Below are 70,468 nucleotides of genomic sequence, written 5' to 3'. Positions count from 1 at the left end.
CTGGGCGAGTCGGCAGGCGTGTGCGGCATCGCAGCCCTGGTGGGGCAGCTGGAGTGCGTCCTGATGACAAACGGCCCCCGGGGCGTGTTGCATTTCTACGGCTACTCGCTCGTCAGCGCCCTGGCTTTCCTGGTGAGCATTGCCTTTCCCGTGCCCGTCTGCAGGCGGCGGGAGCCCAGCCACAAAACCGTCAAAGCGCTGTCCCTGGTGCGCGGCGACCCCCGGCTCATTCTCCTAGCCCTCACCGTGCTTCTGATAGGCGCCGCCTCCAGCACGGTGCAGAACTTTCTGTTCTGGAACATGAAAGACCATGGGAGCAGCGAGCTGGTCATGGGTCTCTCGGTGGCCCTGGGCTTGCTGGGAGAGACTCTACTCCATCCATTCAAAGCCACGCTGCTGCGGAAACTGTCGAGGGAGGGCACGGTGGGGCTGGGGCTGGGCTGCCTGGCCACCCAGCTTCTCTACTACTCCTTCCTCTGGAGCTGGTGGTCCGTCCTCCCCGCTCAGATCTTGAGCGCCGTTGGCAGCGGGGCCCTGTGGTGGGCCGTGAAGGCCTCCGTGGAGGACCTGGCCACTCCCGGGACGGAGAGACCTCTGGGTGTCATGTTCCGAGGCCACCTTTACGGGGGAGGGTCCAGCCTGGGCAGCGTGGTGGGCGGCTTTGTGGTGGCGTCCTTCAGCCTGGCTGTGCTGTATCAGGCCTGCTGCGTGGTCCTGCTGCTCTGGCTGGCTCTGTTCCTGTCCGTCCAGCCCAGACTGCCCCAAGAGCAGAAAATCAACTACTCGAAACTGCTGGTCATGGAGGCCAGCGACACGAGCGACTCCGAGCAGGGCATGGAGCGAGACTGGCTGGTGAGGGCCATGAGGGAGGAGGACTCAGAATAGAAGGGCGGAGAGAAGGTCCAGATGCGCCGATCCCCAGGAAGGCGCCCAAAGGGGCTGGACAAGAACTCACCTGCCGAGGACACACCCTGCATCCCGCCCCCCGGGGCTGCGAGGGAGTCTGGAGAGAGAGAGCGAGCAAGTCTGTGCAGAACCCCCCCACCCCCACCCCGGGGATCATCTCATTGTATGATTCTCTTTATTTTTACGGTAAAAGGAGAGTTAACTTTTTGCTGTTCAATCTTTTTTAAATAATGGAGGAAGAATACATTTGCCAAAAAAAAAAAAAGTGCCCTTTGTATTCACCATGTTTGGGCATATAAGGTTTGCAAGAGCTTAAAACGGCACTGATGCTGGTGCTGCTGATTTCAGCCACGGCTGGAGTGCTCACGCAGTGGGGACCCGCAGATCCAGTTGGCAGAGGGGACAGCTGGCTTTGTTTTGTGAGTCACGTGCGTTGCCATGGGTCCTAGAGAGGCCATGCTGTGCGCAGGTAAGAATGGGAATGAATGCCAAGCAGGTGCCCGCACTCACACCCAGGTACCTGGGTTTCCCGATCAGAGCAAATGCTGGGCAGTGTAGTCGGTGTTGGGGGAGCAGGGATTCAGGATAATACATTTTCATTCTCGCTCTCAGATGTTTGTGTCACTGGGGGTGGGATCCCTAGAATTGTCTTCCGTACTTATATCTGAACAAGGACAGTTTCACGTCTTTGGGCACAATTTCTGCACGCTCCGCCTCGCACAAGTTCATGGAGATTGTTTGCAACTGCTTGATTGGGGCGTGGCAGCCTCCGTAGGGTTGGGGTGCCACAGGTGGTCCACATTCGTGCCTGTGCTCAGCCACTCGGTGGGGTGACTGCTCCAGCCCTCCCACTCCCCAGGAAGGGGCCCTTTATTCCAGAAGTCAGATGCCAGAGACCACGTCTTCTATCTCATATAATGACGTAAGTACAGGATGTTGGATTAGAAGGGCCTCATTTTACAAATTGAAAATGTGTCATAGCCGGAGAAGGGGAACAAGCACATGAATGTCCACTGGGTCAGACACGGTTCTAGGAAATTTATTCTTTTTCAATTTTCCCTGAGAAGCTTTAGGGTATAAATAACCAACAAAAAAAATTAACCTCTGCCTTAAATAATTGGGGATTCGTTGGTCTCACATAAGAAGTCTAGGGGTAGGCAGTCCGGAGCTGGTACAGCTGCTCAGCAATGCCACAAGGGACCTAAATCTTTTCACCCCTCTGCTCCCATCACCTTCAGCTCGTAGATCCCATATTTGTCCACTCATGATAACAAGATGGCTGCCACACTCCAGGCCTCTCATCCGTGTTCCAGGCAAGAAGAAGAGGGCAAAGGGAGAAATAGGAATGAGCGCCTATATCAGGGAAACAAAAACCTTCCCAGAAATCCTAAGCAGATTTCTGCCACCCCAAACTGCAAAGGAGTCTAGGAGGTGGAATATTTTCCGCCAAGCATGTTGTTTGAGGAAGAAGAGGGGGCTGAATGTCCGATCGTCAGCTAAAAACGTCTAGCACGGTATCAGAAGTCGAACTCACATCCAGGCCTGTCTCACTGCAAAGTCTGTGTTCCTCCCTACACGGTAAGCCAGTTTCCCCGCATAAATGGCTTTAGCAATTCCACTCCCCTGCCAACAACCCTGTGAATCCATCAAATTTGTTATCCGCATGTCACAAAGGAGAAGACAGAGTCTCGGAAAAGTCACACATTGGGTCGCTGGCAGAAACACCACCAGAGCCCCAATCTCTTTACCCCCAATTTTGATCATTTTCTGCGAGGCCACAGTTCCCAAGCCCCGCTGTCCATCCAAGTCATCTGGGAAGCAGATCCAAAAAGTCAGGTTCCTAGTTTCCATCAGAACCTCCTGGCTGGCACCCAGAAATCTGTATTTTTGATGCAATCTCCCAGTGACTGGGATGTGGCTGGCTGAGTGCTGGTCCACTCGGTTGCCCCTTCCAGCCCTGTCTGTCTCCCACTCCTTCCGGGAATGCTTCTAGCACGCAAGGAAATGCACTGTAGCTCCTGAGTGGTCACCGTGTGCTCACCACTGTTCTGAATACTTGACACACGCCAGCTCACGTAACCCTCCAAGTGACATTGGGACGCAGCCACTGTCACCATCTCCAATTTACAGATGGCAAACTGACACTCGGTAACTTGCTGAAGGTCAACAGCTAGGAAGTGGCAGAGCTGGGACTCAGATCCAGCCGGCACCAGAGTCCAAGACTTTAATCACCATGCTCTACGGCCAAGGAACCGGAGGAAAGAAGGGAAATCCAGCATTAAGATTTCAGGCAGCTATCACTTGAAACCTCCTGGACAGGGGACAGAACTCCGTTCGTAGACAGAACATACAATAATATCAAAATACAAACACAGGTGTGTCCCCCTCCTGTAAACAAAAGGATGAGGAAAAGGACTTGGTTTAAGAAAGGATTGAAGTTAGGAAGGAGGAGAAGGAGGTAAGTGACATGACAATTTAAGGATCTAAAAGATTTTACAGGGAGGGTACTGAGATATTTGTGTTTGGGCTCTTTAGTTAATATGTGACAATCCTCTGTTTGTAAAGAATTACGGCTCCCTGTTACGGGGAACTCAAGAATGAATAAACTGCATAGACCCTCCCCTCAAGAAGCTAATGGTCTAATGGGGAGATTTACTTACCTACAGACACACGTACATAAGCCAGCACAGGACATCGTGACAAAAGCCACACACAGAGCACCATGGGAGTGAGGAAAGGGACAGGTCATTCCTGACCCAGGAATTCAAGGAAGGTTTCGTGGGGATGACATTTAAGCCACGCTAACAGGCAGAGAGAGGGTGGTACCTTGGGGAAGGGCACTGCAGGCAGAGGGAACAGGTGAACAGAGTTTCCGCGGTGGGAAAAGCATGCGGTCTACTTGGGGAATGGCAAGAAATACAGTTTGGCCGGAGCAAAGGGTTTGTGCGGCAGACAGGGCTGGGAGGAGAGCTTCCGTGTGCATGGCTTTTACTGGTGCTTCTTTGCCGAGGCATGATGGAAGGAAGGACCAAGTCCAAGTCCTCGACCAAGACTCGAGGCATGACTTTTTCTCTATTAACTCTCTGGGAGGTCAGTGAAGCTTCATAAAATCAAAAGTGAATGAAATTCTTAGCTCCCAGCCTTAGGGCTATCAGAGATACCATGTTCTAACATATCCCGGTTCCAAGTAAGAGGAAAGCAAACATTGAATGAGCCATTAACCTTTACGCTCAGGCTTACTTAGACCATTATTTTCCCAGTGAGTTTTCCAGAACACTCAGTGTGGTGGGAGTAGAAGGCAATAAAAAGTGTTCTTGGCTAACTAGTTGGGGAAATGGTATAAACGGCTGTCACCTCTTAGAAGCTTACAACACATATTGGCAATGAAGGCTCCGTAAAGCCCTGTAGTCAGGAAACTCGGTTAGCTCCGTAATTCCCCTTACCCGTGTGCTACCATAGCCTCCTTCCCAGCAACCCCAATCCCTGTCTGGCAGAACTAGTATTTCCTGGATGATACTTTGGAACATGCCAATGTGGGTAGTTCTCTGTGTGACCTTTTCAACTGAGCAGAGTCAGTGCTCGGGGGCAAGTCTGGGCTCCCACCCCCAGACTGGCAAGGATCCTGAGAATCCTTGCTAAGAACTTGGCGAAGCTTGTCCCATTAAATCAGAGTGTGAACTCATTTTACAGGTGAACTAACTAAGTTCAAAGCGAGGTCTGTTTGAGCCACACTGTCAGTTTCTATGTTACAACTGGTTCAGGTAAGTGGAGAGTGTATTCCTTGCCGGGGAGCAAGGATCAGAGGCAGGGACATGGCGGGGAGGAGACACTGAGTCTGCAGGTGGATTTTGTATGAGGAATCATGGGCAACAAGGTTGGAGACTTGGGTTGGATCCATATTGTGGATACCCTAACTGTTAACCCTAGAAAGGGGAACGCTCATAGGCTGAACTGTGCCTTCCCTCTCTCTGGGCTTAATACCAGCATATGGTAATTCTTGTAATTTTCACAACGCTAATGCTCATTTTACAGCAGGGGAAACTGAGTCTTGGAGAGCTTAACTGACTTAGTTGCTCAACCTCATGACTATTAGCTGGTGGAGCATGGCTTGAGCACAGATCCGACCACGGCAAATGCCATGGTCCTTTCTCTGAACATCATTCTGCTACTGGCGAAGTTTTACCAGCCACCGGAGATGCACCGAAAGTTTTCGACCCTCTCTTGCCACTTGCCTTCTGAACAACAGGTCTGAGTTGGGGGGAGCTTTCGGAGTCTGGGCTGCCTATTTTGGGCAGACCATTGCAACTGTCCAGGCAGGGAGTGTGTTAGCAAGGGTTTCTAATACCACAGTGAATAGCAATGGTAAAGCAACCATTTTCGTTTTGCTTCAGACCTTGAAAAGACCTTCCCTTTTCTTCCGCGTTTTCATGACATTTTCATCACAAACGTTATCAAAAATTTCCTGCATCTATTGAGAAGGACATGTGATTTTTCTTCTCTAGGCCATTTGTGTGGTGAATTTCACACTAACCATGTATTCTTAGATGACCCCTGATAAGTTGTGTTTAAAAAAAAAACACGTCGTTGTACTTGGCTGGCCAATTATTTTATTGAAGATTTGTGCACAAATGTTCACTTTGCTTTTTCTTTCCTTAGCTAGTTTTGTTGTTATGGTTATACCAGTCTCGCCTTTATATTTTCTATTTTATGGAACGACTCATATAAGATAAGACTCACCTGGCCAACGAATGGTAGAACTGTTTGTCGTGGGCTGTCAGTAGAACAAGTTGTCCTGTATACAGGCACTTAGACAATTCTCTGTTTATTCATATGACCTTTCACGTTTTTCTGTATCCTTTTTAGTCAAGTTTTCAAATGCCTTGGTGTATTGTTGTTGAGACAGAAACCGCTGCGTGCCTACTCAACACTCATTCTTCTCTCTGCTCTACCCAAGCTGTGTTCCGGGCAGCAGCTGCGTCCAAGCGAAATGCTTACCTTCGCAGGATGTCTGGGGAAGTCTTTGCTTTCCGGGGCATAGGCTCCGCCTCCTCTAGGGGCTCCGCCTCCTCCTCTTCTTTCCTTAGGGGAGAAACAGCTGTCTCACAATTGTCAAGTCGACAAGCATGAACCAAATGTGCCACACACGCTTAGCTGAACACAGCCCTTTTTGCTTAGCTGCTTTTATCAGAGATTTGTGTTTAGACTTTTCAAAAGACCCATTTTGGGTTTTGCTAATTTTGTCCATTCTTTTGTTTTCTCTTTCCATTTCTGCATTAGCTTTGTTGCTTTCTTTCTTCTTATTTCTGTGAATTTACTCCGTTGCTTTTTCCCCCTTGAGTTACCTACTCATCTCTTTTGCTCTGAGTATGTCTTGTTTTCCAATAAATATCAAAAATGTTAATTTCCCTTATATATTGCTTTAGTACAAACTTTGACATTGCAGTTCAGTTCCTAGTATGTCGTGACTTTCCTTGCCATTTCTTCTTTAGACCAAAGATAGTTTTCATTTTTCCTAGGAATATGGGATTTTTAAATGTTCTGTTTTTACTAGATTGTATCTTTATTTCATTGGAAAATGTAACCAATATCATCCTTTGTAATATGTGGCGATTTCCTTTGTTTGTTAAGTATAAAGAGGTGTGTGTGCACAAGCGTGCATACATTTTAGCTCAAGATTATTAATTGTATTAGTCAAATATTCTATCCCTCTTATTTTGGGTCTGCTTGCTGTATCATATTCTGAAAGAGTTATGCTAAAACCTCTAAATATAATTGTTGATATATCCATTTCCCCATGTTAGCTCTTTGTTGCTTTATGTATTTTGAGGCTACATTGCTGGGTGCCTATATGCTTATGATTGGTATTTCTTTTTGATTTATTATTCCTTATTAGTATATAACCTCTCCATTGGTCCCTTATTTTTACCCTAAATTCATTTTTTTCTTCTGATGTTAAAATTGCTATCCTGGAGGTATTTATTTTGTTAATGTGCCAGGCTCTTTTAACCTTTGGTTTTCCAATTTTGCTTATATGATCCTTGCTAACAATATATTATTGTATCTTGGTCTTATATCTAATCAGAAAATCTCTGTGTTTTGATCTGTGAGTTTGACTCATCCTCACTTAAATTTATTGACTTTATTTTAGGACATAGTTCTGCTACAACATTTTGTGTTTTCTATTTATTGTGCTTTCTTTCTACTCCTTTCCGTCTTTGAAATAGCTCAAAATTTTCCTTCCTTGGATTTTTCTGCTTTCTGGTGCCAAGATCAAATTATTCTGTAGAAAATAATACATTCTATTTATACCCTTCTCATAATTAACCTTAATATATCATGACCCTTACTTATATTTATTCTTTCCCCTGTCAATTTCCTAACCTTGACAGCTGTAGATGTTTCCTTAAACAAGACATGTTCCATCACCCTACAGTCTTTCCTCCTCCCACCAGTTCCCCATTCCCCTTCCCCAGCCATGCTTCCAACCTAGGGTGTTACTTCTAAGTTATCTGTAATATACTTTTTTTCAGGAGGGATGCATTGCTAATTTAAGTAATATTACACTTTTCTAAGCTATGTTCTCTCCTTTACTTTGCATAACTCATTGCTCCATCCTGGATTCATTTCCCATCTTGCTGAAGTACTTCTCCTTTAAAAATGCTTTCAAGGGAGATTGACTTCTGGAATGGTAAAGTGAGGACCTTGGTGAACCACTCTCCCATAAAAACAACAGAAATACTGGCCAAACAACCAAAATCAACCATCTCAGAATTCTGGAAGTGTGCCAAAGCCACCAAACGAACTGGGAATCATCTATCCAAGAGAAATTACTGAACTTCAATAAGACAGTGGTGCCTGTCACATTTTAACTTGGGGTTATTTTTATCCTCTCTCCCTCCCCAGCTTGGTGGCCCAGTAGCCATGAAAAGTCAACAGTCTCAATGCTAACGCAGAAGACTGACTTCTTTAGCGGTTCTGTTAAGAGCCCCATTCCTAGAGCACAGTCAATATTTTGTCCACTTTCGCAGCTACCTGGGAAACCTTCATTGCCAAGGTGTTGTGGCTCTCTACTTGATTTGACTCACAGCTCAGCTCAGGGGGGAGATAAAAACTATACTTAGGGCACTTCCAAAAACAATAGCAATCTGCTGGCCACCCATCAGCTGCCAAAGCCTGTGATTTTGATTAGAGGAAGCAAGAGTCTGGCCAACACCAACAAAAGTTTAAAAGTAAACTCTGGATAACTAGAGAACCACAGAGGACTTTGAAAAGCTCCAACGTGTTCCTGAGGATCTAGAAGGCTGCCCAGTGTGCATGCTTGTGAGAGACCTCAGAAGAAGAAGGCCCCAGTCACTCACCTCTGGCTGACCTTCAGGCCCTGTGCACTCAGGAAGTGAGAGCTAAAGCTGTTTTGTAAACTGAAGTGTGATGTGTGCTTGCAGACACAGCTCCCCTTGTAAAAGGGTGGGAGACATATAGACAAGGCATTTAGGGAAACCTTTGGACTGACCATTGGTTCACCACTAAATTATACTGAACCAAGAGTAAACCCTAGAAACCCAGACTTCAAAATAAGAACTTTAAGGAAAAAAAAAAAAACCAACATAAAGGCCGGCAGAGAAGTTGAGAGCTGCACATTGCAAGGGATACAGAATTGACAGAATTCATTTAGGAAATTCACTAACCAACAGCCACAGGAAAAATGATAATAAAAAAACCCAGCAACAACAACAAACCTGGGGAGAGGGAATCTGATTGTAGGTTGTTATAATATATTGTTTTAAATGTCTGACTTTAGACAAAAATTTGCAACCTCTGCAAAGAAACAGAAAAGTATGCTACATACACAGTAAAATAGCCAACTGAAAATATCACTGAGGAGGCACAGATGTTTAATTTAGTAGACAAAGACTTTAAATCAGCTATTATAAATATGTTTAAAGAACTAAAGGATACATGTCTTAAGAATTAAAAGAGGGGGGGCGCCTGGGTGGCACAGCGGTTAAGCGTCTGCCTTCGGCTCAGGGCGTGATCCCGGCGTTATGGGTTCGAAGCCCCACATCAGGCTCCTCTGCTATGAGCCTGCTTCTTCCTCTCCCACTCCCCCTGCTTGTGTTCCCTCTCTCGCTGGCTGTCTCTATCTCTGTCGAATAAATAAATAAANAATCTTAAAAAAAAAAGAATTAAAGGAAAGTATGACATAGTCACTTACCAAATAGAGAAAATCAACAACAACAAAATTACAAAAACAAAACAAAAACAAAAACCACCCCAAAACCAAAAAACCATTAAAGAGGAATTCCGGAGTTGAAAAGCACAATTACTGAAATGAAAAATTCACTAAAGGGACTTGATAGTAAATTTGGGCTGTCCAAAGAAAGAATCAACAAACTTGAAGATAGGTTAATAGAGATTACCCCTCTAAGGAAAAGACTGGGGAAAAAAAAGAAAGAAAGAAAAATGAACAGGGCCTCAGAGATATGTAATATACCATCAAGGATAGAAACATGCACCTATTATGAGTCCCAGAAAGAGAGGAGAAAAATAAAGGGAATAAAGAATATTTGAAAAAAAATGACTAAAAACTTCCGAAATTTGATGAAAACAATTAATGTACACATCCAAGAAACTTGACAAACTCCAAGTAAAATAATTCAAATAGATCCACATTTAAACACACCATAGTCCAACTGGTGAACATCAAAGACCAAAAAAGCTTGAAAACAGCAAAAGGAAAACCATTTCTCATGTACAATTGAGCCTCAATAAGATTAACGGCTGACTTTTTGTCAGAAATCATGGAGGCAGAAGACGGTGGAGCCATATCTTCAAAGGGTTGAATGAAAAAGACCATCAGTCAAGAATTCTATACCCAACCAAACTCTCCTTCAAAAGTGAAGGAGAAATTAAGATATTCCCAGATAAACAAATACTGAGAACTTGTCACTAGAAGATCTGTTCAGAAGTACTAAGGGGAATCCTTAAGGCTGAGAAGAAGGGACACTAGAGAGTAACTTGAATGCACATGAAGAAATAAAGAGCACCAGAAGAAGTAATTATATACATAAATATAGAAGACAATATAAATGTATTTTTTGTTATAATTCTTTTCTTCTCCTATGTCATTTAAAAACTACATAAAACAATAATTATAAAACGTTACTGTCTTATAATGTCTAAAGATGTAATTCCTATGACAATAATAGCGTAAAGGAGGGGTTAGGGAAGGAAGGTATACTGGAGCAGGAGTTTTGCAGACTATTGAAATTAAGTTATTATCCATCCAAACTGATTGTTTTAAATTAAAATGCTAATTGTAATCCCCAGGATAGCCACTAAGAAAATAATGTGTTAAATGGTTTCAAAGGAGGTCTTGATGTGGTAAACTTTTTGAGGATATATGTACCTGACAATATTTTTTTTTAAAGATTTTATTTATTTATTCAACAGAGATAGAGACAGCCAGCGAGAGAGGGAACACAAGCAGGGGGAGTGGGAGAGGAAGAAGCAGGCTCACAGCAGAGGAGCCTGATGTGGGGCTCGATCCCATAATGCCGGGATCACGCCCTGAGCCAAAGGCAGACGCTTAACCGCTGTGCCACCCAGGCGCCCCATCCTGACAATATTTTTAATTCATGGTCACAATTTTTAAAAGATTATTTATTTATTTAATTGGGGGGGGAGCACAGAAGAAGAGGGGGAGGGAGAAGCAGACTCCATGCTGAGCAGAGAGCCCAATGCAGAGCTTGATCCCAGGACCCCGAGATCATGACCTGAGCCAAAGGCAGACGCTTAACTCACTGAGCCACCCAGGCACCCCTCATGGTCTCACTTAATAACAGTTAAAATGCATAAAATAATTCTAGGATTTGAAAAGTTCTTAAGTCCTCTGAAATGCTCCATTGTTGTCTTACATCCAGTTTGATGTTGAGAACTCTGATGTCAACATATTTATTGTTTCTTGAAGGTGATCTGCTTTCTCTTAGGAAGCTTTTAGAATTTTCTCTTTCAACAACAACAACAAAATAATAGAATATACGGGAATAAATTGAACAAAAAATGTACAAGACCTATAAAAAGAAAACCTTAAAACCCTGCTGAAGGACCAAAAAAAAAAAAAAAAAGACTGGAACAAATGAAAAGCATCTCATGTGTTTTGATAGGTAGACTCAACATCACAAAGACGTCATTTCCTCTCTACCCACTGGCAACAGGTCGTGCAGCCATCTTCCCACAGCAATTGTGAAGGAGAGAAATGAAATGATAGGACCCCTGTTCTAGGTATCTGGCCCTCTTCTGTCTAGACTGCTGAGAGAGAGAGAGAGAGAAAGAGAGAGAGAGAGAAGCATTCAACCACCAACCCCTTTCTGCCTCGCTAGGATTTTCCTCTCAGATTTTTGGTTTGTTGTTGTTTGGCTTAAACAACAGAAATTTAATTTCTCAGAATTCTGTAGGCTAGACGTCTGAAGGCAAGGTGTTGGCAGGGTTGGTTTCTTCTGAGACCTCTTTCCTTGATTTGCAGATGGCCTTCCTCTCCCAGAGTCTTCACGTAGGCTTCCCTCAATGCACATCAGTGTCCTGATCTCTCTTATAAGGACATCAGTCTTCCTAAATTAGGACCCACCTTAATGACCTTATTTTACCTTAATCACCTCTTTATTTTTTTATTAAAAATTTTTTTTGTTTGATTAGAGTGAACACACACTGTTACTTGAATTCAGGCATACCACATAGTGATTTGACAAGGTTATACGTAATGTTGTGTTCACCACAAACGTAGCTACCATCTGGCACCATACGGTGCTGTTACAATACCACTGAGTGTATTGCCTCTGCTATACCTTTTGTTCCAATGACTTATTCGTTCTATAACTGGAAGCCTATGTCTCCCACTCACCCATTTTGTCCATCTTCTCATCCCTCTCCCCTCTGGCAACTGTCAGTTCGTTCTCTGTATTCATAGGTCTGATTCTGTTTGTTACTGGTTTGTTGATTCATTTGGTTTTTTTTTTTTTTAGATTCCACATACAAGTGAAATCTTAAGGTATTTGCCTTTTACAGTCTGACTTATTTCACTTAGCATAATATCCTCTAGGTCATCTACATTGTCACAAATGGCATGAGCTCATCCTTTTTCATAGCTGCATAATATTCCATTATATATATATATATATATAGATAGATAGATAGATAGATAGATAGATATAGATATCTCCTTTATCCATTCATCCATCAGTGGACACAGGTTGCTCCCATATCTTGGCTCTTGTAAATAATGCTGCAATAACCATAGGGGCACGTATATCTTTTCAAATTGGTGCTTTTGTATTAGTGTTTTCATTTTCTTTGGGTAAATACCCAGGAGTGGAATTATTGGATCATATGGTGTTTCTATTTTAATTTTTTGTTGAAACTCCGTACTGTTTCCCACAGTGGCTGCACCAACTTACATTCCCACCTATAGTGTATGAGGCTTGCTCTTTGCCTACATCCGTGCCAACGCCTGTTATTTCTTGTCTTCTTTATTTTAGCCATTCTGATAGGTGTGAGGTGCTATCTCATTGTGGTTTTGATTTAATTTCCCTGATGATTGGTGATGCTGAGCACCTTTTCATGCATCTGCTGGCCATGTAGATGTCTTCTTTGGGGGAAAAAAAATGTCTATTCAGGTCATCTACCCATTTTTTTTTAAAGATTTTATTTATTTATTTGACAGAGATAGAGACAGCCAGCAAGAGAGGGAACACAAGCAGGGGGAGCCTGATGTGGGGCTCGATCCCATAACGCCGGGATCACGCCCTGAGCCGAAGGCAGACACCTAACTGCTGTGCCACCCAGGCGCCCCCATCTACCCATTTTTTAATCAGATTGGGGGTTTTTTGGTGTCGAGTTGTATAAGTTCTTTATGTATTTTGGATACTAACCCCATATTGGATTTACAAATACCTTCTCCCATTCATTAGTTTGCCTTTTTGTTTTGTTGATGATTTCATGTGCTGTGCAAAAGCAATCCCAATAGTTAATTTTTTATTTTGTTTCCCTTGCCTTGGGAGATATATCTGGAAAATTGTTCTGGAAAAATGGCCGATGTCAGAGAAGTGACTGCCTGTGTTCTTTTCTAGGATTTTTATGTGTTCAGGCCTCACATTAAAGTCTTTAATCCATCTTGAGTTTATTTTTGTGTATGATGTTAGAAAGTGATCGGTTTCATGCTTTTACATGTAGCTGTCCAGTTTTCTAAGCACTATTTATTGAAGAGAGTGTCTTTTGCCCATTGTATATTCTTGCCTCCTTTGTCATAGATTAATTGACCATATAAGCGTGGGTTTAGTTCGGGACTTTCTATTCTGTTCTGTTGATCTATGCAACTATTTTTGTGGCAATATCAAACTGTTTTGGTCACTACAGCTTTGTAGTATATCCTGAAATCTAAGATTATGATACCCGCAGCTTTGTTTCTCTTTCTCAAGATTGCTTTGGCTATACCGGGTCTTTTGGATAGGGATTGCATCGAATCCATAGATTTCTTTGGGTAGTATGGACATTTTAACAATATTAATTCTTCTAATCCATGAGCATGGGATATCTTTCCATTTGTTTGTGTCATCAACTTCTTTTTCCAGTGTTTTATAGTTTTTAGAGTACAAGTCTTTCACTTCTGTGGTTATGTTTATTCCTAGGTATTTTCTTCTTTTTAGTGCAATTGTAAATATTTCCTTCTTAGTTTTTACGTTCAGGTCAGAGATCCGTCAACCTCCCTCCCACCTCCACAGCATTTCCAGGACAGGAGCAAAGACCTTCTCCTGGTTTTCAATCTTATGGGAAACTTGAAGTTGGCCTCATTTGGGATCCTGGCTTTGCTATTGCTGAAGACGAACTTAAGTCTCCAAGTGTCCATTATTTTTCTTCTACATGATGAGAAGTTTGGAATACATTATCTCAAGTGGTTCTAGCTCTAAAATTCTGTGATTCTGTGCAGCAAATGAAGAGGTGGCAGATAAGAGACACTGGTATTTTAAGACTGCACAGTTTCCAAGGAGATAAAGAAGCATAATTGGGGAGCACCCAATGAGAGAATTATTAGCAAGAATAGATGTCGAGTTGGAGGAGGGATGTCAATCAAGTTTCAAGGAACAAGGGGAAGAGGGAGGATGCTGGCGGAGGTTCACAAGGAAAGGGAAAACCAGTGATTGAATAGAGCTTAAGAGGAGAACCAGCAAGTGTTGAGAATAGCAAACACATTGAACCACCATGGGAGCAGATACAAAAGTATTTCCTTTCAAATTTATTATCAAATATTTCTGAAATAGCAAAAGTATGCAGAATAATATAATGAACACTTGTGTCTCCAGTGCCCAGTCCAAAATATTATTCGTTACCAGTTTATAGTAACCCTCCCCCCATCAACACCAAGAGGTAGCCACTATTATCCCGGATTTGTCGGCTATCATTCCCCATAGTTCTTTACATTTTTATTACATATGTGTGTATTCAAAGGCAACATTTTATCTTTTAAAAATCAGGTTTGATGTTTGAACATGGAGAAGTATGACTATTGAAATACATGTTTGAGGTAAAGCAAAGTGTCCTTGCTGAAGGGGCCTGGGCAAGGAGAATAATGAGATGGACGGACTAACTTGGATCTGAGCATAAGAAATTGCTTCCTACTGATGTAGGTCTCTCCTGGGTGACAAGGTCACTGGCGAAGCTCCCATGGTTGGACCGAGAGCATCGGCCAGCTTCCTGATGCAGGGAGAGGGCCACACTCCTCGAACATCAAGGTCAGAAGGAAAGAGATGATTTCAACCACTGCTGAGCACAGCTTTTAGTTTGCGCCAGTGGGAGTTCTGTTCTCAGAAACATAAGCAGTGGGAAATCGGGCATCAGAACACAGCGGGGAGTCATTTACTATTTCGAGGACAAACCATGGAGCAGGCTGAGGTTTGGGGCCAGGCTCCAAGATCAGAGTTGGCCCATGGCTAGCCAGTGAGAGGCAGAAGCCGCTTCCTTTTGCTGCAGACACCCTTGGAACCCCCTCTATTGGAGCCTGTCATCCTCGGGCTCAGCGAACTGCCAGAATAGAGTAACGGAATCTTTCCTGGGTTCAATGAGACTGCTGTCTTGCACAATTCTGTTAGTGAAAACCCACATGGGCCATCTTAGAAACCTGACCTTACAAGGAACATAGCTAAGGCCTAAACCCCACCATAGCAAGCAAATTAAAATGCACGCCCGTCAACACTAAACATGACTTGGGGGGAGGGGTAAGTGAGAGGATTTTCACAATCTCACTTTTGAAATTGTCAATGAATAACTCATTTAGTTTTCAATTGGCTTTGATTTTTTTCCAAAAATCTGTGCAGAATTGGAAATTCTTGAGAAGTGAGAAAATCAGATCCACAGATTACTTTCAAATGTGTGAAATGCTAAACTTGAAAACCCATAAAGTTGGAATATTACATTTGTATGCTTTTAATTAAACATTTATCCTTTATTTTGCGGCTTCCTTTTTGTATTTGAGAGCCAATAATCATTTCCAGGCTTCGAACGTTGTTGTAGGCTCTTGAAAAGCTCATAGACCCTGAGCTCTGTGTCTACAGGGCCTAGAGGATAAACAACCCAGTTGGGGAGTTTTTTATGGGAGATGCCTGGGTCTGTGGGCCCTGACTGGTTCCTTTGTCTCACCTCCTTCGCCCTCCCCTATAGCCACTAGTGGTGGTAGCGAGGGGAGGGTCCTGAAGACAACATCCCCAGATGTAGTCACCAGAGTCTGTTTATTCCCTGCTTCCTCCCTCCACCGCTGTAACAGTGGGGACTTTGTTTTGTTCGATGCTGGATCCCCCCAACTTAGTGCGTCTCAGGTACATCACAGGCACTCACCGTGAGTCTTCGTTGAGTGCACCAACTCTGAGACTCAGGATCGGACGGTGGATAAACTGGGCTCCAGATGGATGGGTATCATTTGAATGATGTAGAATGAGAATGTATTCTCTTATTACTCTTGTAATTAAACGGTAATATAATTTTACGATGAGATACCACCCCACACCCAATCAGATGGCTACTGTTGGAAAAAACAGAAATAAGAGGTGTTGGCAAGGGAGTGCAGCAATTGGAACTCTCATGCACCGCTGGTGGGAATGTAAAATGGCGCAGCCACCATGGAAAACAGCATGGTGGGTCCTCAAAATATTGGAAATAGAATGACCATATGACTCAGCAATCCCGTTTCTGGGTATATACCCAAAAAGAACCGAAAGGAGGTTCTCAAAGAGGTATTCGCACAACCACGGTCATAGCAGCATTATTCACAATTGGCAAAAGGTGGATGCAACTCTGTCAACAGACAAATGGATGAACAAAGGGTGGTATATACATACAACGGAATATTATTCATCCCTGAAAAGGAAAGAAGTCCTGTCACAGGCTCCAATATAGATGAACCTTGAGGATATCATGCCGACTGAAAGAAGCCAGTCGCAAAAGGACGATACTGTATGATTCCACTGATATGAGGTACCTAGTGTCATCAAATTCATAGAAACAGAAAATAGGCTTGTGGTTACCAGTGACTGGGGAGGAGGGGGAGTGGGGAGATGTTGACTAATAGGTATAGGGCTTCAGGTTTTTTTTTAAGATTTTATTTATTTATTTGAGAAAGACAGCCAGCGGGAGACGGAGCACAAGCAGCGGGAGTGAGGAGCAGGGAGCCCGATGTGGGGCTCGATCCCAGGAGTCCGGGATCACGCCCTGAACCGAAGGCAGACGCTTAACGACTGTGCCACCCAGGCGCCCCTGTAGGGTTTCCGTTTTACGGGATAAAAATGTTCTGGAGATTGTTTGCACAACAATATGAATATAGAGTACGCTTAAAAATGGTTAAGACGGTCAATTTTCACGTGATGTGTGTTTTACCACAATTTTAAAAACACATTTTATTTTTATTTTATAAAAGATTTTGTTTATTTATTTGAGATAGAGGGAGAGAGACAGAGAGAAAGAGCATGAGTGGGTGAGGGGCAGAGGGAGAGGGAGAAGCAGGCTTCCCCGCTGAGCAGGGAGCCTGACACAGGGCTCGATCCCAGGACCCTGGGATCATGACCTGAAATGAAGGCAGACGCCCAACCGACCAAGCCACCCAGACGCCCCCAAAACACAACATTTTTAAATAACATAATTCTAAAAGTAAATGGGTTGACATACACTTATAATTTTGAGTGTGGAAGACTTTTTTAAACAAAACACCAAAGCCCCAACCCCAAAAATAAAAATTAAAAAAAAAATCAACATATTTGGCTGGATAAATATTTTAAATTCCTATGCTAAAAGAAACCAGCGAAGTAAGAGACAAGCAATAAGCTTGGAGAAAGTATTTGCACACATGTGTTGGGCAGTATTGGTCCTAAGAGAAAGCTATTGTATGGCAGAAGGGAACCATATTGCGTGTAGTCAGTAGAAATTGAGTGACCAATGTCAATGAATTCAGAGGACAGACTGGGAGAAACAGGCAAGATGAGGGGGGGGAAGACGTGGAGGAGGCTGCAGTAGGCTGAGGTTTCCATAACCAGCACAGTGGCTGTGCCGAGAACCCAGTTATTCAAGCAAATGGAATGGCCAGGTACCACTCCAGACTGGTTCTGTCACTGGTTCTGTCTCCCGGTGTCACTGATACCATAAAGCATGTGCAAAGGAGGTAGGTACGGTCTGAGAGGAGTTTGGGAAGAGTCTGTGCGATGTCAAAGGAGGCGCTCACAAGAGGATGGACTTAGGCTTATTAATAAAAGGGTCTGCACGCACCAAGCCGAAGAGCTCAAAATGTTCTTGGGGACTGCAGGTCTGCTCCATCGCCTGTGATGGGGGCACAGAGTTGCCTCCCCGCTCCTTCATCCTGGTGCCGTCTCTGCTTTTACGAAGGTAAAGCTCCTTCTAGTGATTTGTAAGTCAGCTTGGGTTACTAGATGTTGGTCAACTTGCCCTTCATTGCCTTCCTTGCCTCTTGTTGCATCAAATGCTCGTCCAACTGACTCAAAAATACTAGGATTGGCGGGGCCCCCGGATGGTGCACTCGGTTGAGAGTCTGACTCTTGGTTTCAACTCAGGTCATGATCTCAGGGTGGTGGGATCGGGCCCCACATCGGGCTCTTCCACTGGGAGCCTGCTTCTTCCTCTCCCACTCCCCCTGCTGTGTTCCCTCTCTCTCTGGCTGTCTCTCTCTCTGTCAAATAAATAAATAAAATCTTAAAAAAAAAATAGGGGGCGCCTGGGTGGCACAGCGGTTAAGCGTCTGCCTTTGGCTCAGGGCGTGATCCCGGCGTTATGGGATCGAGCCCCACATCAGGCTCCTCCATTGTGAGCCTGCTTCTTCCTCTCCCACTCCCCCTGCTTGTGTTCCCTCTCTCGCTGGCTGTCTCTGTCTCTGTCAAATAAATAAATAAAATCTTTAAAAAAAAATAAAAAAAATAAAAAATAGGACTACTATCCAGAATCAATATATCCTATATATTGACATACATTGATATAATGGATATATCTTACATATCAGTTATATCCTATAAATCGAGAAAATTACAAAACCTCACTTCTTTTTTTTTTTTTAAAGATTTTATTTATTTATTTGACAGAGAGAGAGACAGCCAGCGAGAGAGGGAACACAAGCAGGGGGAGTGGGAGAGGAAGAAGCAGGCTCATAGCAGAGGAGCCTGATGTGGGGCTCGATCCCATAACGCCGGGATCACGCCCTGAGCCGAAGGCAGACGCTCAACCACTGTGCCACCCAGGCGCCCCACAAAACCTCACTTCTTAATGTGCATCAAATATGAACAAGAAACACACAGAAGAAGAAATGGCTACATGTATGAAAGATGCATAGCCTCACCGATAATTAGGGAAATTAAAACAAAACTACAATGAACTATCATTTCCTCCCAACTGGCCAAAAAAAATGTAAAGACTGGTAATATGCAGTGCTGGTGACGATCAGGAAAAGGAAGAGTCTATATGCTCTGGGTCGGAGTTTAAACTGTCTCCAGAGGCTCGCCCGTGGCTTACGCACCTCATCGCATCCAGGCTATATTCTGAGCCCTCTCACCAGGGGCAGAAAACAGAGCAGTGTCATTTCCACTGGATAACCTGCTACATAATTTACTTTTATACTTAAGACCAATAACCATCTGCAATGTAAATTTGCAGACTCTTGAACAACCACCAGGTCAAAGAAGAAATCAAAAGCAAACTTATAAATGATCTCAAGACAAACAGAAATGGGGACAGACTTATGAGATGCGCTAAAGGAGTACTAAGAGGGAAATTATAGCAATGAATGCCTACATTAAAAAGAAATATCTTTAAAAAAAACCCCACAAACCAACCTAACTTTACACATCAAGAAACCAAAAAAAGGGGGTGCCTGGGGAGCGCAGTCGTTAAGCGTCTGCCTTCGGCTCAGGGTGTGATCCCGGCGTTCCGGGATCAAGCCCCACATCGGGCTCCTCTGCTGGGAGCCTGCTTCTTCCTCTCCCACTCCCCCTGCTTGTGTTCCCTCTCTCGCTGGCTGTCTCTCTGTCACATAAATAAATAAAATCTTAAAAAAAAAAAAAGAAACCAAAAAAAGAAGAACATCACACTAACCTCGAAGTTAGAAGAGGGAAGAAAATAATAAAGATCAGAGCAGAAATAAATCAGAGAATAGGAAAAAATTGATAAAACTAAGAATCGTTTTTTTGAAAAAGTGAATCAACAAATCCTTAGCTAGACTGAGACAAAAAAGAGAGAAAACTCAAATAAATAAAATCAGAAATGAAAGAGGAGACATCACAACAGATGCATCAGAAATAAAAAGGATTATGGACTTATGAACAATTAGAAGCACAGAAATTAGATAACCCAAAATTGATAAATTCCCAGAAACATAGAACCTAACAAGAGTGAATCAACAAGAGATAGACTTAACAGGTAAGTAACAAATAAGGGATTGAATTAGTAATCTAAAACCTCCAAAGTAAAGCCCAGGACCCTGATGGCTTCACGATCGAATTTTACCAAACATTCCAAGAATGAACACCAAAACTTCTCAAACTCTTCCAAAAAACAGAAGAAGAGGGAACACTTCCACACTCATTCTATGAGGCCAGCATCACACGGATACCAAAGACAGGGGAAAGACTCCACAAGAAAACTACAGGCCGGTATCTCTGATGAACAGAGACGCAGAAAGCCTCAAGAAAATACTAGCAAACTAAATTCAACAACTCAGTATACGCCAAGACCAAATGGGGGTGATCCCTGGGACGCAAGTTTGGTTTAATATGTGAAAATCAATCCGTGTGAGACGCCATATTAACAGAATGAAAAGTAAAGGACACATCATCTAGATACATGTAGAGAAAGCATCTGAGGGGCGCCTGGGTGGCTCAGTTGGTTAGGCATCCTACTCTTGATTTTGGCTCAGGTCATGGTCTGGGGGTCATGGGCTCAAGACCCCGCATTGGGCTCCACGTTCAGCAGGGAGTCTGCTTGAAGATTCTCTTTCTCTCTCTCCCTCTGACCTTCCCTCCCAAAGTGTTCGACAAAGTCCGACCTTGTAAAGCCATTGACACATACTCGACCCATGCAAGTTTTCAGATAACAATCGTTTTGAAACAGTTAATTTCATTCATCTGTGTGAACCCACTTACAGGGACTGTAAGACGTACACGGAATGGAATGTAACAGGGACAAAAAGTGGTCTCCTCACACCCAATACCTGAGTGTGTACCCAGCACTATGCTGTTCGGTATGGATATGCAGGATACCATTTTTAAAGATACGCACCTAGATAGAGCTTTTCTTCTCCTGTTATTTTCCTCCTGTCCTTTTAAGCAGATCATTGTCTCAGAGGGAAGATGGGACGGGACAGAAAACAGAACTGCCTATTTTTGTCCAACAGCCTAAACCCAACAGGAGATTTTGCTAGATGCCTCAGAGGCAAATATCAAGATGGACAAGGGCTGGAGTGTGGGAGGAGGGGAGGGGAAGCTGGGCTCCCCCAGGGAAGGAAAAGGAGGGGAGTTCTGTAAATCCCAGACAGCCTGCATCTTCCCCATGACCCCGGGGGAGGGCTGTGTGACCCCAGAGAGGTATGGTGGTGGGCAAGGGAGAGGAAGGTTCTCCTGCGAGCTGCAGAGGAAGCAACAGAAAGGCCCCAGACAAGAGGGGCACGCGCAGGAGGTGAGGATGCCCTTAGCTGTCACCCGGATGCACCAACGTGGCCCTGGGCCACCTGATGCCACAGATGCAACCAAGGATGCGTCCCTATATAAGGGCAAACAGGTGATTCGAGAAGCAGACAGCCCCCTCCTCAAGGGGAAAAAGACGGTAAAGCCCAAATGGCGCAAGGCTCTAGGAATACGCAAGGAGAGAAACATCCCCTTTTGCGGACCTTAAGGTCCTTGCTGGTGCTCTTGTCATCCTGCGGGGTCTGTTTCTTTGGGGCGCTCCCGGTGAGAACCATTGATGGCTGGGGGGCTGAGGGTGGGGTGGGGGCTGTCCCGCCTGCCCCCCCCTTTCTCCGTCCCCAGGTGGCGGAGGCTGGCTCCGGAGTGGGGCTGGGAGAAGGGACTGGCGGGGGGGGGGGGGGGGGGGGGGGCGGGTGCTGGGCAGCGCCCCCACGGCTCTTGCCACTCGGGGCCCGCATCAGGGCGCAGTCGGGCGGCCAGCAGGGGGCGCCAGAGGACAGGCAATGCCGCGGGGTGGGCTGGCCGGCTCCCGGCACCGCCCGGACCGGCAGGGACCCCCGCCCCAGACCCAGAGGGACCGAGCCCGGCAGCCGGCGCGAACGGGGGACAGAGGGGACGGCGCGCAGCCGGGACCCTGTGTCCCGCAGCAGCACTCCCGCCCGGGCCCCTTGGGCGCCTGCCTCCCACGGGGTCTCCAGTCTGGTCGCTGGCCCCCGGCCCCAGTGAGCTTATCCAGGGCCCTGACGGGATCAAGGAGGGCAGCCCTCATCAGGGACACGTGTCACATCTGACGGTCATGGTACCAGGGCGTGGCTTTTCTTCACATTTTGATGGCACTGGCCCTGAATCGGTTACACTCTGGGAGCCCCTTCCACATCCCCGGGATGGCCTCTTTGGTCCCCAGGCTCCCCACCTACTCTCGCCCACCACTTGGTTCTCAAGCTTGGGTCTCCTCCCACTCTCCCTGGATTCCCCACCCCTGCCTCCTTTTCTTCTGGCCCATCTGTCCCAGGCCCAGACCCTCTCTCACCCTCACACACACCCCCGAACCCCCAAGGACACCCCTCCACCAAAACCCCCCCGTTGGGCCATGGACCCCCAGACCCTGCCTCCCAGGCCTGGACACCAGCATCTAGTCAGGCCTTACTTCTCCCCAGAGTTCCTGGGGTGGTGGGGAGGGTAAATGCAGGAGCAGAACGTGGGACTCCAGCAGGACTGGGGTCAGCGGGGACAAGGGTCAGAGAGCAAAGCCTGGGTTCCGTGGGTGGTCCACAGAACCAGGGGGCCTGTTGCCAGGTAACCAGATCTCCCTTCACTCGCCAACACATCGTCCGAGCTGCTGACCCACCAGCCTCCCAGCCGTCCTGCCCCAGTCTCTCAGACCCCCACCCTCTGCGCGACCCTGAAAAGCAGGAGGAAGGGAGAAGCAAGAGCCGAGCCCGCACCCCTGAGCCACCTGTGGCTCCGCCAGCCATCGTTTCCCTGTAAGGCTCTGGCCACGGGGTCAGCAGCAGCATGAGTCTGGGCATCATGGAGGAGGAAGACCTGGCCGAGTACTTCCGGCTGCAGTATGGGGAGCGCCTGTTACAACTGCTGCAGTGAGTGTCTGGGGCTCTGGGGCCTCCCCCAGCCCCCAGCCCCCCCTTCCTGCCTGTCCCCTCCCCCACCGTAACCCTGAGCCCCAAGTCACCTGCCCTCTCACCCTGGCACCAACCCACCCAGCCTCTGGCTTTCCAGATGCCAACACAGCCCTCCCCACACACCACTCCCTTCCCTCACGTGGGGGCCAGGAACCCCCCCCCGCCCCCCCACGGGTTGGCCCAGCCCCAGCCGGCCCCTGGGCGCTCTGAACCCACCGGCCTCTCCCGCCCATGTCTGGGGCAGGAAGTTCCCCAACACTGAGGATCAGTCGGAGTCCCCATCCCTCCGGCTGCTGGAGAAGAAGAAGGAGGCCATGCTCATGCACCACGCTATGGAGCAGAAGAAGGAGGTGGGGACGCAGGCGCGGAGTGTGGGGAGGCCGCGGGGTTCAGAGCCTGAGGACGGGAACCCCCCATTTTGTGGGTGGCAGTGGCTGGAGCCAGAAGTCCTGCGCGAAGCTTCTGGGTTCCCTCCGAGGAGAGAGAAAGGATCTGAGTCTTGGGGGTAGCAGGGTCCTGGGACGCCCTGCTCCGACCGACCCTGGTGTGGGGTGGAAGGTGGGAGGCCTGGGGGCAGAGGCCCTGGGGCAGGAGGTGCAGGGACCCTCCTGACCTCTCTGTGCCCCCACCCCAAGACATTTCAGCGCAGAATGGAAACCCTGAACCTGCGCTGGGAGGAGCTGAGTATCAAGGAGGCCCAGCTGAAGGCCCACATCCGGAAGTTTGAGCAGTTCATCCAGGTATGAGGGGCCCATGCAGCAAGTCGCTGCTCCTCCCCCTCCTCCCTGTCTCCCTCTCCCCCTCCCTCCTCCTCCCCGTCATCCCCCCACTTCTTTCCTCCTCCCCCCCTTCTCCCTCCTTCTCCCTCTCCACCTCTCCTCCTCCCCTCTGCCTCTTTCCCCCCCACCCACCTCCCTCCCCTCCTTCTTGCTTTTGCTGACTCGTTACCCTGGGTTAGCATCTCTTCCCTGCTCAACAAGGCCTGGGGCTGCTCCCTCTATGTCCCCACTCATTACGGTTTGTAATTTCCTGTTTCCCTGTCAGTTTGGGCCCTTCTAGACTGCGGTTCACCATTTCCTCGCCTGTGCCTGGTACATACAATGTCTCTGGGAGAATGAATGAATGAATGAATGGGTGGAGGATGACAGGCAGGGATGGGCACGTGGGGATACAGAGACGAATCAGACAGGGCTTCAGTCCCCGCCGCCTACCCACCCCTCCGTCCTTGTGCTGAGAGTCCAGGGGTCCATTGAAAGACCAGGCCCCAGAGTCCATCAGAGACGACACCTCTCAATCAGTCCTTAGAGGAGCGATCTGACCACCCCGATTTCTCCAGACCAGCTCCAGCCAGCCCTGATGGAGCCCTGAGGGGGCCCGGCCCAGCTCCAGGGGGAAGCCCTGGCCTCCGCTCTGGGGTGGGGGTCGGGGGCTGCTCTTGGGCAGCTCCTGTCTTCTCTGCGCCTCCTCCGGGTGGGAGAGGAGGCTGATGGGCCTGGCACATTCTCCAGGGGTTGAGTCCTCCTTACTGGCCAGAGAAAAGCTAGTGGCGTGGGTGGGGCGGCTGGAGATGAGGAAGCTTCTCCAAGGGCTGCTGGAGGCCCAGCAGCCTGGCAATCCCAGAAAACTTTCACAAACGCAGACGCCTGGGATTCTGTGCTTGCAACAGGCCTGGTGGGGGGAGGCCCAGCAACTGCATTTTTAAAAAGCTTCCCAGGGGATTATGATGCACAGTTGGACTGGTTTAGGGGACCCTGGGTCCTGTCCTGGGCTCACGGGGCAGAGTGCAAACCCTCCCTGGGCCTTCTCCACCTGCCTCCCAACGTCCTCCTCCATGTGGCCTCAAGGGAGCCCCTGAAGAGGGACAGAAGCCACACAGGTGCCCTGTGAGGGTGCGAGTGCCCCCTGATCTTGCGGGGAGGGCTTTGCAGAATGAAGGAGATGGGGGTGTCAGCCCGACCACCCTTTCTTCGGGGACATCTGTCATCTGCACCGTCGGCTCTGGCCTCAGCCTGATGCCAGTCTGGGCTACGGGGACGGGCTGTCGGGAACGGCCTGCCCTGCCAGGACCATCTCCTGTGCCCGCTCCCTAGGGCTGGACCACGGTTGCCCAGGGCCTCTCCTTTCTCCAGTTGGAGAAATGGAGGCACCAAGTACCAAGCACCAAATGGGGAGAAAATCCGGGCCTCCTTGCTCACGGGTGGCCCAGCGATCCCTGCCCATCCCCGGCAGACAGAGGGAAGGACAGGCCCAGGGTCCCACGGGTGCCCCCTCCCCCCCCCCCGCCCCCGGCCCAGGAGAACGACCAGAAGCGGATCCGCGCCCTGAAGAAAGCCAGCAAGGAGCGGGAGCTGAAGAGGCAGCGCGTGCACGAGCTGGCCAAGGCCAAGCAGGAGATGGCCGCACTGCAGCTGGAGCACCAGCGGCTGAACTCTAAGCTGCAGGACTACTCCATCTTCAACAAGTACCTGGAGAAGGTGGTGGAGAACTCAGAGGTGAGGGGGGGGGGAGCAGTGGCCTCCCCAGGGCCTGGGGCCAGCGGGGGCGCTGTGCAGGGTGGTTGCCCAGCTCTGACCAGGCAGCTGGGAGAGGCTGGTGGGGAGGGGTCCTGGGCTGGTCTCTCTGGGGTCCGAGCTCTGCCCGTGCATCTGGGTGACCTTCTGTGTGGGTGGCGTGTTGGGGGAGCGAAGTTTTGCTTGGCACCCCCAGTGTCCAGCTTTGCCTGCAGCGGGATGCGGGATGCAGCCGGCACCCACCCCTGCTCCCCCTCCTGCCTGCTGAGTTTCGTTTACCTGGGAGCCCACAGAGAGAGGAAGGGAAAGAAACTGGCAGACACCCAGCCCAGTCCAGAGCTAGAGAGCGCAGTGCACAGGCCGGGCCCAGGGCTGTTGGGAGCCTCCTTGAAACAGAGCTTTGCCCTTTCCTGCGGTCTCCTTCCCTGTCCCCTGTCTACCCTTCTCCCACCTCTGGCCCTTTCCCCTCAGCCTCCTCCAGGGAGCTCCTCTTCCCAGCTCCTTCCTTAAATGGTCCTCGGGTCTTTGTCCCTGACCTTCCACTTTTCTCCTTGAGCAACTTGTGGGGCCTCCCACGGATGCGTCCCACGCCCCCATGTGACAGCAGCAGGCAGGGACCCTCACCGGGGGAGCCAGGTACGGGGTATGCCTTCTGGGGGTGTGGGTCAGTGTCCTGAGGGCAGCAACCTGGGGAGACAAAGGATGGACAGCTTTCTAAAGTCCCAGATAATTTCTAGGGTCCCGTGCTAGAACTAATTTACGTATGCGAAGCCCAGATCTGTGTTGTGTCCCATTCTAATGATTCCTATTGTACAATAAGTGGTTCATTCATAATGGGGGGGGGACTATACACCACAGCAGCAGAGCAATTATAAGAGGGGACTCCGATTCAGAGCTGGGGAAAGTGTGTCTTACCCCCGAGGAGCTTGGCCTGCGTCTGGCTCTGAGCCTCATGCCCTATACTCACGGCCGGGAGTCCCTGGCTCAGCTCTTCCGTTTCCTGCCCCCACGGCTGCCAGTCCTCCCACTGTGCGTGTCCAGCGCTGTGAATGGTGTGGCCTCGCACCCTCAGCCCCGCCGTTACGGGGGCCGCCTCCTCCCCCTGCTCCCTCCCTGCAGCCCATCGATCAGCAGATCTGGTCTATTCTGCCTCCTAAGTATTTCTGGAATCCGGCCCCTGCCCTTTCCTCATCCAGACCCCCAGGGCCCCTCATGCGGGAGTTCAGCACTGCCTTTATTCCTGGCCACCAGGCTGTCCCACACTCTCCCAGCGTGATCTCCCGCCCCTCTTTCTTCCCCTCTCTTTCCTTCTTCAGCTAGGTCTTTCAGAATATTTTAAACACACCGAAAGGTATAGAGAGATAGATAACAGCACCCGGGTATGCACTGCACCTTGTCAAATCTTCTTATATCCCCCAAATGGCTTCCAGTTCTTTTTTCTTAAATAAGACACTACCACTCATTGAAACCCCTTGTGGGCCCCCCTTCCAAGCCCCCTTCTTCTTCCCCTCTCTGAGGAGGCCACCACATCCTGATTTTTAAGCTGCTCGCACTCAGGTTTGCTATTATTTTGGCAACAGGGTACATATCCGTAAACTATGAAGGGTACTGTTACGTGTCCCCTTGTGACTTGCTTTTTCTGATCAAAGATGCTTTCTCTTAAAAATTTAAAAAAAAACAATCACGTTTTCCTTATGGAAAATTTCAAACATATACAAAAATAGAATCATCCATGGAATCCCCGTTACTCATCACCTAATTCCAACAATTACCGACTCATCAAATCATCCCCCAACCTTCCCACCTCCCATTTTGAAGCAAATGATATATTTTTTCATCTGTATTTCAGTACGTGACTGTCAAAGATGAGGTCAATACCATTGTCGCACCCCGTAAAAATGTGATCGTAATTCCTTAATACCAAGTCTGCGGTCAATGTTAAAATTTCCCCAACTATTGCACACATGCTTTGTTTGTTCCAACTGGTTTGTTCCAACTGGGGTCCAACCAAGGTCCCCACGAGGTATTTGGTTGTTAGTTTGAGTCTCGAGTGTCACAGACATTCTGATGTTGATCCAAAGAAGCCAAACAGAAAAGAGGACCCACGTATGATCCCACTGATCCCACGTATGATCCCACTGATAGATTTAAAAACAAGTAAGAGTGACTCTTTGGTGATAAAAGCCACAATTTTGGTTTCTTTGGTGGTGGAGGCAGATCCTGAGCAGAAGGGGGTGAAAGCCCCTTTTAGGGGGCCGGAAATGTTCTGTCATCTCTCCTGCACGTATTAGCTAGGAAATTACCACTGAGAAAGACTTCATCAAGAGAATCTTGCCTTCATCAGCTGTTTGATTACTCTGTGAGTCTTAACGGAAAGTCTCGTTAAGTGCTTGATTCTTAATTACGGTTTTCGGATTCATGAGCTGGTTCTCTGGCACCCTCCAAAGCTGACCCGTCGTGCTGTTAGTATGTCATGAGTTCATGGACTGTTGATGTATCTGGGATGTGTCGATGCTTTGCACTCATCCTTACTGATGTGCAAAGCATCCCATCTTTACACAGCGGGAGCTCTTCAGGTTCAAACCTGCGTCCTTTGCACCAGCCCCCAGCACTGGACAGGTGCTCCTGGCAGCCTCATTCGTTTTAACTGTCGCGTGCCGTTGCATGGTGTGTGTACTCGGCGAAATTTCGGAAATGCAGATATAAAGTTCTCTCTGCTTCCTAAAACCCTTTAACAGAGGAAGTCCGCACTCCTCCTCAGGGGTACCGGGCACTTTTGTCACTTCCCTGGGGTGGATCGGTCCGTCCCCATCTTCAACGCAGGCTATTCAAACTAAGTTCCCATGAGCATCGTGAACAGGCCCCACGCACCCGTGGTCTGTCGGCGGCTGCTCCGTCTGTCTGTCCTCACCTTCCCCCACCTGCCCTTGGCTGGCCAGCTTCCGTTCATCCCTCTGGTCTCATTGTAGCCATCCTTTCCCCCCAGGAAACCTTTCCTGGCTGTTCCCCTCTCCTCTAATGCTGAGGTGGGCGGCATTATGGATAGAAAGGCCAGTGCTCACACCGCCTTCTAGGGCCCGGGGCGGGGGGGTGTGTGACCGGCAAGTTCAGGTCAGAGTGTCGGCTGAGCACCATGCTGGAGAAGGCCTCGGCCCCGCCTGGCAGGCCAAGCCCCCCCTCTCACTGGTACCGTCTCCAGCCCCCACAGGAGGGGACCTCAGCACGCGTGAACAAATTCCCGAAAGCCTTATGCTGAAGATATTCCCACACATCTGCGACCAGCACCCCCTTCCCCATCATAGATAGGGCTTATCACTCTGTGTTGTAACTCTTCCCCTGCCTGTCTGTCCTCCGTCCACACCAGCCCAAGTTGTAGGCTTCCTAAGAGCAGGGTCTGGCTTCCTCATCTCCTGCGCCGTCCCTCGCATTCAGCATACTGCCGGGCTCATAAGCGGTTCTCGGTCCGTTCTTGTTGGACAGGGTAATTATTGCCTTGGGAGACATCTCAAAATGCACCACCTCAACCCCTGAACCCCAGCCAGCAATCCTCTAGAATCACCTGGGGGGCGTGTTTGCAAAATTCAGGTGCCAGGGACCACCTCCCGCCTGTTTATTAAAATGAATCTCTTGGGGCGCCTGGGTGGCTCGGTCAGTTAAGCGTCTGCCTTCGGCTCAGGTCATGATCCGAGTCCTGGGATCGAGCCCCGAGTGTCCGCCTCTCTGCTCAGCAGCAGTCTGCTCCTCCCTCTCCCCTGCTTGTGCTTTCTCGCTCCCTCACTCTCAAATAAATCAATAAAATCATAAATCAATAAAATTACTCTCTTGGGGGTGAAGCCCGACAGGTGTCCTTTTTAAAGTTCCCAGGTGATGCCCACATGCCAACCGAGGACCCCAGCTCCAGCTGCAGGTGCCCCCAGTACAGGGCCCGTGGCCCATACCAACCCAGGAGGGCGAGCAGGTGGACTCCAACGTCCACAGGGCCTCTGCCCTTTGACCTTGGCCTAGGGTCTCCCCGCTAGGCTGAGGCATCTAGGCAGGGAGTTGGCAGGCGGGGCTCCGCCGTAGGCCCCGGGGCAGGGGACAGCTGCAATGCGGTGATGGGATCCCCCCCACACACCCGCAGTTCGAGGAGATCCACGAGGTGATTTCGCGCTACAAGACGCTGGTGAGCATGCACCAGGACCTGATGCGTTCGGCGCAGGAGGGCCAGGAGAAGATCGAGCGCGCCAAGGCGCGGCTGGCGCGCTACATGGAGGAGAAGGACGACGAGATCTTGCAGCACAACAACGAGCTGGCGCGTCTGCAGATGCGCTTTGACCGCGCCCGCAGCGACGTCATCGTCTGGGTGAGCGCAGTGGGGGGCGTGGGGTGGGGAGGAAGTGGCTGGGGGGCTTCTGGGCACGGGGGGGGGCGGCGGGGTGAACGCGGGACACCCACCCACACATGCACGCACACGCCTGCTCACGTCCCGGCTCCACCCCCTCCCCAGGAGTCTCGCTGGGCGCACATCCAGAACACCGCCGCCAAGAAGACCCTTTTGCTTGGCACCATTAAGATGGCGACGCTGAACCTCTTCCAGATCGTGAGCAAGCAGCTGAAGGAGACCACCACCGTGTCTCTGGAGGACACGCACAGACAGCTGGACATGGTAAGAGGCGGTGCAGTGCCCTGGCCAGCTGGGTCTACTGAGCTAAGAGGGTTGTCCCTCCATCCAAAGCAAGAATGAGCCCCCACAGAACAGTGGTTCTCAAATTTAACAGGATCAGAGTCCCCTGGGGGCTGGGAGTGTTGCTGGGCCCCAGCCCCAGAGTGTCTGACTCAGTAGGTCTGAGATGAGAATCCATGAATTCCCATTTTTCAACAAGTTCCCAGGTGATGGTGCTGGTCTGAGACCCCCCACATTAGCGCGGACACCCTGTTGGCTGTAGTCAACACGGCCAATGGCAGGGACCCAATACTGAATTCAGTACTTATGCAAAACAGTCTTACTGAGTTCTAGAAAGAGGCTGAAGGCTCCTGCCCAAGGTCCACTCTTTGGGGAAAGAGAATATTGGGGGTTGGGGGGTAGGGGGAGGAATCAACAAGTTGAGGGAAGTGTTAGGGTCTTATTAGTACCAATCTGACGTTTTCTCTTTGAAGTCACTGAAAGGAGGGGCACCTGCCGGGTGGGTCAGTCGGTTAACTGTCTGCCTCCGGCTTAGGTCCTCATTCCAGGGTGCCGAGATCGAGCCCAATGTGGGGCTCCCTGCTCAGCGGGGTTCTGCTTCTCCCTCTCCCTCTGCCCCTTCCCCTGCTCGTGGGTTCTCTCGCTCTCTCCCTCAAACAAATAAAATCTAGTTTAAAATTTTTTAAAAAAAATAATCAAGTAACTGAAAGGAAATTGGAAAGCAAATACCTTTCTCACTGTATGATTGAAAGCTGTTCGATGCCACGCGCATGCGCTTCCCCAAAATCATCTCACTTCCGGGCACAGGTGTACCATCTCCCACCGTTGGGGAAACTCCGTGCGGCAGACGCATTAGCCATGCTTCTCGTGACATGCAGAGAACCATGACTGATTCTTCATTCCTTTGGCAAAAGCCTCGAGCCCTGCCATGAAATAATAGCACGTAAGCTCCAGAAGGCTGGGATTTGTTTGTCTTGTTCCTAACTGTATCTCAGTATCTAGAACAGTGCCTGGCACACAGTAAGTGGTGAATGAGTATGACACACAAGCCAATAAAAGCCGTGGACTGGAAGGTACTTGCCCTGTTTAACAATAACAAAAAAGTGAAACTTGGGGCACCCAGGTGGCTCAGTCGGTTAAGCGTCCAGCTCTTGGTTTCAGCTCAGGTCATGCTCTCAGGGTCATGAGATTGAGTCCCTCGTGGGGCTCTGCGCTCAGCGGGGAGTCTGCTTGAGCCAAGTCTGATCACCAAAGTCTGATTCTCAGACTTTTTTGGTATCAGGAGACCTGCACACTTTTAACATTGAAGACCCCCAAAGAGCTTTTGTCTCTATGTGTTATACTATTGATATTTACCATATTAGAAACTCAAGCAGAGGGGCGCCTGGGTGGCGCAGTCGTTAAGCGTCTGCCTTCGGCTCAGGGCGTGATCCCGGCGCTCCGGGATCGAGTCCCACATCAGGCTCCTTCGCTATGAGCCTGCTTCTTCCTCTCCCACTCCCCTGCTGTGTTCCCTCTCTCGCTGGCTGTCTATCTCTGTCACATAAATAAAAAATAAAATCTTTAAAAAAAAAAAAAAGAAAAGAAACTCAAGCAGAAAAATTGAAGAATTCGTTTTTCAACGACGAGAAGGAGCCTGTCAACATCAATGGCCTGCTTGATGAAAAACACATTTTCGAAACAATACTTCGTGGGACAAGTCACACTTTCACAAATCCATTTAATGTCTGGCTTCACGGACGACTGGTGGATTCTGCTCTTTGCTTTTGTGCTCAGCCCTATGTCATGGAAAACCCCAATCTGATAAAAGCCGCTGTGCACTCATGAGAGAAAAAAACAAGTAATGTCTCCGTGTTACTGAAAAAGGACTTTGCCCCTGCAGACCCCTGTCCCCGGCAGAAGGGTCTCAGGGACTCCTGGAGGTCCTCAGGCCCCTCTCCCTTAGCTGTTGTAAAGCAAGGTGGGACAGGAGGTGGTCATCTCCAGCTCCCTGCCCCGCCCAGGCATTCCCCGCCCAGGCATTCCCGGCTCAGACCCTGGCTCCCGGCCCATCCACTCTGGACTTTGAGCTTCTGACTCCCCCTCAGCCTCAGTTTGCTTCTACAGGAACACTTCCTACTGCTCAAGTTATTTTAAAAATATCCCACCGCGTTCCCGTAAGACGTGAGCCTATGGACAGACATGCATGTGATCAACTAGCCCAAAACAATTAAAAACAAGGACCCGGGAGAATTAAAGTGACAACCGAAGGTCCAGGCAGGAGCGAGACGTACCGACTGCGGATTCTTGGATTACCAAGGACAGAAGCTCAAGAGGGCCGGTAGCTGGTCTCGCACCTCCTGACAAGAAGGAAAAGCAACACATGGATCTTGTACCAAAATGAGAAAACGTAGGTGTGCCCAGAGCAAACCTTTTTCCAGTGCTTGATTCTAACTGAAGTCTCCCAAGGAGGCTGCAGAGACTTCCAGCGCATGACGTCCCCAGCGACATCCCTGTGACACCCAAGCACGAGCCCTGGAACGCAGCCACTTCTCTAGAACTTAGGAGCGTGGCCCCGGAGTACAACGTTGGAAGCGTGATTCTGCAAAAGGCTGAATTTGAATTCAACGGTACTGTGTCATGGAAGGTCCAGGGTGATCCCTGAACGAAACCCAAGCCCTGGAGCGCCATTTCCCTAATTGTGCTCAGCAAATCCTAGACGCCCAAGAGGTGGGTAAGTTTCCTAGGGGGAAATCAAAGGCGTTCGTAGACTAATAGGTTTGGAACACTCTCAGCGAAGCAAAGCTAGACGGTCTTTACACACAGGACTTCCTCGTCTTTGCTGTGGTTCTGCCCTGAGACTCTCCAAGCAGATAACGTTTCTAAAGCTAACTTGACCACAGAACCCTTTCTGCAGGGGGGTGTGATCACTGGTTATAAGAACATAGTTTGGGAAATTCTGGGCTTGTCTCTTCCGGAACCCTGGGGAAGATACTTTAATTCATGGACTCTTTGTTTCCTCTTTTGCAAAACAGGAATTGTACCCATAATAGTAACAGTATTCCTGGCAGACAGGGTTGTTGAGAGTTTGGAATCATACGTGTAGTCCCATCTCCAGGAACATTCTTGAAAGGAGAGATTTTAGAACTGAGGTCTTAGAGACCATCAAGGCCAATCTGTTCTCCCCCTTCCCTTTTTGAAGATGAGGAAGCCGAGTCCCAGAAAGATGAACGGATTTCCCCAGAGTCAGGAGACCAGGTCCCCACGTGGCGCAGAAACGCATGTTCTCTGGAACACAAGCTAGTGAACAAAACTCAGGCTTCCCTCCATGACTCAGTGTTGTCAAACGGGCATCCGTTCTGGGTTCCAAGTAAATACCCCCGAAGGCTATTAAATTGTGGGTGGCCGTCTCCCCCCAACAGTGCTGGCCCCCGCCAGAGGCTTCTAGAGTCAGAGTCTGCTCAGCAGCCCCTCGTCTGTATCCTCCGTCAGACTGTCCACTGTTCTTTTTCATACTGTCACTGCGTCAGCCCCCAGGAGTTCCCTGTTTGTGCCTTCCCGTCTGCTAAGCCTGATGCTTCATCTAAAATTATTGTCAAGTAAGGGAAAATTAAAGGCCTCAAGAATTCAGTCCAGGGAAACAGTGACTCCTTCCAGGTTATGCCCCGACGTGCTCCGTGTGGAGACGGGGTGGCCTGGTGCTGGGTGGGCTAACTCGGGTCCCCTTGCCTTGTTAGATCCAGCAGTTTATCCAGGATCTGTCGGACATCTGGGCAGAGGTGAAGAAGAAGGAACAACAGCAAGTCCGGGTGTAAGGAGCCACTGCGGTTCCAGGATGTTCTGAGACAGAGACTGAGAGAGGATAGGTTCCCAGTGAGCTTGTGGTCCCGTCAGCCCAGTCCAGCCATCTGGGACCCCTGTGCCTTTCTGCTGGTGAACACCCTGCCATTTCCCCCCCTCAGTCCTCAGTCCCTCCCATCCCTGAAAACATTAAATTCTGTAAGAGGTTTGTTTATAAGTTCTGTCTCTCTTCGGCTTATTCACGGAGAAGATGGCCCATCGAGGGGAGAAAAGCACCCCTTCTTGAAGCTGGTCACTTAGGCAGCCCAGGGACTAGAAAACAAATCTCAGGCCTGGCATGTCCCAGGCTTTGGAGTTGCACGCAGAAATAGGACCAGGAGCGGGGTGAGTACATAGGACCCTTCTTTCCTCTATCACCTCAAAAACAATTTTTTTTAAGTTGGGGTTTGTAACTGGGGTTCAAAGACTCAGTAGAAACTATGAAGGCAGCTTCCCAAGTCAGAGTTCACAGGTGATAAGTCAAGGACGGTCCCCAACCTAGAGACCAAGCCCTGCTCCCCTCCCTGCTGGGACCCTACAACAGGCAGTGTGGTACCCGGGGCACTAATATGGGAATAGCAGGCAGGCTGCCGAGGCCTCTCAGCCGGCTGGAAAAATGGTTGGAAACCAGCAAAACTCGGGCATCTGGGGGGCTCAGTTGGTGAAGTGTCTGCCTTCGGCTCAGGTCTTGATCTCAGGGTCCTGGGATCGAGCCCCACGTCGGGCTCCCTGGTCCACGGGGGAGCCTGCTTCTCCCTCTCCTCCCCTCTCGCTATCTGGTCTCTCCCAAATAAATAAATACAATCTTAAAGGAAAAAAAAAAGAAACCAGCAAAACTGAACTGCATAGAGATAAATGTAAAGTTACACACTCAGGGTCAAAAGCTCAAGATGATTAGTTAGGTCAGATCAGAGACCAGACAAAGCAAACAGCATTTATTGGACATATATTCACGCACACATCATCTACGTCTTCTCTGTCTTCCGGAGCGGCACACCTGCTCAGGGACAGGGACGCTGGCTACAGATGACAAGGTGAGGAGTCACAATGGGTCACCACCCGCCCTGGGCCCGTGCTCCCTCCGCCAGGCTGCTTCTCAGAAGGTGGGGGCACTGTTGCCTTCCCCTCCAAAGCCGGTAGCAGAGGAGGACGAACAAGGGACCCAGGGGCCTGCGGGGTCTCTGCTGAGAGCGTGGGGCAGCAGGTAGCCCTCGCTCTGTATACACCAGCTAACAGGTGCGCGCTCCACTCCGGACCAGCGGCAATGGCAGCACCTGCGAACTTATTAGAAATGCAAATTTTCAGGCCCCGCCCCAGGCGGGACCCAGCCCCGCCCACCCCGGGCTTTTTAATAAGCCCTCTAGGCGATTCACCTGGCGCTGGGTCCGAGGGCGAGAAGCCGGAGCGGGGCTCCCGGGGAGAGCGCTGGGTGTGAGCTTCACTCGGATCCCCCAAACCTCCCACAGGGGCTCTCCCGAGCCCCACGCCCCCTCCTCGAAGCACCCGGAGAAAGAAACTCTGGGAACTACAGGGCAGCGTGGCCCCGAGCCTCCGCACGGCGTCTCCACTGCGTCACAGGTGAGGGCCGGGGTGGGGGCGTCTGGAAGGGGCTAGAGGCAGAGGCCGTCCTGAAACCAGGATGGTGAGTTCTGGGGGTGGTGCTCGGAGGGGAGTGGGTAGAGACTCTCGCTGGAAGGAGATGGGCGTCGGGGCCCTCCGGAAACAGGTTTGCGGGTGAGGGGTGTGCCTCAAAAATAGCTTCCCCTCACCTTTGAGTCTCCTGGGCTGCGTTCTGGGAGGTGGGAGAGGGTGCAGCACCCCGGGTTCTCCCAACGCGCCAAGACACAAATCCCCCCCCCGCCGCCCCCCTCCCCGTTTTCTGCTGTGTCTGTGATGTAGGGGGTTGAGATGTCCAGACTTCCAGGACTGAACCCACTTCCTGGGAGGCCTAGGATCCCTTCAGCCCTGCTCCTGGCCCTCTCCTCCCTCCCCCTCTCCCTTCCCCTCCCCTCCNTCCCTCCTGCTGCTCATCCTTGAAGTGTCAGGTTTCCTGCCTGACTGAAAAGGGGGACCTGTAAAGAGTCACACTGAGAATCCCTGCGATCACACACAGGCGTATCTCACCCCACACGTGTTCACACATGTGTGTGTAAGTCACTCTGATGCTACCACACTTTCCAGGTTTCCAAACGGGCCCAGGCCTGGCTGGGGAGAAGAAATTCTGTGGGTCTAGGCAGATTTTGTGATTCCAGGCAAAGCCACAAATCCGCAAACTCCCTTCCAAGCCCACAGACAGGGGCAGAGCCCGTACAGAAAGCCCCGGGTCCTCCAGAACCTCGCCGGGGGGGGGGGGGGGGGNGGGGGGCAGGGCAGCGGCCGCGGACAGACCCCCCACTCCTTCCTCCAGTCCCTTGGCATGTCTGCCCAGGGCCCTGGACCACAGAAAGGAGTCGCAGACTGCCTGTTTAGGGCAGATTTGGGCTCCCAGATGCATGAGGTCACCTTCCAAGAAGATGGAGTGAAGGGTCTGATTAGAGCGTTCACAACAAGAAAAGACACCAGCTCGTTAAAGCAGAAAGAACTGATTAGTTCCAGAAATGAGTGGTTCTCATCAGCAAAGGCAGGAAGTAGGGCTCTGGGTGTTTTATGGGTAAAGGGAGGCAAGAGGAAGGGAGACCTTCACAGACCCCCCTGTCCATGTTAGAACACCCCATTCTCCATTGAACCTGCTAGCTCTTCCGGACGGAAAGGAGGGGAGGAGGTGGGCCTCGGTGTGACGGAAGGAGCCCAGCCAGGCAGAAGGACATCCTCATGTCTGTCACGTGTCCAGCCACACCATACACACGGCCCCTGATGGCCCAAAGCCGCTGGTGAGGACGGGATTCCAACAGAGTGGGAAGCTTTTCGGAGCGATGTCTGTCTCTCTCAAGTAGCTGCGGAGTCCATGCTTCTGTGGCATTCGCTGTCGGCCCTTGGGCTCAGACCCACCCAGCCCCAGCCCTCATTCCCTTCGCAGCCATGCCCCCCACGCTCCGCCCTCACACCTGGGCTTCGGAGCCCCCCCGCCAGTGGACAGAGCGGTGTCACTGAGTGCCTCCCATACGCCAAACGCAGGTAGACGCGAAGGCCACAGACTGGTGTGGGTTCCACCTTTTGGGGCTTATGGTCTCTTGGGGGAGACCTGAAACCAGTAGTTATAGGTAGTTAAATAACTAATCACTGCTCAGCTGTCGAGAAGGGCTGGGTGCTGCGATCACAAGAGGGGGTAAAGAACCAAGCAAACCCTTCTGAGGTGCCGTGTAGTGCTTAGGAGACTTAAGGGATGACGACGAGGGTTTTTAGCCAGATGACGGGGAGAAGGAGGTGCCAAAAAGGTAAGGCTGTCCTAACACCAAAGGGGAACACGCTGGCTGTGGAAGCGACGGCTCGCTCAGGACCAGAGAGAGGGAGGGCAGAGGGGAGGCAGGCCTGGATCACTCTGGGGCCGTTGGGGAGGACCTTCCAAGGATCTTGGGCTGTATTTTAGCCTGAAGAGCATGCAGAGCGTTTTGTTAAAGAAATTAAGCACGGGAGGCCAAAGGTTGAGCTCTGAGTAGTTTGTTTTTTGCGTTACAGCGAAAGGCTTAGAAGCCCAGTCTGGGGAGCGCCTGGGGGGCTCAGTTGGGTAAGCATCTGCCTTCAGCTCAGGTCGTGATCCCAGGGTCCTGGGTTCGAGCCCCGTGTCGGTCCCTCCACTCAGCAGAGAGCCTGCTTCTCCCTCTCTCTTTCCACCACTCCCCACCCCTGCTCGTGCTTGCATTCTCTCTCTCTCAAATAAACAGATAAAATCTTAAAAAAAAAAAAAACCCACTTCAGCACAGAACATTCTCCAGGATCTGGGGAATGAGGTTTGGGGGAGGAGAAAGGGAGTAGATCTTTAAATCTGAAAAGCAAAACAAAATCCACAAACCTTCTCTGTCCTGTGCTAGAAAGGCAAGTCTGACGAAATCTGAGCTTCAACCGGGGTCAACGGGGATGGGGGGGTGGGGGGGGAGGGGGCAGGGTCTGAGCCCGGCAGGTGGGGCGCCTTTTCTGGGGGCTGCTCCACTGTTTGATGCCAGGCAGTGTGCCCTGTTCAGCATGACGGCTCCCACTTGTCTCAACAGACACCAGACCTGCACTGCTGTCCGCGGTCTACACGGCATGTCAGTCTTAAGCCGTGGAGGAGCCCCGTCAGATGTGCCCTCGGAAAAGATGGCTCTGCCTCCCGTGTGTGTAGAATGGACTGGATGGGGCACAAAGGAGGGTGGCCAAGTGGCTGCAAGGAGACCAAATTGCTGAAGGATAATTTTTTAACTTGAAAAAAAAAAAAACACGACTGCCATTTAAATATGAAATGCACACATCTTAAAGATCTTATTGAACTCATCAGTTGAAAGATCCAGTGGAATGTAAAATCCAGTTCAAAGGAGAATTTAAAGAACAGACACAGAGAGAGACAGTATGGAAAGCTGACATTATCTTGCTGATAGACAGAAAAAGCGGTCTCTGCCCCAGGACGGAAGTCCATTGCACCTTCTTTGTGCAAACCTCATGCGAGTTTCCACGACCAGAAATCCTTTGCATCCCCTTTGTAAGTTACCTTCTGTCTCTACAGGGTTTCAGTAATGCACTGCTAGCCTTCCCCGTTTGAAAGTTGGCCACAAATGTCGCGGACAGCCTGGGGCTGCTGCGGTGGTCTTTGCAGACCTGGACTTCTGCGGAGGAACAACGTGTGAAACAGATCCACGTGGGGTCTTGTGGTGGGATTGGGGGGAGAGTCCACAGATCTCCTCCGCTCCCGACAGCAGATCCTGGGATGCCTCAGGAAGCCTGGAGCTCTTCAGAATCCAGTATGAAACTTGGCCTCAGCATTTCCTACACTCCTGCCTGCTACCCCGGCTTTCTAGTTTCCTAAATCTTAACGCTCGATTATTGATACACAATTTAAGTGCCATCTCCTGCTTGCAATTTACAATGTTAAAGATGAACCGGGCAATTTTGTTTAAAGTTGATTTTTTTTAGTAATCTTGACACTCAGAGTGGGGCTCGAACTCATGGTCCTGAGGTCAAGAGTCCCATGCTTTTCTGACAGGGTCAGTCAGGCACCCCATGACCTGTGCAATTTTTAAGAGGCAATCTAGGATAATGCTTTTAAACACAGACTCTTGGATCAGACCCTAAATGCCATGACCTCGGGGAAGTTTTTTTTTTTCTTTTCTTTTTTTTTTTACGATTTTATTTATTTCTTTGACAGAGAGACAGCCAGTGAGAGAGGGAACACAAGTAGGGTGAGTGGGAGAGGAAGAAGCAGGCTCCCAGCGGAGCAGGGAGCCCAACGCGGGGCTCAATCCCAGGACTCTGGGATCACTCCCTGGGCCAAAGGCAGATGCTTAACGACTGAGCCACCCAGGCGCCCCATTTTTTTTTAAGATTTTATTTATTCATTTGAGAGAGAGCACGAGCAGGGGGAGCAGGACAGGGAGAAGCAGGCTCCCCACTGAGCTGGGAGCCCGACATGGGGCTCGATCCCAGGACCTGGAGATCAGGACCTGAGACAAAGGGAGATGCTTAACTGACTGAGCCACCCAGGCTCCCTTCGGGCATGTTTCTTAATCTCCTCTGTGTCCTGTGTAAAATGGAGACCATAGCAAGCAGCTCATAGGGTTGCCTTGAGGATGCCCTCCAGGATCCCCTTAGGGTCTCGGAGAGACTGAGGACTGGTTAGCAGAAGGTCCGTGCAGCACCCTTCCTCATGGGAGGTACCAACAGCGTGCAAAATACCGATACTAGTAATTATTATAATTACAAATCTCGAATAGCGCTGTGTTCTTTGACACTCCGCTCTTTCTTCATAGAGGTGGAGCTAATCCCCCCTCGAGCATGGGCTGGGCTCGGCAGCTCACTTTGGAAGAATGGAATACGGCGGAAGGGAAGGTTTTGGACGTCCAGGACCAGGTCCTAAGAAGAACCGTGGCCTCCTCCTTTCTCTCTCTCTGGGTTCATCCCGTCTGTGGAGAAGCCAAGAGCCACACCGTGAAGGCACCCCAGCGACCCCGTGGAGAAGTCCACATGGTGAAGAGCCAGGCCTCCCACCAACAGCCATGTGAGTGGATCTTGGAAGTGGGTCCTCCTGCCTCCAGTGAGTCACACGATGCCTGTCACCCTGGTCAACATCTTAACTGTATTTCATGAGACACCGGGGCCAGAATCCCCCAGTTAAGCTGCTCCAGATCCCCGATCCTCAGAAACCATGTGAGATAATAACATTTTGGGAGGGGTGGGTTTTTTTTTTTTTTTCTTTTTTGCGACCTCGCTTTCTCAGCCCTTCTTTGTCTGACAGCCTCAGCTGTAGCCACCATCCGCACTCTCTAGGTTGTAAGTCCGTCGTATTTTCCGTGCCACCCATTACAACGTAATTTCCTCATTTGTTCATGGTTTAGCAGCTCCGCTATGACGTCAGCTCGATGAGAGTGGGAATAGCTGCTGTCTTATTCAGAGATGTGTACTCGTTGTCTGGAGCCGTGCCTGGTACATAGTAGGTGCTCATTGTGTGTTTGCAGGATGAATCAAATGAATGAAGGACCTTCGTTCATGGAAGGATCTTCGTTGATTTTCGGATCTCCACAATTCTGAACGCAGTAGCTTGAACGTGATCATGGCTCAGTTAACATTCCAGGCCAAACACACTTTTTGTAAGACAGCAAAGAGGTGAAAAATGAACGGTGGGAATCCCAGAATCCCCCATAAGACACGTGCAATCTTACTGTTTTCTGCCCCGAGTTTGAGGTCATTTATTACTCAGTAATAGACAACTATTCCACATAACCAGGGGTTTTGTTTTTTGTTTTTTCTTTTTTCCTAATAATTGGAAAATAAGTTGCGGACATCAGGACCCTTCAGGTCTAAATACTTTGGCGTGTTTTTCTAAGAACAGTAACACTGAAGGATTTTGTTTCAATGTATTAGGAATTATCACACCCAGGAATTCAATATAGATTAAATAATATCTAATGTACAGTTTACAAATTTGTCCAGTTCTCCCCCAAAATATACCAACAGGTCCCCACTTTGTTTAGAGTAAAAGACAAGGCCTCACCGAGGCCATGAGGCCCTCCACAGTCAGCTCTTACCCCCCACCCATCACCTCTCTGACCTCCTCTCCTACCCTCCCCCTGTTCACTCCCCTCCAGCCCCACCTCCACCTTTCTACACTACCCAGCGCACACTCCTACCCACAGCCTGTGCCCTTGCTCTTCCCTGTGTGCACAATTTCCCTCTCACCTCCTTAAAGTCTTGGCTCAAATGGCTCCGATGTCTCCTCCTCCATGGGGCCCACCATGGTTTCCCATTCTCTAATTGCAGTCCCCACCCCTGGCACTCCCATCCCCTGGCCCTGTAGGTTTTTCTCCGTAAACTACCCTCTTGGAACATATTGCAGGATTTGCTTGTTGATTTCGAATAGCATGCATTTCCTCTGCTAGAACGTGAGCGCCATGAAGACGGGGTTCGTCAGCCGAGTTCGCTGCAACCTTCCACTGCCTAGACCCGTGCCTGGTGCAAACATCAGCGGCCGTTTGTAGGATCGGTGACGAGTGAATGAAGGAGCAAGCCCAGAGAAATGCTTCCCCCAGGCACTGGCAAAGGGGACGCTGGGCAGTGTGATGATAATGAGCTGAATGCCACCCCTGCTGGAGAGCTTGGCCGTATTCTGGGGAGACCCAGACACAGTGAGAGCGAGCCTCGCCAGCCAGAGAGGGACTGAGGGACGATGGTGTGTGGTGGACATCTTACTCTGGCCACCACGACGTTCTGTCTCATATCCTGCATCTCAGAATATCGTTCTTACCTCTGAACGTTTTTAGACTCTCCTTTAAGAAAGAGTTAATGACTCTAATAATCCCTGGCATGTCCTATCGAATGCTCCCCATGGAACGGTCATGATGCCAAACCCTTTAAACCCAGTGTCTCAAACGTAATCCTCTCCACAATCCTACAAGGCGGGTTTTACTGTAAATCTCATTTTCTGGACAAAGATGATTCAGAGGTTTAACGGACTTTTAAAATTCATATTTAATTTGCTGACCTTACAATTCAAAACATCTAAGTTCTTCCTTAAGCTTCGGCTTACAACTCCTATTTCTGTCCAACGTATTTTTACTATCACTTCTGAAAGGAGCTTGAACGTGTGATCCGGCGACAAAGTTAAACTCCCTTAAACATTTTAAATTGGATGTAAACATTTATTGTGTTCGGTTTCCTCTTAAGTACTTTCGTGGTCTGACAAGACAAACAAAATCCAAGTATTTAAATTATTCGTCCAAAAAAAAATTATCCAAAAAATTTAAACTTAAAAATATGGTGAACTTTGCGTTCTCATAAACATTCCAATATTAGATGTAAGTTTAAGAAATTTGCAGTTCAAAATTGTAAATCTGAATCAATGACATACTTGTTCATTTTCCATTGGAATTCCAAGAATTTTTTTTTTCAAGTTTGTTTATAAGTAGTTTGTAGACCCACAGTGGGGTTCGAACTGATGACCCCGAGATCAAGAGTCGCGTGCTCTTCTGATGGAGCCAGCTGGTGTCCCGGAATTCCAAGATTTTTACTCTAAATAGGCCAAATCCTATTGAGCCCTAAATACAGAAATACCAAATGTGCATAGAGTCTTTTACATAAAAATATTAATGCCATGATTTGGATTCCCTTAAACTACCTATACTTAATTTTAAATCTTTAACGATCTCACTCACCAAGGAAACTGTCATCTTCGTTTCACGCCATTTTGGGTGTTGCCTTCCCAACCCTTCTGAGATTCTAGAACTTCTCCTCTGCCCCATCACTGCTGTGTCAGTGACCCCAGAATCCAAAGGAGGTGTCACATGGCCTAGGGTGCCTCCCTCTGAGTTAGGTGTTCCATTCCCACCCAGGAAACGCTGCCACCCGATTTCATTCTGCATGTTTTTGCCTCTTCGGATGAGTCAAGCCATTTCTATCTTTGAACCAGACGGAATCCTGCATTCTTTCATACTCCAGCAGCGCCTTTTGACCAGGCAAGCCGTAGAGATGGGAAACTGACACCGGATTGAATCACGCTTTAGGAATCAATTATTTTTTCATCTAGTGGTGGACCTTTAGGCATCCATCAACAATGGGAAGGGACTTGGGCTGGGTCATCGGCTCCCTCCCAGGTCTATGACCTCACACCTCGTCCTTCTGCGGCCTGGGAGGTCAGCCAGCCCTCGGGCCAGGAAATTGGGAGGCTTCCTTCAAGAGTCCTGAGTTGGCTTCTCTCCTGCCCTAAAGGATAAAGTTCACACAGATGGGACCAGAAGACACAGAAGCAGAAGGACGACAGCCAGATAGAGGAAACCCAGAGGTGCCCAAGTCCACCTTTATTGATCTCATTTCAATTCCAATAAGTGCTGAGGCTGATAGAGCAGGTGGCATTGCTCCTAGTTTTTATTCATTCGACAAATTTTCTTGCTCATGTATCATGGGCAAGGTCTTGCCTTCAAGGAGCTCACCGTCTCCAGAGGAAACCAGCAGCTGGAGCTGGGGTTGAATGTAACCTACATCACAGAAGGGCATTGATAGAGGCAGTGGGCATGGGGAGGGAGAGTGATCTCCCTCTGGTGGAGGGAGATCGGAGAAGGCTTCCTGAAGGAGGGTACCTTTGATATTCAGCTGTGTTTACTGGGCAGCTGCTATATGCTGGCGGAGTTTGGGGATGACCAAGCAAGAACTAAGCAAGATAATTGCAGGTTGCAGGAGCTAACATTTGCTGAGAGCTTACGACCTGCTGACACTGTTCTAGTGCTTTCCCTGGATGGACAGGTTTGATCCTCCCAGCCCTCTGTGAGGCAGGAAACCGTCAACATCCCCATCTTTATCATACCGCCATTTGGTGGATTCAGGCAGAGCTCTGCGGGGACAGCTCATCTCTGCTCCACAGGTTAGCCCGGCTGAGGCTGAAGGACCACGATGGCTTTGTCACATGGCCGGGACCTCAGAGTGGGCATGAGCTGGGGCACTTCAGCCGTCCCCCATGTGACCTCTGTCTTCGGCAGGAGAGCTCAAACTTCTTGATCCAGGGGCCGGCTGGCTTCCCAGAAGGCAGGCGCGGAAGCCGCAAGTGACACAGCATCACATCCCCCACATCCAGCGGGTCAGTGACGCTCACAGACCCAGCCCGGGTTCCAGGAGAAGGGAGGTCACCAAGCAGGGAGCATCAGAGTCACACTGCAAAGGACATGCAGTTTGGAAGGAATGGCTCCAATCGTCTTTGGAAGCAGTCTCACGCAGACACGGGGCTCAAATCACTTTGCTCGAGGTCATACTGCTAATAACGAGGCCATGGGCGGTCAGCAGGGTATAGGTGAGACCTGCAGAAATGGGGAGAAGGACATTTGGGGTACAATGAAGCATGTGCGTGAGGACCCAGAGACACGAACACCTGGAGGGTCGTTCCGTCTGCTGGTAGATAAGAACGAGGCGAAAAAGCGAGGTTGGGGTCAGACCGTGGATGATCTTGGGATCCAGGCTAGGCAGGCTGGGCTTGCCCCTGTAGGCGGTGGGAAGCTATGGAAAGGTCTGGAGCAGGAGACTGACTCAGGAGACTGGGAGATCAGCAGCCCAGTAAATGCGGACCCGCTGCAATCTGACCTGTATAGCATAGGGCGGAGAAGAGGGGGGGGGTAGGAATGCAGGAAACATCACGGGGTAGGTCTGACCTGACCCGGCAACTTGGTATTTTGCAGGTGAGGAAGTCGTGGCTTGGGAGGTCAGCTCTCCAGGATGTCTTAGCAAATCAAAGAGCAAAAGCAGAAGGTAAGAGGCCAGGGGTGAAAGTGTAAGTGGAGGGTGGGACCCCAGAGTCCAGGTCTTTGGACCCCGAGTCCATTCAGGCCCACTGGGAGTGTTTGTGGTAGAAAGCAGGAAAGTTGGGGCTCCGTTGACTTCTCTGCGGGGCACATGGGCATCAGCCCGGTATGGGAGTCAGTCTGGTGCACTGTGCAAGGAGGGCATGACCCAGCTTGAACCAACAGAAAGAGCCCTCCCCGGTGGGTGACAGGCACTCTTCCCTCCACAGGGAGTGGGGCCTGGGCCAGCCAGGGTTGGTTGGGGGCTGGGTGCGGACTGGGACATGGAAGCTTCCATTTTGCCGACTCCACACATACCGGGAATTGCTGTGAGGGTCTTTCCAAGGACTAAACATTTTTTTAAAGCAGCAGGGAAGAGAGGAGGGGGCAGCGGGGTGAGAAATGCAGTTCTTTCAAAGCTCTTACTTTGAAAAGACAGAGTTTAAAAAAAAAAAAAAAAACACAACAACCCAGGAAAGAGCCTGGTTGATCTCATTCTTAGCATCTCTGGCTGAAAGGGGGCTCCCCACCCCCTCCGTACTGGTCGCTCCCTGGGATCTGTATCTTCTATTCTTCTGACACACTTCGTGCGGGGAGAGCTCGATTTGGCTCCCTCCAAACTTGGACTCTAAATTTAGAACTGGCCTCAAAACTTCTGATCTTTGAGCTCTACTTGTCTGGCTTGGCCTGGCCGGCGACAGCCACCTCTTATCACCATTCATGTTCTTGCTGTTTGGTTCTCCAGTTGTCTTAGAAACAGGAATTGGTATGATGGGTCGTGGCCAAGAAACAGCAGCCAGAGCCCACCAGTGTCCCCGGGGAAGGACCTGGTCCCCGTTCTCCTTGCAAATAACGTTCTCTCTGAGCAGAAAATGTTTCACCCTCCCTGCCTCGGAGCCGGGCCCCTTGGGCACGTTCCAAATTCCTCCGGTCTCTCTCCCATCTGTGGCGAGCTCCTTCCCCGTCTTCTCATCTCTGCAATCACCAGAAAGGGGAGGAAGACATTCTTGGTTTAAGCCTCAGCCAGCTGCTTGCCATCTGGACTCAGGCCTATTAACCCCTGACCTTCAGCCATAACCCTTCCTGTCACCTCCTTCCACGTGGCCACGTTGGGAGATGGAGCCAAGGGACCTCCTAATCCCCAGCCGGCGGCCTTTCACTTGGCCCATTCTAGCCAAGGAGGCGCCATCTTCCTCAGAGCCCAGCGCCATCCCTGCGATACGCAGCAGGCGGCTGGTTCTGGGCTCTGCCCTCACCGCCACACCGCACCTCCACACGTCTTTGGGCAAGTCACTTGACTTCATAGCTGAGCCTGTTTTGCCCCATTTAAAATGCAGAGTGGAATGAGTGGGCCTCTAACCCCACAGTGCGCCCCACTTAAAACGACCCATGCCTCTGTGAACGTGACCATTTTTGCCAGAGACATGGTCCTGTTTGCATTAAAGAGAGGGGCATCACCCAGTGTCATCCTCACAACGCTGAGAACAGTCACGGGACATATTAGAGCTCCAGCATCCCTCGATGAAACCCAGAGGCCATAACCCCCCCAGACTCAACTCAGAATGATTCTGCAGGAGGCCAAGCCCATCTGGATCTCATCTGCAATCGTTCTGAGGGTCCACAGAATCCTAGCGATGAAAGCTAATCCCCTCTAGAGTGTTTCCTGCATCGCTCTCCATGGAACGTAGGATCGCAGGTGGCCTTGGCCTTCGTCAGCCTGTTGTCCAGTAAGTTTGGGGGAAGCTGGATGTCTCTGCTCTGCAGGATTGCTCAGAGCCTTTCAAAGTCTGATGGGCCCTGACTAGAGAGCCACAGACATTCCGCTTACCCTTCATAGCAGCGTTTGTTTCTGCCATTTTGCTATTTCCGCTTTACGGATCAGAAAATGAGGCTCAGAGAGGTTAAGTGACTTGCCCCGGGTCCCACAGCTCGGAAGTGGAAGGAGTTGGGATCTGAATCTAGAGCCCACGTTCCTAACATGCGACTACATTTTCATCCCATGTAAGTAAGTTCCAGAAAGAAGTTACTGGCCCCAGAAGGCTGCCTTTGTCCCAGCTGACACATCTCAGAGAAAACAGAACAAAGGGCAGGTTTGGGGGAAGGAGAGGGGACCGTAAGGGAACATATTATGTGTATGTAAAATCAGGTATAAGGGCCTGTGGCTGGTTCCGGGGGTTGGGAACTCACAGGTGTCTACAATGCCCCTCGCCACGGGGACCGGTCCCTGGAGCAGTCAGGTGGACGTCCTCTTCACAAGGAACACACACAAAGACTCGTGGAGGTTCCGAGATGTCCATTCCAGAAATATGCGTTGTGCACGCAGATTTGTACTGCACATCAGCCCTCCCGGACAGAGCCCCCGAGCGGCCGGTCTGCTCCGTGGGAATTCTGAAAGACTGGAATATTCGTCACTTGTTCATGCTTCCATTTCCCTACAAGGCACTGATCGAAGACAGCGCCCTGCATGAGAGACACAGTGGCAAGAGAATCTATCGTTCTTGTTCTCAAGGAGAGACAAGCCTTAAACAAAAATAGTGCTCACAAGCGGTTGAGTTAAAACCGAAGTAAGTTCTCCTAAGGGAAAGAACGTGGTTCCATGTATGTAGCAAAGAACATGATCCCAGCCAAACTATGGAAAGAGCCCAGATGTCCATTGACAGATGAAGGGATAAAGAAGAGGTGGTACATATATACCATGGAATATTACTCAGCCACCAAAAAGAGTGAAATCTTGCCATTTGCAATGACGTGGATGGAACGAGAGGGTATTATGCTGAGCGAAATAAGTCAGTCAGAGAAAGATAAATACCATATGATCTCACTCGTGGAATTTAAGAAACAAAACAGAGGAGCATGGGGAAGAGGTAAAAATAAAATCAGACGAAATCAGAGACAAACCATAAGAGACTCTTAATCACAGGGAACACACTGAGGGCTGCTGGAAGGGAGGACGTGGGGGGATGGGGTTATTGGGTGTTGGGCATTAAGGAGGGCATGTGATGGAATGAGCACTGGGTGTTACGTGGAACTGATGAATCACTGAACTCTACCTCCGAAACGAACGTTACACTATAAGTTAATTAGCTGAATTTACATAAAATTAAATTTAAAAACAAAAAAAGGAATGTGATCCAGTTTGGGGAGGCATGTGTCCCTGGAGGGGGACTAGTCATCTGTCCCGTCAAGAGGCTCTCTTGTAAAGAACGTAGTTGGCTGAGAGCCCCCGACTCCCACACCTTCAGATGAGCCCCACTGTTCACACACCATAACTACTCCCTCCCCGGGTAGCTCCTAGCTAATGACCGAGCACAGTGGGGACACCACGGCTTGGCCACCCTGCTGGCAGGGACACTCTCAAGGCTGCAGTGTGGTCCGAAGCTTGTCCTTCCCTGTCTCCTCTCACAGGCTCCCTGCCCTCACCTTGCCCCCTTCACGTCATTTGGGCACCTGCTTCTTGTTGAAAAACATAATTCAACCAAGTATATTTGAAAGATCTTATTGGCTTTAGTCAACAATGTATGAGTCGGGCAGCATCCCATTTCGCAGATAGAAAGGAGCTCCGAGTTGCTGTACAAAAGGAAAGACTTTTATGCATGGAGGAGAGCAGGAGAAAGGAAGTTTTGGTGGCAAAACAGCAGGTTGGTTATTACAAGGTCACTTTTTAATAGATGGCTGGGGTCTACCGGGCCGATGACCCAACTAGTGCCAGTCGGGTGATTCTTGACTGGTTCAAGATGCCATTTCTGGGAGAACCAAGACCGTAATTAAGTTAAATCTTAGTTTGATGACATGGGCTTAGCATAAGCGACTCCATTTGGAACCTCTTGTTTTTCAGACAAGGAAAATTAGGAAATAAATATTTTGGAGCTGAATAATAAATGAAAATGTAATCTATCATAATTGGTGGGATGCAGCTCAAGGAGTGCTTAAGGGAGAATATTTAGCTTTATAGAAAAGATGAAAGATATAACATCAATGGTCTGAGATCGCACTTCAAGCCAGAGGAAGAAGACCAAGGTCAACCCACAGTCAGTAGAAGGAAGGAAGGACATAATGATAAGTGCAAATATTTGTGACACGGAAAACAGATAAACAGAAAATATCAAGAAAATTGGTAAATTCCTAACTAGATTAAGGACAGAGAGGGAGAATTATGCATATAAGAAATAAAAGAGAAGATATCACCACAGAGCCTATAATAAAAATAAGCAGAACAATAAGAAAGCATTGTGAACAATTTCATGCCAATAAATTTGACAACATCGATAAGTGGACAAATTGCTTAACCATTTACAACTTACCAAAACTGATACAAGATGAAATTGAAAATCCAAATGGTTCTATCTGTTAAAGAAAGCGGATTCATTGTCAAAACCCTTCCCAAAAAAACAAACCAAACCAACCAACCAAAAAACACCTTTAAGCCCAGATAGTTTTACTGGTGAATTCTATCAAATATTTAAGGAAGAAATAAACACTAAACTTACACTAACTGTCAGAAAAAAATAGAACAGGAGGGGACACTTTCCAGTTCATTTTATGAGGCCAGCAATTCCCTGACACCAAAACTTAAAACATTAGATAGACGGATGGACAGATGGATGGGTAGATGGGTGGATAGAATCCAGGTGTCCATATGTATCTCAATTCAATAAGATTTATTTCTTACTATGATGTATAACCAAAATAGGTCATCAGGAAGGCTTTGCTTGTCGTAGACTCTCCAGGATCGGGCTGATGAAACATCCATCTTGACACATGCTTTCACTAGGATTAAGACAGAGAAATGAGGGGCGCCTGGGTGGCACAGCGGTTAGGCATCTGCCTTCGGCTCAGGGCGTGATCCCAGCGTTGTGGGATCGAGCCCCACATCAGGCTCCTCCACTATGAGCCTGCTCCTTCCTCTCCCACTCCCCCTGCTTGTGTTCCCTCTCTCGCTGGCTGTCGCTATCTCTGTCAAATAAATAAAATCTTAAAAAAAAAAAAGACAGAGAAATGAGACATGGTAAATTGCATACTGATTTTTATTTTTTTAGAGAGAGCATGCGAGCAGTCTGGGTGGGGGAGAGGCAGAGGGTGAGGGAGCGAGAATCTTAAGCAGGCTCCACACCCAGCTCGGAGCCCCAATGTGGGGCTTGATCTCATAACCCTGAGATCATGACCTGAGCCGAAATCAAGAGTCAGACACTCAATGGACCGAGCCAGCCAGGTGCCCCTGCATACTGATTCTTAAAGCTTCTCTTCTGAAATAATATATTTCACTTGTGCTCATGTTCACGACCATGTCCCAAGGAGATGGGCAAGTCCTAACATGTTCTCTGCAGGGGAGGAGAAGGGACGGTGACCATCCCAGGAGTCATAGACGTATACCTAGCAACGGAAGAGCCTAAAAACCTAACGTGAATGACCTGAGCACAGAGAGAGGACAGCGTGGACCACACGGGGGCCTTGGGGCCTGGCCTTGAGAAATGCCACCAGCCTGAGCGAGGGGATGAGCCTGTGAAAGAGGCTGAGACGAAGGAGCAGATGTGAGTTCATGAGGGACCAGACGAGTCCATGAGTGGATGGGTCAACTGCGTCTAACATGACTGAGGGGTCGTGTACAATGAGGGTGTGGACTGCTAAGACATCACTGGTATGCCAGTGGAGTGATGATGGGGGAAGCCAGAGTGAAATGAGAAGAACTGAGTGTGAGGTGGAGAAGTGAACACAGAATATCTTTGGACACCCCTTGAAGACACTGGCTAGGAAGGGAAGGGGGGCAGTCCCTGGAAGAGAACGTGTGTTCAGAGAGGATTTGTTATTTCAACGGGAGAACCCAGAGAATGTTCAAATGTTGATGGGAAGAGTCTAGTCTGGAAGAAGTGGTTAAATACACAAGAGAAGGGGGTCGGGGATGCGCCATGGGGTTCCTGGAAGGTGGGGCTTGAGGATGGGCAGTGGAGGACGCCGTGAGGGGAGACAAGCCGGCAGAGGAAGCAGGGGAGAGGCTGAGGATGGAGGGAATGCATAGAGAGCAGCGGTGGGAGGGAGAAAGTCTGCAGCTCCGCCTTGGTGGTCCCTGGGGTGGCTTCCCTTCTGCCTCTGGTTCTGGTTCTGTGTCCTTCTGTGTCCTTCCAACTCCATTTTTCTTGAAAATATTTCATTTGTTCCTCAAATCTTCATGGGGCATCTGCTGTGTGCCAAGCCTGGCCCTGAGCACTGCACAAGGAGCAGTCAACAGGACAGACATCAGCCTTGTCCTCAGAATCTCTTCCCAAATCCAAAGAAGCCAAGTGGCCCAACCCCTTTGGCAAGCAGGTGCCCTCGATCAGAACCGACGAGATAGCGGCAAGTAGACATAACAGCTGTGGGGGGTCAGAGGGAAATGGACTTCCCATAACAGGAAGAGGACAATGGCACAGGGTCAGTCATCAGGAAAGTCTTGGGGACTTTGGGGAAAGAGGGTGTGTGTCCAGTGATGTCTCTGGGGCAACTCGATGCGGAGAATCACTCTGGGCTTTGAGCGTGTTATGATGTGTACCGTGAGTGTGGTTGACCGTGCGTGTGCAAAGACAGACCAACAAAGCGACACCCTTGTAAGAGGCATGCCTATTCCGATTTATTGTGGCTGTTTTCCACTTTCGTTGTAGACATTTGAACACACACATGCAGAAAGGGACAGAATAGTGCAGTGAACCTCCAAGACCCATCGTTCTCTCTCAGACTGACCTCTTCCTCCCCCAAACTCCTCCGACCTGTCTGTGCCTGCCCTCTGCCAACTCGTCCTGCTCTTTCTTGTAAAATCTTGGTTTCGGCTATTCCTGAAACCAGTACTATTTCTCTGGGCTTTTCTGTTAACGTGAGCCAACAAATTTCCTTCCATACTTCATTTCAAAGTGAATTTTTTTTTCCTTCTGGCAGTGGAAAGAATCCTGTCTAATACAAAGACCCAGAGTTTAGTCCCTCCCAACCTTATCTGCCCGTCACCCTGGGCCCAAGCACCCTTGCAAGGGCATCCACGGCTTCAGCTTTGTTATCTATGGCTGCATACCAAATTACCCCAAACTTGGTGACCATGGTAACCGGCCTCTAAGATGGCCCTTAAAGATCCTCGCTTCCTGGTAATCATGGCCTTGTGTAGTCCCCTCCCATATCCTATCAAGGTTGCTGGGTGAGGCCGACAGAATACAGTGGAGGTGATGATGTGTGACTTCCAGTCTGGGTCATAAGAGACCCTGACCTTTGCTCCTTGTTCCCGCTGGGTATATCCCACTGCACTGCGATGTCTGAATGAACACAGAGGAGGGGGCCCGGCCTACGCCTGGGCAGCCAAGGAGGGCTTCCTGGAGGAAGCAACAATTTGAACCATACCCTAAAATCTTATTCTCCTCTTTGACTGCTCAGGGGTCTCGGGTCTCTGAAGGCATGGTGGGTGATGATACTCACCCCTCAGGACAGCTCTCATGCCTTCTAGGATGTCCAGGGACACATCTGGTCAGTGTATGCACCCTGGAGGGCAGAAAGCCGGGCGGGGCCCCCAGACCCTGTTTTCCTGTAGGGCCACACCAGAGCAGCTTCTCAGGGACCTCCGGTGGCCAGTGTCCCAGCCTCTGTGGTCGCTCGGAGAAGGGAAGCTAAAGGAGGGGCCAGGAGTGGAGACTGTCAGAAAGTGGGTGTTGACTCCCCCCCACCACCACCACCACCCTGCACACACACAGACACATCCTGAGCTGAGCTGGTCAGTGGCGGGAGGCTGAGCTAGTAGCTGCTGCTTAGGCCCCCCCCCCACCTCTGCTGACCAGCTGTCTCCATTCCTGTCTGTGCCTGCCCCAAAGGGGGAGCCCGCAGGAGCCTGCTAGAATGTCCGTCCCCTTCCAACAACCTCGGCTCTCCCGCCCACGCGCCCGGCGTCCTGGCAGAGTGCCTTCCCCAGTCCTGCTTCTCTCCCTGGTTCTCATTTGTACTTCCTTGTCCCCTTCTTCCCTTCCGCTACATGTGCTTGGGGTTGTGACGGGCCAACCAGTAGGCACGAACATGCGTCTCTGCGCATATTCCTGTGTGCGCGCGTGTACTGGATCTGGGGCGTGGGCGCATATGCGACAGGAGACTGGGGAGGTAGGCAGAGGTCCAGACCCTTTAGCACCTCCTGGAAAAGGCTCCCTGCTCTGGCCTCTGCCCACATCTCCCCACACTCGCGGGGCTCTTGCTCTTTCTCCTTAGCCTGGACTTTCTGTTCCCAGTCCCCAGCCACTGTTAGGCAAACTAGTGTTTGTCCTCCTCCCAGGACCCTCCTCGGGCCCCTGGGCTGTGTGTCCCCTGACAGCAATGCCCGAGGACTCATCTCTGCCCCCGGGTGAACTGCTGGGGGCCATGCCCTCCCCTGCACTGGTCACCTTCCCGCAGCACCCAGCACTAGCGTCTGGCCCAGAGCGGGACCTCGGTGCACCAGGCTAAGCCCAGGCACGCGGTTTGGCTGCTGCAGACAGGGCAGAGGGAAAGAAAGAATTAGAGAAGGTTAAAAAAATTTTTTTTTCTTTCCCCCTGCTAAACAGTCTAGCCTAAACTTTCTCCTGGTGGGTTAAGGTCAAGGGAATTGTAGAGATGTCTGAGGAATGAGGGTTCACGATATTCTTGGAATTGGGGGTGACTGTACCCCCGCGCCGTTACCCACATACGCACTGACACCACACTAGGCTGTTTTCCGGAAAGAATGTGGGTTTATCAGTCAACTTCTAATCTTCCTGGTTTAGGGCCAGGATCAAACACCCCGCAGCAGCTCCGAGCCTCCGCTAATCATCCTCCCCACCCCAAACACGCGGAGGCCCCGCCCCCTGAGCCCCCTCCGCATCCCCAGCCAATCGCTGAGCCGCTGGGGTTTCCGGAGCCGGGGTGGGGGGCGGGAGTCAGGGAGCCGGCCTGGGAGGGGTTTCGAGCCAGGCAGGCTGCATGCTCTGGGGGCTGACGCAATTGGAGAATTTGGCTTCTTTTTATCACATATATCATTTTGCCATATATGGTCACTGAGAGCTACTGGCTGCGAGGCTCGGTCCCAGATGGTGGGCTCCCAGAGTGAAATGAGCTACATACCAGCCCAGAACAAACAGACCATCGCTCACTCCACCGGACAGGTGGGTGGGCTGAGAGAGGGGTTATATATAGTTCTGGTCACATTCCTTCGCTAACGCATGTTGGCCCCCAAATGCGCAAACAATCTCCATTTCTGGCTCTTTTTACTGAATTTGCTAATTGCTATTCTTCTATAACCAAGGGAACGAAAAAAATTCCGGGAGGAATGTGGGGGAAGAGATCCGCTGGCTATTTCCCTTCCTTGATCCCGTGACCCTCCCCCCTCCCGCCTCCTCTCCCCTTCTTCCCTCATAGCCCCCTGAAATCTTTCCCATCCCGCCACCCCAGAGGGCCGCCTCTGCTGGCTCTCCTCTTTTGTGCCCTGGCCAGAATCCCCTTCTTCCCTGCGCCCCTCCAGCCCAGGTGAGGCTGGCCAGGATTCAAAGTGGGGAGCCACTGCAGACACGATCCCCCAGCTCCCAGAACCTGTCCTGGCCAGAGGTTGGAGGTCCATCTTCCCGAGCAAGAGATGCTGCCCAGGCCTCCCAAGGACCCGAATCAGGTAGTTACAGGGGCAGAACAGAGAGCCAACCCCCCCGGGATTCCAAGAGACTCGAATAAATATCGGGGATCCCTCAAAGCCACCGCGGGGACTTCACTTTTTCCTACCAGCCCAAGGTGGCAGGATTTCTGAGGTTCACACTGCCAGCCCGGAGCTCCGGAGCCCCAGGGTCAGGTCACAGGGGGCGTGTTTACCGACCAGGGTGATGGCCCAAGCCTAAAGTGAAGACGCACGGACCAAGGTCAGACCAGCCCTTGAGTGGTGGGCACAAGCTGGAGGGCGTTCACGAGAGCAGCTGAATCTTCAACGTGAAGGGCGAGGAAGACAGCCCCTCGCACGGTGTCCAGTCTCTCTAGTGTCCAGAGGCCAGCCTCAGAGCACACTCTGGGTAAAGGGTGGCTTTGGTGCCCCTTGCCTCCTAATTCGCTCCGAGTAGTAAAGACTGGTTCTTCCAGGACCGCATGTCCTGAACCTTGGGTACACAGGGGGTGCTCAGTCCTGCTGACATGAGAAAGCCAAGGCAAGTGTTATAAACTGCTGGTGTCCAAGCCCTGCACCTTCCAACTTAACAGTCTGGGGTAGGTCTCAGGCCTGGGCTGCAATCTCTATCTATCCCCCCAAGCTTCCCTGGTGATTGGATGTGTGCATGGCTACAAAGCAAGCTGGCTCTTCCTGGGGCATCTGACTCGAGCCCACCCGCTCCTGATCCCCCCGCCTGGACCAGCCTCAGTTCCCCCAAGCAAAGCCAGGAAGGATGAGCCCTGGTCTGGGAGTTAGAATCCTGACTCCCACCTGTCTCTGCCCTGAATCTCCAGAGCCCCCTACTCCGTGCTCCTAATTTCTTAAAACCCCCGTCTCTTCAACCACAGAATCTGGAGCTGGAGAAGTTTTCTAAAGACCAATGGGATGATTTACATAGTGGTGATGCTGTTGAACAATCACTGCGCCCCCACACGATGCCGGCTGCTGAAGACGTGTCTTGTCATGTTCTAATCTGCCCACTTTAAAGATGACAGAACTGAGGCGGAGGGAAGCGAAATCACTTGGCCAAGTTCCCACCAACACTACCTACGTGCGGGAACAGGAATATAATTCAAGAGCTTACGTGCCTAAGCCCCACCATCAGTGTAAGCGCTAGACTTGTTGCTCGTTGTCTTTTCGGGGATGTCAAGGCTAACCCAGGCAAAACCCGCTCTGGGAGGATGCTTGAGGCTGTGCAGAGAAATGCCGTGGGCACGCTCCTTGATTTTGGCACACGCGGCATGGTGTCTCCCCCCGCCCTCCGCCGTGGGTTGCCAGACAGGTGGGTTTCAAAGCTTGCTTCGCCACATAATAAATAGTGGTTGGTCCAAAGATGAGGTGACATCAGCCAGCTGAGAGAGGACAGCGACCCTCTCTGCCCAGCAGAAAGGAGAGAAAAAAAAAAAAAAACAACCAAAGGACGATTGCCAAGTGCACAGGGGCTTGTCCCCAACCCAGAAAGTTGGGAGCCTGTAGGTGCAGCCTCCCGGCGTCCTGCCACTCCTCTCTCTACCTGCTTTCGGGCAAAATCAGAAGGAGGAGGAATCGGAGCTTGGAAGAGGGTTGGTGGTGAGGTTAGTGTCACGAGGGAGCGAGGGCAGACGCAGCGAGCCGGGGTGTGGGCACTGGAATGAGCGAGCCCAGGGAAAGGCAAGCGGCCAGGTGAGGGAGGCCGGGGGACGCTTTCGCTCGAGTGTCATCTGTTGACCGAAGGGACTTGGGCGTGAGAGGGGGGAGTTGGAGGGAGGATGATTGCCTTGGAGTTACCCTGCCTGCAAGGAGGGCGGGCAGCCCCAGCCGGACCTGTGTCGGGGCGTCCACAGTCTGCCTGCAAGTCCAGCACCCTTGCTTCTCACTGTTTTTAGGGAGCATATGAACGTACAACGTACGAGTTAAAAATCAAGAAACCCAAGTTTGAAAAACAATACCTGTACAAGGCAAGATACAGAGCAACCAGTTTTAGGTCCCCCCAGTTCCCGGCTCACGAGGCCAGACTCCCAGGGTTCTTGTGCTTCTGCCCCTGCGGTGATTCCAGCTCGAGGCAACTTTGCTTTTCTGCTCCACCGGCTTCATCTGCTGGCCACGCTCCCCCTTCCCCTCCGAGGAACCCGTGGCTCGGCTCTACAGCCAGCCCTGGAACTCACATCCCGGCGTTCAATTCCAGCACTTTCTGCAGCGCCCCCGAAGGAGCTGATGGCGGGGCCATGGAGGCAGCCCTGGGGACACCATAGGCTAGGTCTGAAGGTCAGGCCTGAAGGTCAAAGGGGCAGTGCTCGCCCTGGTTCTGACCGTGGGGCTTCTCGCTCCAGGGCAGACGAGGGTCGCAGTCCATTATGGAGGATGGGAAATGTCAGCCACAAAGCGCCCCCTGGACTTCGTTCCCTACTTCCCTCCGAGAAGGTAGAAACAGGGAACCTCCTATGAAGCTTCTGGAACCAGGTTCACCCAGAGAAGAGAGGTGTTGGCAAGGCCCAGGTGAGGCAGGTTCAGGAATACTAGGCCTGGGAGTGGCTCGGTCTCCATATCCTCATGGATACGCTCGTCATTTTTTTTTTTTTTTAATTTTATTTATTTGAGAGACAGAGAGCACATGGGGGGGTTGGGGGCAGAGGGAGTGGGAGTGGGAGAAGCAGACTCCACTCTGAGCAGGGAGCCTGACTCAGGGCTCCATCCCAGGACCCCGATATCTTGACCTGAGCCGAAGACATATACTTAACTGCTGAGCCAGCCAGGCATGTGTGTCCCCCCCACCCCCACCCCCCGCCGTTTAAAATGTCTTCCCAGGGCGCTGGCTGGCTCAGTTGAAGAAGCATGAGACTCTTGATCTCAAGGCTGTGAGTTCGAGCCCCATGTGGGGTATAGAGATGACTTAAATAAAACTTAAAAAAAATAATAAGCAAAAAAATTAAAACGTTTTCATTATTGAAATTTTCGAACATATACAAAAGTTGAGAAAATAGTACAGAGAACCCCCTCGTACCTGCCATCCCGTCTCAATAGTTAGCAACGCTCTGGGGGCCTTTGCTCGTCATTCCACTCTGTACATGCTTTGTTGTTGTTGTTTTTTTTTTCCTGGAATATTTAAAGGAAATTTCAGATATATTATTTCATCCCTAAATACGTCAGTATTTATCTCTAGCAGATAAGGACTTTTGTGGGTTTTTTTTCTTAACCATCGTATCACATCCAACAAAACTAACAGTAATTCCTTCCTATGAAATGATCTGTGTTCCATTTCCTCCAGCTGTCTCCAAAAAATGCCTGTTTGGGGTTTGTTCAAATCCGGGGTCCAAACACATTCTGCACTCAACATCAGAGTGACACGTCTCGAGTTTTTTCCGCTTAGAACACTTTCCGCTCTCCTGCTCTGGTTTTCATTTCGTCTTGCTGTTGAAGAAACTGGGTCATCTGTCCTCTAGAATTTGACACATGGGCTGACTGCATCCCTGTTTAGTGGTTTAACTGGTCTTCAAGGATAATATCATAAGTTCAAATTCCAAAGCCTGGGTGTTCCCAACCCGGGCTGCACAGCACTGTCACCTGGGGAGACGTTAAACATTCCAGAATTCATGCCCTTTCTCCTGGGTATTCTGAATCGGCAAATGTAGGGTAGAGCCCAGGAGCCTCTTTTCTTTTCTTTTTTCTTTTTTTTTTAAGCTGTTCAGTTGATTCTGTGATGCATCCCCTGGTTGAGAGCCACTGACTTTTCTCAAAAGGGCTGCTCATTATCTCCAAGGGGGAGAGAGAGGAGGGAAGGGAGGAGGGAGAGGGGAAAGGGGAGGGGAAGGAAGGGGGAGGAAGAGTTGTCGCCAGATAGCTACTGAGCACCTCAGGCTGACTTAGATTGGGATGGCATTATTGAGGGAAAAATAAAAGAAATTCAACTTGCTGGCTTTTAAAGTTTAGACCAGGGAACCCAAACTCGGATTGTAATAAAGCAACGGACTTCAAGTCCAAGACCTAACCCATGTTTTAGTGCCCTGTCCCCCAAGCAAACATAATCTGGGAGATACCAGGTTATGGTGGGAATAAGGAAGAGTGGGGAGTCCGAACGTCTCCCCACATTGAGTGTCTGCACTTCCATGGGTCCGGTAGGTGCCCATCTTCCTCAGATCCTGGGCCCCCCGCCTTGAAGCTGGCTTTCGCGTAATCCCATAGGCCAGGTTCACCCTGTGCGAGTCTGTCTGTGAGCTAGAGAAAACGAACGGACAGATAATGCTAATAAGCTAAGATGCTCTGTGACATTCGGCATGCAAGCTAAATCCCTTACGCGGTATGTAAAGAAAGCCGTGTTCCACTATAAGGAAAAGAAAAGAAAAATAGCTTCCTTCTGCCCTCTTAAATAAAAGGCCAATTAGTATTTAAAGAGTAGCATTTTGGAAGGGTACTCTTGATGACTGAGTATGAAAATTTCTCATTATTCACAGAGGTGAGTCTGATAGTAGACAAGATTCAAATTGGAGGGGGAAGCATAAAGGAAAAACACAAGTTTGACTCATTAAAATATAATGGATTTAGTGCGGCCTTGAAACAAAATTAAGGCAAAGGTAACAGGTTTAGGAGAAGACGTTGGCCACAGTTTTTTCCAAAATAAAGAAAAATCTCCAAACTGATAAGAAAAGGACAAGCAAGTAAGTGGGAAATGGGGGGAAAATGGGAACAAGTAATTCACAGATAAGGATTTCCACGTGGGCCAACAAGTAAACACGCGATCGGCCGTGAGAAGTACAAATCAGAACGGCAATAAGATGCAATGTTTTCACTCCTAAATGGAGCAAAAAGTTCAGTGTGTTCATGGCAGATGTTGGCCAGAGAGGAAGTGAATTGTCTCGGGTATTACTCATGGAAGGAGTTCCAACCCACTTAAGTGTCCTTCAAACAGGAAATAGTTTTAAATATGTCCATACTATGAACTATTATATAGAATTCTAAAAGGATGAAATAGGTCTGTATGTACAGACATGATGGTGAGTTCTCCAAGATGTAAAGGTGTTAAGTGAAAACAAAAAACGTAGGGGTGCCTGGGTGGCTCAGTTGTTAAGCATCTACCTTCGGCTCAGGGCGTGATCCCAGCGTTGTGGGATCGAGCCCCGCATCAGGCTCCTCCACTGGCAGCCTGCTTCTTCCTCTCCCACTCCCCCTGCTTGTGTTCCCTCTCTCGCTGGCTGTCTCTCTTTCTGTCAAATAAATAAATAAAATCTTTTTTAAAAAACCCAAAAAACAAAAAAAAAACATAAAACCTAAAAATTTGCAATTCAGAAAGTAGAATTTAATCCCATTTATGTAAAAAAAAAGTGCCATGTTATATATAGATACACGTATGTATGGAAATGAAGAAAACACACAGCAAATGGATACTGTGGTCACTTCTCGGCAGGGGCTTAGGATATGAAGGGAGAGCCAAGGAGAATTTTTTGCTTTTTCTGTATGGTTTGCATTTTTTACAGTGGGAATGTTTTTATAAACGCGTAGCATATTAGAAGGAACAAAATAACTGTTACAGAACATAGAAAAAGATGGAAAGCTTCCCAATTCAATTAACAAGACTAGCATAACCCTGCTATCAAAACCCAACAACATTAGCACAAATTAAGAAGAGTAGAGATCAATGTCACTTATGGAAAATTCCTACGTACAACATCAGCACATGGAAGCCAGCAGTATATAAAAAAGCATGACTAAGCAGGGTTCCTTCCAGAATCACCAGGATGGATGAATGTCAGGAAGTCTAGTCATACAATCTATCAAGACAATCAGTACCAGCCTCGGGCCACGGCATCAGAGCCCCCCACCCTGACCGCCTCCAGCCCTGCTCCCAAAGGGTAAAGGATTCCTCTCAGCCAGGAAGACTTGTCCTGTGTTCCTTCGTCCTGTTAGACCACACTTTCAGTACCAGGACTCCAAAAGTACCTGACCACATGGCCCCGAGTCCATTTCCAGGGTCTACGCCAGCCTCTTCCCTGATTCCCTGCCCTTGAGGGTGTATTTGGCCTCCAGAGTGGTCCGTGCCCCAAGGGATGGCCTGCGGGAGCACCTGAGGGATGGCCAAGGTGAGGCTGTTTGTGGGGGATGGCAGTGTAGTAGGCGGACCTTGGGTGTGAGGGTGGGGGCATCCACAGCTGTGCACACGAGGAGCCTCGTGGTGTAGGATGGAGCTGGTTAGGGAGAGAAGAATGGGGTGGGTGTGGGGGGACCTGCAGCTTGGTCCTTGATCTATGGTCATTGCCTTCCCTCTGCTAGATGGGGTGAGGAGTACCAGGGTAAGGAGGGGTGGAGGAGAGACCCTATGAATTTAGAAACACTGAGGGGGTGGCAGTGGGGACTGCAATTTAAAAATTAGGCACCACTTTTCTGTTACTCAGGAGGGAGCTTGCAATTTCTCTTTGAGGCCAACGGCTTTTTGTCATTGTTTGTCTTGGCAAAACATGCTGGGATTACCGCTCTGTCATGCAAGTATACAGCAGGTACCCAGCCACTCTTCTTACGCAACCTGAGCAGTCCACACAACCTGAATGCATTTGCTAATTGTGGTGGTTTCCTCGAGCCACACTGCGTGTCTGCTCAATCAGACAGTGTAAGGTTGGGCCACTACCCTGGCCTTTTCTATGGAGAGGTGGTTTTGGTTTATTTTTAAGGGAGATTGACTTCTGGAAATGAGAGTCGAAGGAACAAAGCACCAGAGAAGGTACTCGGAGATTTCTAAGGAGTCTTCTATATTTAACCTTGTCCCCCCAGTGAATGACTTCTCTCTTTTTAAATAGCTTTATTAAGGGGCGCCTGGGTGGGCAGTCGGTTAAGTATCTGACTCTTGGTTTCAGCTCAAGTTACGATCTCAGGGTTCTGGGATCGAGCCCCACGTCGGGCTTCTCAGTGCTCAGTGTGGACTGTGCTTAAGATTCTCATTCTCTCTCTCTCCCCCCCCACCTCCCTCTGACACTCCCTCTCATGCTGTCTCTCTCTCCGTCTAAAATAAATGGATAAAATCTTCAAAAATAAATAAATAGCTATATTAAGGCATAATTCACCTACCATAGAACTCACCCAACTTAAAGGTACAGTCAGACAAGTTTTAGTAAAATTGAGAAAGTTGTACAGCCATCGCCAGCAACCAGTTTTGTAATTTTTCCATCACCCCCAAGATTTATTTTGTGCCTATTTTTTGCAGTCAGTCCTTGCTCCCACCGTCAGCTCCAGGCAACCACTGATCTGCTTTCCGGCTCTCTAGTTTTGTCTTTTCTTGAAATTTCATATCAGTGTAATCAGATTCTATGTAAGCCTATATAGTGTGGCTTCCTCCAGCTGGCATATTTCTGCGGCCCCTCTGTGTCGTGGAATACATCAGTACTTCACCCTGACGTTGTGTTTGTACTATTAATGAGTGGTTTTCCACAGCGTGGACAGACCACATTCTGTTTATCCATTCATCAACTGATCAACATTCGGGGTGTTTCCAGGTTTTGACTGTTCATGAAAATCGTTGCTTATTAACTTCTGGTACAGGTCTTGATATGACCGTATGCTTTAATTTTTCTTGGGTGTACACCTGAGAGGAGAATTGTTGAGTCATCTGGTGAGTTTAAGATGTTTAAGAATCTGCCAAACTGCTTTCTAAGTGGCCGCGTCATTTCGATTCCCACAAGCAATGGCGGAGGGTTCCAGTTGCTTTGCGTCCTCGTCAGCACTTAGTATCATCAGTCAAATGTTTGATCATTGCCATTCTGATGAAACATTTCACTGCTGCTTTAATATGTATTTTCCTAATGTCTAATAATGTTGAGCACCCTTTCTTATGCTCATTTGCCATCCAAATATCTTCTTCAGGGAAGTGTCTACTTAAATCTCTTGCTCATTTTAAAAATTGGGTTATCTTCTTATTAAGAATGATCTTTTGGGGCACCTGGGTGGCTCAGTGGGTTAAGCATCCAACTCTTGGTCTCAGCTCAGGTCATGATCTCAGAGTCATGGGATCGAGCCCCACGTTAGGCTCTGTGCTGGGTGTGGAGCCTGCTTAAGATTCTCTCCCTCCTTCTGCCCCTCCCCCTCTCTAAAAAAATAATAATAAAATAAAAACATAAATTGTGTCATGATGGGAGAGATGGTGCTCACGAGGAATTCCTTCCTGAGGAATAGTCATCCGGCTCTTGAACTGCGCTTTGATGAGGAAACACCACAGATGAGGTGTGAAGAAAGCTCTGCTGTGGGAGAGGCTGTGGGAAAGGTCTCTGAGAAATCCCTTCTTCCCACACCCCAGGTTAGGCACAAAGAGTTAACTGGAAGTCAGTATGGTCAGGAGAGCCAGACAGGGCCACCCGCCTGGGCACGTGCGGGATATAGTCTCTCAACCTCTTTCTCTCTCAGCCCCATGTCCTTCCTTGTCTCTATCATCACTTAGACGGAGAACGTCTTCGTTGGTGGTCCTATTTGTTTGCGGTAACGGAATGTTAATCAAAGTTGGGATACAATCAATGGGTTGGATACAATACAAACTTTTTGAAATATCACTCTCAAAAAAAAATCTAAATGTCCCTCCGTGTCCCCAAAGGAGGTTCTCTCCTATTATATGTTTCCCATGGGTTGGTGGCCTTGGACAGATGAGCTCTTTGAGCAGGGATCTCTTATCTGCGAAGCTGTGTGACTTTTGATGACGGGGGAGAGAACGAGGACGGAGGGCGAGTACAATGTGACCTGAATCGGGTCAGCTGTGACCTGGGTGCTCCACACCCCACACTGGGAATCCCCCAGGGCCACGGGGATGAGGGACAAGGTGCCCAGACCTGGGTCTTGAGCCCTGGCCAAGCTTTAAGATGCTCTAGACTATTGCAGTGTGGAGACCCTGGTAGCGAGCAGTGCCTCTTACGTTGTGGGCATTGGCTTTTCCATTCCTCAATGTCCAGGAGGAAGAGAATCTCTAAAGAATTCACCAGGGTATACGGTTACCTCTTATTAGGGAGGGGGAGGGGGCCAGGGATCAGAGGCAAAATTTTTACTAGGTAATTTCAAAGGGTTTGATTTGGCCACAATCTCAAATATACACAAAAGCTGCAAGTAGGGTAAAAAAAATTCTTTTTTTGGCAAGAATGTTGCTGATAGAATGCCTCATCATCCCCGGATACTTCAATGTGGATTCCCTACCACCAGGACCTCCTCCGGCATCGCCGCACCACCATCAACACAATCAGGAAATTAGCATCGCATACGTTTCCACCATTCACGTTTCACCCAACAGCGTCCTTCCTAAAAATGAAAGAACCCAGTTCATAATCACGTGTGGCTTTTAGTTGTCACGTGCCTTTGGTCTCCTTCCGTCTGGAGCAGTCCGCTCACGCCTCTTCAGCCCTCGCGGTCATAAACATTCCAGGCCAGTTGTCCTACAGAAGGTCTACAGACGTGGGTGCATCTGATGGCCCCCCGCGAGTAGATCCGGGTTCTGAATCTCACGCAGGACGATCACCGAAGGGATGCGTGATCTTCTCATCATTGCGTTCATACCGGGTGGCACATGATTTTGATTTGTCTTATTACTGATGTCGTCGTTAACTTGAATCACTTCATCAAGGTGGCGTCTGCCAGGAGTCTCCGTAAACTTACTCTTTATCCCTTCGTAACGAATATTTTGTGGGGACATCCTCTGAGACTATGTAAACGTCCTGTGCCCTCTCAAATTGTCAATGTATTCATTTTTTCACATATAGACTCAGAGTTTCCTATTTTATTACTATTTAGCTTCTTAAACGTTACTTTTTTTGGAACCATGTGAATCTATTAACTATTTTATTTTTTTATAATTTTTTATTATGTTAGTCACCATACAGTACATCCCTAGTTTTTGATGTAAAGTTCCATGATTCATTACTTGCGTATAACTATTTAAAAGCTAACTCTTGGGGTGCCTGGGTGGCTCGGTTAGTTAAGCGTCTGCTTTTGGCTCAGGTCATGATCTCAGGATCCTGGGATCCAGTCCTGTATCGGGCTCCCTGCTCAGTGGGGAGTCTGCTTCCCCCTCTCCCTCTGCCCCTCCCCCTGCGTGTGCTCTCTCTCAAATAAATAAACAAAGTCTTTAAAAAGAGCAAAGCTACCTCTAGGCTATGTATCAGCTGATGGGCTGTGACTTTTAATTTATTTCCTGCCCGGGATGTGCTTGACTCAATCACTGGGTAGGTGGGACCGAGTCTGCGCTTATCAGGCATCAGTGACTCCAGCTCTGAGTTAATAAAGTTAAGGTGATGTAGCAATGTTCCTCAATCTGGACTGTTCATTAGAATCTCCTGGAGAGCTTTTAAATAAAAGTCTAGATCCCCAGGCCATACCTGAAACCAATAAATTATAATCCCTGGTAAAAAAAAAAAAAAAGAAAATAACATAGGGGCGCCTGGGTGGCACAGCGGTTAAGCGTCTGCCTTCGGCTCAGGGCGTGATCCCGGCGTTGTGGGATCGAGCCCCACATCAGGCTCCTCCGCTATGAGCCTGCTTCTTCCTCTCCCACTCCCCGCTTGTGTTCCCTCTCTCACTGGCTGTCTCTATCTCTGTCAAATAAATAAATAAAATCTTAAAAAAAAAAAAAAGCAAACCTGTGTCTTGGTACAAGACTTTCCCTGACGGAACAGCCCCAGAACTTGCTAGCTGTGCTTCCCAGAGGTGAGCATCAGCCCAGCCTCCGACCTTGGCGGAGAGGCTGGTGTGCAGAGAGTTGTCGGCCTCGGGGCTCTTTGGAGACCCCATTTTTTTAAACGCAGGAAGTATCTGCCACATGACATGAATTATGCTTAATGCCACTTACTCTGTGCCTCTCCCCCAGGCTTTTCTCTCCCCACCTCTCAGCCACAAATCCATGGAGTCTGCTTATCATTCCTCCGTGCACGGATATTTTAGGAAACTGTTTGCATGTTGGCAGTTGTCCCTATCCTGACCAGAGCACACCTCCGCAGACAGACACATTCTGCAGATTTCTAACAAAGCAAATATGTTGGTTTTGGCGTAGGTTAGCCCCAACTTATCAGACTATATTGCTTGGTTGACTAGGAGAAAATATCTAGGGAAAACACATTTTATGATTTTAATTGTTATTATAGGTACTCTCAAAAAATAAATCTGTGACCTGCAATATATTTCAGCGAAAGTACTCACATCTGGTTCCGATTAGCTGTGGAGTCTGTTGGCTGACTGAGCACGGGAGCCTTTTCTGGAAGTCAGCTCTGTGTCTCAGGGATTTTGTTTTCACCCAGAGAGGCACAGTGGAGACCTTGTTCCAACACAAAGGCATTAACTGTGAGTGTGACCCCTTGCAAACATGGCAGCGCTAACCAAATGCCTTAACGGGTCAGAATCCCCGTCCCGGAGAACTGAGGCCGGCAAGTCTGAAGGCAAGGGCAGAACGGAGGCAGAGAGAGTCCCAGAACAGCTCTGCAGACTCATAGCCGTTCCAACCTCCATTCACAAGGAGGACCAATGGAAGCTTGGATACAGACTGTGGGGGCACTTCTCACCCTCGTTCTGGGCAAGAGGACAGAATCCAAACACTGCGCCACGTTCACTTCCGTCCCGAGCAAGATGGTGGAATGTCTAACAGACATCTCCTGGGATGGTTTGCGTTCTTCTCGCGAGATGATAGGAGTTCTAATAAGCACAGAGCTACGTCACACTTTCTCTGTGGGCAAGATGGCGGAATGAATGGTACATTGGGTAGGATGAAAAGAACCCAACCAACCAATACCGCACCGGCTCTGAGGAGTCCAGAAAGCACCCGTCACCCGAACCCTGGCGATTGTAAAGCCTGCTGACGTCAGCAGTTTCTAACGGGGCGTCACAGCTCCACCCACACCCGTCTCTGTGGGTAGGAAGAACAAGAGAGCTTCAAGTTCCCATTTCATGGACATTGGGAGCCATGTGGGAAAATAGCATCCCACCCAGCTCCTGGGACATGAGTGGGTCTTGCTTGGGGTAACCTTCTGTCCCTCCCCGTCTATGTGGCCCTTAGTCCCCTAATCACACCCTTCAGAAAGCCTTTGATGCATTGCCCCACATGAGCCTCCAGGAGCCATTGGATGACTAATGCTTTTTGTCACAAACAGGGGGCTACTCAGGTGCAGGGATGAATGGGTGCCTCTTGGGATGGAAATGTATGAATAATCATTTTTAAAACATCCAGCAGTTATGGAGCGCTTACTGTGTGCAAGGCATTGCTCTAAGTGCCTCCCAAGGGTTAGCTCCCTTTTCCTCGTAGGGGAGGTATGCCATGATGATTCCCATTTCACAGGCTGGGAAACAGTTACAAAGACTTGACTGGGGTAACCCAGCTGTTTCCAGAACCATCATCGGTAACATGGTAAAAATTCACTTATATTATATAGGAAAACTCTAATGTTTGCAAATGACACAAAATACTTAAAAGCATTGAAAATTCCATGAGAATTTTCGGCTCCTGGTCACAGTTCTGGCCTTTTCTATCCTCAGTCTCCTGGTTAATTCTAACCCTGCGTCATCCCTCAACAATGTCCCCTCCTTTCCAAGCTCCAGCCACCCACCCTTATTCAGGCCTGACTCCGTCTGCCCTGAAATCTTGGAATGGCCTTTTCACTGCTCTCCTGGCGTTCTGTTGCTTCTGTGCTCCGACTAAGTCATGCTTCTCTGCCAGATGGAACGAACACAGTACAGCTCTGGCCTGGCCCTGCCTGGCTCACAGCCCACTGATCTCTATGTTCGATGCCTTCCATGGCATGCTCCAGCCAATTTTTGCAGCATTGCCCAGGTGATGCTCTTTGACTCCATGCTTTTTTTTTTTTGGAGGAATGACCATGAGCCAAAATACAATGGTAGGTGATGGGAATTCAGAATTGGAAGGTCACAGTGCTTGTCCTCAAATTCTTTATCATAGGGAGAGGATGAATTTGTAAACAGATGCACAATCATAATCATAGGAATGTATAAAATACATCTGCCCAGGGCCATCACAGAGGGCTTCCCAGGCAGGGAGCTTTGAGCTGGAAAAACGAGCCAGAGTCCCGAGTGGACCAGAAGGACAAGTTGCAGGTGGAGGACACAGGGCCCAGGGACGAGGAGCAGAGTGTGAGTGTGTTTGTGGAAGGACAAGTAGCTAAGCCGAGTGAGAGCATGGGGTTTGATGAGAAATGGAGGAAATTGAGAAGACAGGAGCCAGATAAGAGCCTTTTGTGATTGTGCAGATGTAAACCCAGCTGCAAACTACGAATGGATTCCAAAGTTCGTCTGGGAAAAGAAGTGCGAGGATTGCCAAGAACCCTTTCTAAAGGAGGAGAATGAGGAGAGAAGAAACACTGCTTCGCTGAATATTAAAATATAGAATCACAGTGGTTGGAATTGTGTGACCCTGGCGAAGATGAGGAAGAGGAAGGAATAGAACAAGAAATAGAGAAACGGGTCCAAGTGTTCATTACCAGATGTACAGATAGCGTGAATGTGATGTCTCAAATCAGGATCAAAGTCATGAGTTTCTCAGGACATGTTGGGACAACTACCTGAACTATTTCGAAAGTTGGATTTCCTACCCTCTCCATCATTCACAAAATAACTTCTAGATCCGCCCTGTCCGATCGAACTTTCTGTGACAACAGAAGTAATCTATATCTGTGGTACTGGCCACATGTGTACTGAGCACTTGAAATGGGGCTAGTGCACTGAGGAACAGAACTGCTGATTTTGTTTTGTTTTGTTTTTTAAGATTTTATGTTAAGTAATCTCTACACCCGAAGCAGGGCGTGAACTCACAACCCCGAGATCAAGAGTCACGGNCAAAATAACTTCTAGATCCGCCCTGTCCGATCGAACTTTCTGTGACAACAGAAGTAATCTATATCTGTGGTAGCCACTGGCCACATGTGTACTGAGCACTTGAAATGGGGCTAGTGCACTGAGGAACAGAACTGCTGATTTGGTTTTGTTTTGTTTTGTTTTGTTTTATTTTTTAAGATTTTATGTTAAGTAATCTCTACACCCGAAGCGGGGCTTGAACTCACAACCCCGAGATCAAGAGTCACGTGCTCCACCGATGGAGCCGGCCAGGCGCCCCCTGAACTGCTATTTTTAACTGGTGGAAATTTAAATAGCCATTTGTGGGCTCGTAGCTGCCATACTGAAGAGTGCCGTTCTAGATGGACTAAACATATAAATATAGGAAAGAAAATAAAGCACTGGAATAAAATATAAGTAAATAGTTATATAATCTTGGGGTATGATCTTCTTTGGTATCGTATCAAAAGCAGAAATCATAAAAGAAAACATGGCATTAACTACCTAAAAACATTGAACATCGGAATACATGAAATATACTAGAACAAGTTAAAAGACAACATAATTTACCTCATATATGACAGATAAAGGGTTCATTTTTTGATACATGATGATTATAAATTAGTAAATCAGTTGTAAATTAATATTGTAATTTTTTTAGATTTTTAAAAAGATTTTATTCATGTATTTGAGAGAGAAAGAGCATGAGCGAGAGAGCACAAGCAGGGGGAGCAGCACAGGCAGAGGGAGAAGCAGGCTCCCCACTGAGCAAGGAGCCCGGTGTGGGGCTCAGTCCCAGGACCCCAGGATCATGACCTGAGCTGAAGGCAGACATGTAATGCTCTGAGCCACCCAAGTGCCCCAATATTGTAATTTGATAAAATTGAAGAAGCCTTTAAAAAAAAAAAGGTATGAATAAAAAAATCACAGAAGAAGAAATACAAAAGCCTGGTAAATATGAAAAACCTTCAACCACACCAATAATCACAGATTCGGCAATCAGGGCAACTGAGATACTTTGCCAAACTGGTGATGCCTTTAAAAATGTTGCTGTAGGGGCGCCTGGGTGGCACAGCAGTTAAGCGTCTGCCTTCGGCTCAGGGCGTGATCCCGGCGTTACGGGATCGAGCCCCACGTCAGGCTCCTCTGCTGGGAGCCTGCTTCTTCCTCTCCCACTCCCCCTGCTTGTGTTCCCTCTCTCGCTGGCTGTCCTATCTCTGTCAAATAAATAAATAAAATCTTTTTAAAAAAATGTTGCTGTAGGCCTTCTTTTTTTAAGCTCATTTTTTAATTTTTAAGTAACCTCCACAACCATTATGGCCCTCGAACTCACGACCTCGAGATCAAGACTGGTGCTGACAGCCAGCCAAGCCCCCCTCCCGTAAGCAATATTAAAGAGGGAGTAGGGAAGCAGGCACTCTCCTAGGTTTATGTCCAAGTGTAAGTTCATGCAATCTTTCTGGAAAGTAATTTAGCAACACAGATCAAATTACACATTCTTGGGTCAAATTCTAGGTATTCGTATATCCCCCCCCTTTTTTTCTTAACAGGAAAAACCCGCAAATTAAGACCCCCTGATGGCCTCTGTGTGTATGTGTGTGTGTGCGTGCAGTAAATTTTCATTTAATTGAATTGAATATTTCGGGATTATTTAGGCTCTGTGATGGCTGAGTCCAGGTCCTGTCTCGGTATACTTGGTGGCATTCCTTGTGGCAAAGGGGAGCCGTGGAAAAGTGAGACGTGTCCTGAGAGCTCAGGGAAAACACTCGTCGCTGCCAACCGCTGAGCATTCAGCTGGCGCCAAGTGTGGGACACGCAGCCTCTCCTTTAATACTCAGCTCCTGAACCACAGACCATTATCCCCATTTTACAGATAGGAAAACACCCCAGGCAGGGTTCAGTGCTATCCCTGGGCAGCCAGAAAGCCAGGGTTGAAAGCCAGGGCTGTGGCTCCTAGCCTCGTTCCTCTTCCTGGCCAGGACTCCAGGACCCCGTGCAGCATTGAGGCCCCCGTGGGGTGAGCCTGCATAAGGAAGACCCTGCAAACAGGGAAGCTCTGACCCTGGGCTCTCCTGATCTGCAACAGGGAACCCGCCAGCGAAGACAGGCAGACAGCACACCCAGTGATCTATGGATCTCTTCCCTACCCCCGTCCAGCAAGCTGGAGTAAAGAAAATTGGTGTCGGTATGGGCGGGGAGGAGCCGGGTTGAAACTCATTTGAAAAGACTCTAATTTGTTGAGGCTGAGCTGGGGTAGAGCTCTCAGAAAAGGAATTTGGAGAATTGAGTGTCCTCAGACTTTTCCATCTGCTCTCCGAGGAGGCTCTGCCAAGTGACCACGGAATGTTGTGCGTGTGCCCGGGCTCGTCGCGGCATCCGTCTCCTGCGTCGGGCTGGGGCTCAGGTTCCACAGCCGGGGTGGGTGGGTGGTGAGCTCCT

General features: G+C 49.3%; 2 protein-coding genes and 1 long non-coding RNA gene across 4 annotated transcripts in view; 2 read left to right on the top strand and 1 right to left on the bottom strand.

Moving 5' to 3' along the window:
* The window catches only part of MFSD6L (major facilitator superfamily domain containing 6 like), a 7,656-nt gene extending 963 nt beyond the window's left edge, over positions 1–6,693 (top strand). The window contains exon 1 of the mRNA XM_034647414.1: positions 1–6,693. This exon is cut by the window's left edge and continues 963 nt beyond it. Within this exon, the coding sequence (XP_034503305.1) occupies positions 1–885 (885 nt within the window). The 3' untranslated portion in view covers positions 886–6,693.
* A 15,590-nt stretch (positions 6,694–22,283) lies between these two features.
* On the top strand, positions 22,284–33,914 carry CCDC42 (coiled-coil domain containing 42). The gene is made up of 7 exons (XM_034646665.1): positions 22,284–22,717; positions 23,004–23,109; positions 23,395–23,499; positions 25,054–25,251; positions 29,393–29,614; positions 29,759–29,917; positions 33,652–33,914. The coding sequence occupies exons 1-7, from the start codon at positions 22,635–22,637 to the stop codon at positions 33,727–33,729; spliced, it is 951 nt and encodes a 316-aa protein (XP_034502556.1). The 5' UTR covers positions 22,284–22,634; the 3' UTR covers positions 33,730–33,914.
* A 6,416-nt stretch (positions 33,915–40,330) lies between these two features.
* LOC117796911 lies at positions 40,331–52,822 on the bottom strand. 2 transcript variants are annotated; one of them, XR_004621609.1, is made up of 6 exons: positions 52,066–52,822; positions 49,307–49,404; positions 48,939–48,981; positions 46,825–47,033; positions 42,529–44,160; positions 40,331–40,461 (listed from the first exon to the last, which is right to left on the bottom strand). It is a non-coding gene; the product is annotated as an uncharacterized LOC117796911 (long non-coding RNA). The 2 variants fall into 2 exon arrangements; XR_004621610.1 differs by lacking the exon at positions 49,307–49,404.
* Between the last annotated feature and the right edge of the window lie 17,646 nt (positions 52,823–70,468).

The sequence above is a fragment of the Ailuropoda melanoleuca genome, chromosome 17 (assembly GCF_002007445.2).
Source record: "Ailuropoda melanoleuca isolate Jingjing chromosome 17, ASM200744v2, whole genome shotgun sequence".
NCBI lineage: Eukaryota > Metazoa > Chordata > Mammalia > Carnivora > Ursidae > Ailuropoda > Ailuropoda melanoleuca.
Note: the sequence above shows the minus strand (reverse complement) of the source record. Positions and strands in the feature narration are given on the sequence as shown.

What these genes read in the sequence shown, in the direction of transcription:
- CCDC42 (XM_034646665.1), top strand. Translation starts at nt 22,635, where the DNA reads ATGAGTCTGGGCATCATGGAGGAGGAAGACCTGGCCGAGTACTTCCGG. An exon ending in CTATGGAGCAGAAGAAGGAG is followed by an intron (nt 23,110 to 23,394) that starts GTGGGGACGCAG and finishes CCCCACCCCAAG; the next exon opens with ACATTTCAGCGCAGAATGGA. An exon ending in CGCACAGACAGCTGGACATG is followed by an intron (nt 29,918 to 33,651) that starts GTAAGAGGCGGT and finishes TTGCCTTGTTAG; the next exon opens with ATCCAGCAGTTTATCCAGGA.